Source organism: Ostrea edulis, chromosome 5 (genome assembly GCF_947568905.1).
Source record: "Ostrea edulis chromosome 5, xbOstEdul1.1, whole genome shotgun sequence".
NCBI classification, from domain to species: Eukaryota; Metazoa; Mollusca; class Bivalvia; order Ostreida; family Ostreidae; genus Ostrea; species Ostrea edulis.
Genome location: NC_079168.1, coordinates 7,557,576 through 7,629,664, shown reverse-complemented (window position 1 = coordinate 7,629,664; position 72,089 = coordinate 7,557,576). Strand labels below are relative to the sequence as shown.

The 72,089-nt window shown below is 35.3% G+C and overlaps 5 protein-coding genes and 1 pseudogene across 5 annotated transcripts in view; 3 read left to right on the top strand and 3 right to left on the bottom strand.

Annotated features, from left to right (window-relative positions):
• Positions 1–20,779: 20,779 nt before the first annotated feature.
• On the top strand, positions 20,780–22,077 carry LOC130054513 (uncharacterized). Its single transcript, XM_056164478.1, has 2 exons — positions 20,780–20,997; positions 21,852–22,077. Exons 1-2 carry the CDS (start codon positions 20,780–20,782, stop codon positions 22,075–22,077), a joined length of 444 nt encoding a protein of 147 aa, XP_056020453.1.
• Positions 22,078–22,442: 365 nt separating this feature from the next.
• On the bottom strand, positions 22,443–27,005 carry LOC130055237 (uncharacterized; annotated as a pseudogene).
• An 18,537-nt stretch (positions 27,006–45,542) lies between these two features.
• LOC130054512 (uncharacterized) lies at positions 45,543–46,475 on the bottom strand. Its single transcript, XM_056164477.1, has one exon. It carries the CDS (start codon positions 46,473–46,475, stop codon positions 45,543–45,545), a length of 933 nt encoding a protein of 310 aa, XP_056020452.1.
• A 78-nt stretch (positions 46,476–46,553) lies between these two features.
• LOC130054511 (craniofacial development protein 2-like) lies at positions 46,554–47,360 on the bottom strand. Its single transcript, XM_056164476.1, has one exon. The coding sequence runs from the start codon at positions 47,358–47,360 to the stop codon at positions 46,554–46,556; it is 807 nt and encodes a 268-aa protein (XP_056020451.1).
• Positions 47,361–48,956: 1,596 nt separating this feature from the next.
• Positions 48,957–57,855, top strand: LOC125650004 (uncharacterized). The gene is made up of 2 exons (XM_048877934.2): positions 48,957–49,632; positions 57,172–57,855. Exons 1-2 carry the CDS (start codon positions 49,107–49,109, stop codon positions 57,795–57,797), a joined length of 1,152 nt encoding a protein of 383 aa, XP_048733891.1. The 5' UTR covers positions 48,957–49,106; the 3' UTR covers positions 57,798–57,855.
• Positions 57,856–67,185: 9,330 nt separating this feature from the next.
• LOC125650011 (ribonuclease Oy-like) overlaps positions 67,186–72,089 on the top strand; it is a 10,528-nt gene continuing 5,624 nt past the window's right edge. Inside the window, exons 1-4 of the mRNA XM_048877950.2 lie at positions 67,186–67,277; positions 68,926–68,975; positions 69,944–70,025; positions 70,115–70,170. Of these exons, the coding sequence (XP_048733907.1) occupies positions 68,938–68,975; positions 69,944–70,025; positions 70,115–70,170 (176 nt within the window). The 5' untranslated portion in view covers positions 67,186–67,277; positions 68,926–68,937. The remainder of the gene's footprint in view (positions 67,278–68,925; positions 68,976–69,943; positions 70,026–70,114; positions 70,171–72,089) is intronic.

The following is a 72,089-nucleotide window of genomic DNA, read 5'->3' as shown; positions in this document are numbered from 1 at the left end:
AAGTCAATATTAGAAGTTTATTAAAGCATAATAACAAAATGTCACAGGACATAATACTGATTTTTATATAAATTCAGGGGGGAAATCTGTTCCTTTTGTAAAGTTTACAAAAATGCATGTGTAAAATATATGTTATATTTTTTATGAGATTGTTTTTCAATTTTAAACTATAGATTTTGATAATTATTATTAAATGCTTATTCCTTTTATCATATCTATTGCAAAATATGAATTAAAATAGGATTTTCTTTTACTGATATAGAATACTAATAGGCTTTGTAATCATTGGGTTTACAAATTGCTACACAAGATCTGACATTTTTCACATAACTTCTGCGTGCATGCATGTCATTTGATTCCATATCAACATATCAATTAATAAGCAAGATTCAAAATGTGAAATTACTTTGAACCAAAAAAAAAAAAAAAAAAACCACAACAAAAATCTTGATGACTGATAATCTGTAATATGCATGATAGTTCAAATTTTCTTATGAATATATATGTATATCAAATGATATGTCAGAACAATCAATTTGCTATTATTGTACGTACATGTATATGCTTTCATAATTTTGCTGTTGTGTGATAATGAAATATTGTCAAATTAAAAAAAAAATGTGAAATTACAATTTAGTGTCCTTAGGTTTGTAATCAAGAATGAAGGAGTAAATGATAACCCAGTGGTGGATCCAGAAGGGGTGCTGGTTCAGGAAATTTTGCTAAAATAAAGTAAAAATAACACATTTTGAGGGTGGACCCCCTCCCTTGATAACCAAAATTAATGGTAAAATTCCCCTCTCTCAAAAATTCCTGGATCCATCCCTGTAAGCATTAGACAATCATTAATTTGTGATTCCATTATTCATAATTTCTTCATTGGACACATGGAGGCCAACTCTCACATGTATGTATATAGACATAATTCCAATTATTTTGAAAATAAAGAGGTCAAAGTACCAAATTGAATTCAATATAAAATATATAAAGAATATCTTATCATGGATATAAAGATTAAAACATTTCAATCATGTTAATTGATAGATTTTTAGGTCAATTGATTCTCTCATGTGACCTATTGCTAGTGGTCAGCTTCTGTTGTGACAGTAAACAAAACATCAAGCTTGTAAATATCATGATTCCTAGGGTAGAAATTCTGACTCCAGGAGGAACCAAACTTGATATATAGTGTTTATGTGTAAAACATTTAAATTTAGATAACATCTTCCTTAATGCTATTGATGCTTTTAGGTAGAACAGGTAATTGTAAATTTCATGACCTCGATCAGTGATAATAATAATAAAATTTATATACATGCAGCCTTATATAAAACAGTTTATTACTCTAAGGTGTTTTACAAGGGCAAGAAGAGGAAATGCAACAATAAAATAGAATTAAATGACATTATGACAACTTATACATGTATCTGTAAATTAAATTATCAAAATAAAACACTATGATTAAGATCAATAGCTAAAAGTTGGTTGGTTTTTGGGTGGGTTTTTTTTTTTTTTTTTTTTTGGTATTTGATAATTAAAAACGCAGTTTATATATACATGTTAGAATCTAAAGGTTTTGATACTAGCTTTAAAATAGATGGAACCAAAATGGTCATAGTAATTACATGTCTTTATGATTTAAAAGAATCCTTCTTTAATTTTGTTGACACTAGAATATTATAAATGATGGATGCATTGTCAAGAAAAACAGAAAGAGATGTACAAAAATTGTGACACTTGCAACTCCAGGGTTCTGATTCAAGGTCAGATCCAAATAGTGTTAAAAGTGTATATCAAGTTTATAATTGTAAATGTTTCATCAGTATAGATGATTTTGGGGGAATGAATTACACCTTATATTATACTTCTACTGAATATTAGAATTTAGCATATAAATGCATGCCTAGAGCAAGAAAAGTTACTGTATTATATAGATTTCATTCATATTGAGGTTAGTAATACTTTTAACTAAATAACTCAGGTGACTGGTAAGGTCAGTGTCTTGTTGATATTTTTGATGTGTGTATGCATGTACGTGTATGTGTGCGTGTGTGTGTGAAATACAAAAAAATCCAGAAAGATTTGTTTCAGAGTTTTGAGTAGTGATCAGTTTTAGCAATCATCAACAACTAGGGTATGAATCTGTACACTCATCTTTGTTAATTTCTAAAAAGACTTAAATTGCATTTCAAAAGTAGTCAAGTGTTATGTGAAGGAGATTTGAGGAACAGATGTTCCTGCTGAATGTGTGTGATCATACATTTGGGGTGTCAATGGATGGAAAATCATCTGAAGATTGAAGTTTTGAAGAAATTGAAATACTTTTTTGAATATTAATCAATCTTATTTTCATTCTAAAATCATGTACTCAAAGGAATTTTCTTTCAATTACATATGTAAGTGCAATAAATTGAATTATTTTTCTATTTCTGACTTACATTTAAAACAGTTATGTTTGTCATTTTGTTTCTCAAAGTAGAAAATATTTTCATGTAGATTTTTCTTCCAAGATTATTATTCCTTAGATTTCAATTTAGAACATTCAAGTAAAAGAAAATAAGACTCTAAAAAAGGAGGTCTCCATGTGAATTGAGAGAAAGAAACGGAAATTATAAATTCTGTGGTGACATTAAATTTCATTTCATAATTTTGCCAGCTATAAAATAAGGTACATGTATGATATGAGATTCAGGGTGGTACATTTATGTGCATACATGTACCTTGTATCTCCAATTGAAAATTGATTGCTTTAAATCAATTTCAACATTATGAATATCCTACAAAAGTAAAACATAATGAGATTTAAAGTTTAAAAAACACATTGTTTCACTCCTGAAACCTTGACCTCACATGGATATATATTGGTATTTAGTGTTGGTAGGTTTTGGTTCTTTTGGGGTGGATTTTGGATAATGTAGTGAATTTCAGTTAGTTGTAGCACAGTAACATGGAGTGAGCTTGCTTGCTTCCTGATATCTAGTCAATCACTTTTTAAGACATACATATTTTCAAACTCGCATTGCACATATTTGTTTACATTTTTGTTAGAAGTGTTTTATATCCTCATTATATATCTCATCTTCATATATAGATGTGTATATTGTTTGCAAAAAGAGGAGACATCAAAATTCGGCACGTTTATCGTGGAAACGACCATAGTCCAATCCTGCACATTAGCAAATGTTCAAGTCAAGATATCTATCTAACCAAGGTAATTTAAGGGACAAATCGCATACACTGGTTCAAGTTTTCATCAAAAGATATGTGCAGAGTCTATTTTACCTAAAGTATCTTTCTTAAAATGCAAGAAAACATGATTAGAAACATCTTCGCCCGCTTCGAATTCTATCGAGGCAACATCGTCAACTTCGATCAATGAATTTAGAGTTGTATGTGTACATGAGTAAGAATTCCAACAACCAATCAACTTAATGATGTCTCCCTAGCCAGGCAGTGTTTTAAATTCATAAATTCGTCGTCTAATAAGTCGGTAAAATGAAGAGTTTTAAGAGCCTACCTTTGTTTGGAAATGCCGTCTGCCATCTTGTTTTGTCCAATCCTGCACACGATCATGACAGTGTATTTGTATTAGGAAAAGTGCAGTTTTGGTTTACTTGAGTTTAAATAATACAACAGGGTTTGACATTTCCTTTTCTGAGCACTAGACCAGTCGGGCTACTTCAAACGATTTTTGCTAGACCTGACCTTAAATCCACTAGCCCCGACCAACTTTCCAGAAACTGATAGTTTTTCCATATTTAAATGTACTTAATTCAAATGTCAAACATTAAGTTTGCATGAACGAAAACGTACTTAATTGTCTCAAAAAAAGAGCTTTAGTCTCGTCTTTCAATTTAATGCTCTCTCATTTTGACCTGAACCGTTTTTAGCTCACCTGAGCTGAAAGCTCAAGTGAGCTTTTCTGATCACCCGTATTCCGGCGTCCGTCCGTCCGTCTGTAAACTTTTCACATTTTCAACTTCTTCTCAACAACCACTGGGCCAATTTCAACCAAAGTTGGCACAAAACATCCTTAGGTAAAGGGAATTCTAAATTGTTAAAATAAAGGGCCAGGCCACCTTCCAAGGGGAGATAATCAAGAAAAGGTAAAAATAGAGTAGGGTCATTAAAAAATCTTCTTCTCAAGAACCACTGGGCCAGAAAAGCTGAGATTTATATGAAAGCTTCCTTATATAATGCAGATTCTAAATTGTTAAAATCATGGCCCCCGGGGGTCAGATGGGGCCACAATAGGGGATCAAAGTTTTACATACAAATATATAGGAAAAATCTTTAAAAATCTTCTTCCCAAGAACCACTAAGCCAGAAAAGCTGAGATTTATATGAAAGCTTCCTGATATAGTACAGATTCTAAATTGTTAAAATCATGGCCCCTGGGGATCGGATGGGGCCACAATAGGGGGTCAAAGTTTTTTGGGTTTTTTGTTTGTTTTTTCTTCTTTCCTTTTTTTGATATAGTGCAGATTCAAGTTTGTTAAAATCATGGACCCTGGGGATTGGATGGGGTCTCAAGGGGGGCATCAAAGTTTTACATACAAATTTATAGGAAAAATCTTTTAAAATCTTCTTCTCAAGAACCACTGAGCCAGAAAAGCTGAGGTTTATATGAAAGCTTCCTGATATAGTGCAGATTATAAATTGTTAAGATCATGGCCCCCGGGGGTCGGATGGGGCCACAATAGGGGATCAAAGTTTTACATACAAATATATAGAAAAAATCTCTAAAAATCTTCTTCCCAGAACCACTAAGCCAGAAAAGCTGAGATTTATATGAAAGCTTTCTGATATAGTGCAGATTCAGGTTTGTTAAAATCATGCCCCTCTGGGGTAGGATGGGGCCACAATAGGGGATCAAAGTTTTACATACAAATATATAGGGAAAATCTTTAAAAATCTTCTTCTCAAGAACCATTGGGCCAAAGAAGTTCACATTTACATGAAAGCTTTCTGACATAGTGTAGATTCAAGTTTGCAAAAACCATGGCCTCCAGGGGAAGGTTTGAGCCATAATAGGGACTACGGTTTTACATGCAAATAGATATGGAAAATCTTCTGATATGGACCAAGGTGACTCAGGTGAGCGATGTGGCCCATGGGCCTCTTGTTTAAATCCCTATTTCATAAGCCCTGCTTTGTTTCTTCCCAACCTTTTACTTTTTTTTCTCTTGGGACATCTTGAATATAGAGACATTCCCGCACATATGTCAACACCGAAAAATGACTGTTTGCGACGTAATTTATTAATTTGATAAACACTTTCTTATATTTGATTCAAATAAATTGGGTTTTTTTAAAATGAAAATAAATTCGTCAAAAGCATAACTTTACACACATTAACATCGAGTAGATGTCGTAAAACATCACTTCCGACCGCGACTTATTTATTAGAACTAAAAATAGAGATTGTGTCATCATGCGGCTCGCAAACTCTACAGTTAATCTTTTTTCAGTTAAGAATAAATTAAATATGTTATAGTTTAAAGTAAAGTTTCTTGTTTATTTTTTTCAAACGACCAGTCGGACTAGTAAATCTACATTTTACCCGACCGGACCTATCATTTAGTAGACTGAGTCGGTCGGACGTGCCTTAGTGTCAAACCCTGTACAATAATGTAGGCCTACCGTGAATACCGAGACCTCCCTCCTCCACTCCTCCTGAAATTCAGATGAATAAAGTAACTGAATCCCGGTGGATCTAAATAATTCACTATGAGACAGGGTCGAGTAACAAAGGAGGTGGACCCCCTCCAGTCTATATTCAGTGAGTTTTCTGCATACAGTTTCTTCTTCTTTTGCTTTCAAACAAGTCTTCCTGTACATCTCTTTCACATTCTCAACCGTTTACCCCCTCCCCCCTTTTTTCCTTTTCAGGTTTACGGCCTCGGTTGACTTCAGAATATAACTTGTACAACTAAGAATAGTGTTTCATTAGGTGAAAAGTTCTCTGTCTGCTTCATTAACATTTGCAGCAGACATTATTGTTTACATGTCCAGACGACTATTGTTGAATTATGGGATACTAACCACTGGTTAAATGTACTTAACTGTTGGCTATTAAGCCCTAGGGCTAAACTCACTTTGAACAAGAAAATTTTGACCAGTGGTTATTTACCCAGTGGATAGTAAATCTAACCAGTGGTTAGCTTAACCACTGGTTAATTTTAACCAAGGTTTTGAGCAACCCAGTCCCAGCCGCGACAGACCTAAGTAATCAAATCAGGTAGTGACAGTTCCATCGCCAAACGCTCGGCATCAGGTGTGAATGTCAGGGGTCCTCGGAGATGACCTTAAAAACGGATGTCCCGTGTCACAGTAGGCGTGGCACGCTAAAGAACTCTCACTGTTCAATGGCCGTAAGCGCCGACCATAGGCCTAAATTTGAAGCCCTTCACCGGTCTTGGTGACGTCTCCATATTAGTGAAAAATTCTCGAGCGAGACGTTAAGCAAGATACAATCAGTCAATCACTGTTCACCTTTCATAAGACTAAGATTATGAATATACACTATCAATTGGATCCAATATCGGAAATATATAGAAAAAAGTACCAGTAGTTTGAAAGAGGGGGTGGACAGGGTGAGTGGTAGGGGGAGAAAAAGGTTAGTGGGGAGGTTACTCTACTTCTTTTTTTATAACTCCTTTCGGGTTTTTTTCTTTATCACCACTAATCTGCATCAAACTGATCGCACCGGATATACATATTAATCGATGCCGTTCACGTTGTGTTTTGATAGACATAAGAAACAATTTACAAATACAGAGACTAAAGAATACAAGGGCGGATCCAGACGGGGAGGGGTCCGGACCCACCCACCCATGCACCCCCCCCCCCCTTGCGATCCAAAAAGTTGAATGAAAGGGTTGTTTAATTTTAATGAGACTTTGGAGTCAAAATGATGAAAGGTGTATACTTACATGTAGTTGCATCATTCAAATTCATCAACACCAATGTATCATATAATTCTAGGAGAAATAAGACGAAACACCGATATGTATATATTTACAATATTGTATCACTTAAGGATTCTGAAAAAAGAATTTGTAACATAAAAGTTTTGTTTAAGAAGTAGACAATTTAAAAGTGAAAAAGAAGTGCCTGGAAATGTTCAGAATCCTGGATTGCAACATTTACCACAGAGCTTCTGGGGACCAAGGCGGTCCCCAGCCCATTGCGAGTAACCTTTCAATCAGCTCCTTTTCTTTAATTTTCATAGCGAAATCAGATCTGAGTGTGGTGATAAAAATTACTAGAACTTTGGAAACAAGCAGTAGATAAACTAAGCATTTTCAGATATAAAAAACTGTCTCAAGATCTCCCTAAGATGTTATGTAACACAAGCAAAGGGTGTAAATGATGTAGGAGTGGAGGTTGTGAAAGTGCCAAAAAGATCAAGTGCTAGACCCCCCCCCCTCACAAATTCCAGGAACTGCCCATGGAATACATTTGCAATATTGCGCAATCTAATTAAAGTTAGACTTGTAGATCCGCTCCTCTACCATACGCTTCAATACTAAGCTGACAGAGCGTGTGAACAGCTTCTTGGCATCCCCATTTCATTCTTCATTGAATAGTCTCATACGTCAATTTGGCACATTTCTGACGGTTACAAATTTTGTCGTCTGTTTACATTCATGACAACGTTCAATGCAAGGTGAAGATTACGAACAGTGATCAATCTCATAACTCCTACAAGCAATACAAAATAGATAGTTGGGCAAACACGGACCCCTGGACACACCAGAGGTGGGATCAGGTGCCTAGGAGGAGTAAGCATCCCCTGTTGACCGGTCACACCCGCCGTGAGCCCCATATCCTGATCAGGTAAACGGAGTTATCTGCAGTCAAATCAGTGTGCCAAGAACGGCTAACTAATTACAATAACTTGAAACTTAGTGTAAACAATATTTCCATATTGAAAATAAATCACTGCTGTTGTAACTTTGACCTACACTACACTTATTAAATGATTTTTATCACCTCAGACATTGAATATCTAGATGTTTTGATCCGTGTGCTATTACAAGCATATCCCTCTTATAATACATGTATGTAAAGTACATTATGTGTGTTGAAAATTGGTAGTCTGATATTTAAGAAATGTTTGTAATTAGACATTAGCAAAGGTCAGGACCAATGAAATATTTTCAATATTTAATCTTCATGGTGATATTCCAAAATTGATGTCATAATGCACTCGGTCCATGACTGTGTTTTATATTACATTTGAGCATCTTATTACAAAAATGTGGTAATTTTAAGCAAATTCTTGTATTTCATGAAGTTTGAGACAATAGATCTCGGATATATATATATATCAGTGTAAAATTCCTAAAATATTTACCACCTTGATAAACTATCATACATAGACTATCTTTTATGAAGAACATAATTTGTCGAAACTTCATTTTATTTTTTGTCATTTTACAGGGCCGATTTTGACCCTTCATGTGCCTACTCCTTTACAATGATGACAACGACAATGGACAAATTTTGATCAGAAAAAGCCATTTGAGCCTTCGGCTCAGGTGAGCTAAAAACTAACAAATGCAACAAAAGGCTGAAAGGGCCACAATGCTCATCTATCGAGTGACCTTGCCCTTGCTGTCCTTTAGAAAGATGGTTTTATACCCCCCACTTATATTCTTTGATACCTTATGGTGGAACCATCCTAACCCCCTAGTGCCGGTGACTTAATTACATCATATTTTTCTGAGGGATTTGAGATCTCTGAGTCGTACCTTAACCCTGTATTCATAACTTGAGCAAACTCTGAATTTGAATCCACATTGAATGCTGGCATCTTGTTAGTGTTGCCTATCTACGCTGGAGATCTTACTTTAAAAACCTTTTTTCTTCTTCTGGATAATCCTGTCATACCTTGTTGTGGCCCCACCTACGTGTACCTCTGGGGGCCATGAATTGAACAACTTTGAATCTACACTACCTGCTTGTATATTTGAATACTAATCATGGCTCTGCTGTTCTTGAGATGAAGATTTCCCCCTATTTACCCGGTGTATGTATTCCCAAACGAATCTTTGATCTCCTATTGTGGTCCAACCTACCCAAAGAAGCCATGATCTACAGGTTTCAGGCAAGTTTCATTTTACCTGACCCGGTGGCTATGGAGTAGATGTTTTAATGACATATCCTCATCTTGTCTTTTCTTTTAAATTATCATCTCTCTTGATTTAAATGAAACCAAATTCCCTCATTCAATGGCACCATGTGGGTTGAAATTGACCCTGGGTTAATTCATAAATGTCTAAAAAAGGACAACAGACAGACAGATAAATGACTAAGAAACTTCGATCAAGAAAGCTTTGTTGAGGCTCAGGTAAGGTAATAACAAACAAAGAAATTTTAAGAGGCCGTCCACGGAGAAATCAGGCAGTCACTATAATATGGCTGGCACATGCTATTCCCAACAAAAGTTTAGATCATACGCCAATTTTATCGTATGTAAAGTAAATTTCACAAAAAAGATTGTTAAGTAACCTAGTTCATTAATCCGAGGATCCTATATATAAATCTATAGAAAACAATCATTTTGGAAAATTAAATAATATCCAATACAATAAAAATTTGTCCAAAAAGTATAGACACTATTTGAAGGAAATCCCTTAATAATTAAGACAAAACAATGAAATTGCTGGGAAAATATACTATTGTTGAGCATTAACTGACAGGTCAGTAATTTGAGTTACCTCCGTTGGCGTAAAAAATATAAAATGACCCAAAACATGCATAAATTGTCATTTTTGCAGAAAAAGAGTATTTATTTAGAACATATTTCACTTATCTCAATTTATTTTATCAAGTGTAAATGTGGATTTTTTTTTTTTTTTTAATTTAATGGTGAAAAATAAATATTCAGCCCGGACCTATCAAAGTTTCGTGGGTAAACTGATACGGCCGACAAGTGATGGAAACGTGAAGTTTTTGAACTTTTCTAGTAGTGGTCCTTGTTTAAGGGACTTGTCAACCCTTAATAGTTGTTCAAAAGACATAAGTGGATATTTAAGATATCTTAAAGTTGGAAGTGTATGTAATTCAACCGAGATTAACCTCCTGCTGTTCAAGATCGGGGTACTCTGACGTAGAACTATCGTGCAGACGACTGTTACTAGGTCTTCTAGTATGCCGAAGTCATTGCGATTCCTTGGGAATTTACTGGAGGCAACCCGCCACCAAATGTTATCTACTACACACTGGAAAATGTAAAGCAGACAGCAATGATCTTCAACAGCTGTTCAACGTTTCACGGGAAATATCTTTTTCCTATTTCAAGTTGTTGTCAGTGGTTGTTCCCGTTGGAGTCGTAAGTATCAATGTCGGATTTTCTGTTATTTTTCTTTGAAACTCTGTCTTTGATTGCTAGACAATTTTGATGCAAGTTCTCATGATGTGTGAATGCTAACAATTCATTTGATAAAATGATTCTTTTTAAAATAATAATGATTAATCTGGGGTTTGTTTTACTGTAGGGATTTGTAAAACCTGTAGAACCCAATGCTCACCAACAAATCATTGAATTATTAAGAATTATTAAGAAACAATGGAATTACACACGAACAAGATGAAGGAGGTAAAAATTTCAATAAGTTTTTATAAAAATGTTTATTGTCCTGCAAGCTATGTACATATCCGACATCATGCAGGCATTAACAACTAACATGATAAAAAAGGATATATTACATTTATTCATGTAATTATGTAACTACAGTGCTCCCGCAATATATTGTTCCTTGTTATAACGCCACTCCTGCTTATTGCCTGAAATCCTTACGAACGTATTTCCTCCCATGTTAACACCCCCGTTATAATGCAAACCCCGCATAATGCCATATGCCACTGATTTTCACAAACAAATGGTCAAATTTTATAGGCTTTGCCCTCGAAAACATTGCCAATTACCTAGCACACATCGGTAATCACACCAGTACTTTGATAGCGGTGCAGTGAAGTGTGACAGTCTGGACAAGGTATTCAGGTGGCAGGGTTAATTACTAATAATTTGCAGAAAGGAACTCAAGATAATATACATGTTTATACAGAATGGAGTCCAAATAACTGCGTGGTATTGAATTTCTATTGATTGCTCAGTCCGTAATGGCTGAGCATTTAGAATAGGGTTTGGATATTTCAGAAATGTGTGTTCCTTTTGATAAGTGACATTTTACCTTACAACCTTGACCCTTCATATTGAACTTTTATGTGATGCCATCATGCCACACACAACTGTTACAGATGATTTTCTCATGCACATAGATGCATTTTTGATATCAGTAAATATAAATACATTGTTCAAAATAGTTTTGTCAATAAGGCTGTACCATTTGTATGTTCATATTACAAAGAAAATTAAAGAAATCAAATATTTTCTGTTTTGTTATATGATGGACAGCTTGACTGAATGAACTTTTGCAAATGAAAGTTACATCTTTAAAATAATATCTCAAAATAAGAATTTTTGGAGTGTTTATTAACAAAGTACAAAATATCAAAATATTGTTCGATCTACTTAGGTGAATGTTACAGGAAAGAGTGTTTATCAACAAAGTACAAAATACTTAAGAATAAATATCACATTGTTTGATATACGTAGGTAAATGTTACAGGAGAGAGTGTTTATTAACAAAGTACAAAATATCAAAACATCGAAAGATCTACTTAAATAAATGTTACAGTGGAGACATAATTAATCAGCACAGAAATATTACAATGGGATAAACAAGGTACAGGAAATGATGCTAATTTTTTTTTTTAATAAACTTAATATTAAAGCTACTTTGCAGTACAAATGAAATGTTTTTTGCATACAGATTTTGCATTATTTTCAATGTAACAGGAAAGACTCGTACATTTTCTACTCCTCAAATGTATTCTCTATTTTGGACATTTCGAACCACATTTTGTATGTAGCATGGTACAGTGATAACAACACTTGGACCAGGGAAAGTTTTGAAATATCATTGAAGAGACATATTATTTGTCGAAATGCGCATCTGGTGCATCAAAATTGGTACCGTATAAGTTTTACATTTGGATCATGCATCATACTTCTATTCCTTGTATTTCTGTTTGTGTAACAGGAAAGACGAAAATCTGAAGGACAACGCTTTGCAGAAAATTTCAGAACAAATTTTTAAGTTACATAATTTCAGGAATTTACACAAAGATATATATAAGAATAATGAAATCTGCAGCATAATATGCACTATGACACTCAAATTAGCCCATTTCATGACATCAAAATACTAATGTATTTGCAATTCTAAGGGTGGTTGTCAGCCTATGACATGTTATTGGCTGGGATATATATTTTTTTACTTACAGACTTAAAACTCATGGTGCATTACTAATTTCATGCAAAGGTTTATGAAATTTTGCTTTTCAAAATTGATTTTTGTGCCAGGGACATAAATCTTGACAGATTTTGATAATGACTCATACAGCTTCTCAACCACTTTGGATAGGGCTTTGATATTTCACATATAGATTACTAATGAAGAGAGCTTTACTTCTGACTTTGACCATGTTGATCTACTTTTGGAAAACATTCATCATTACCAGATCTGTTATACCTTGAGGAATAAGGTATTGGGTTAGTTTCTTTCACATGAAATGCCTAATGACCAGAATTTATTTTATTCCATGACCTTTGACCTTTTGACCATGATATCAAACATATGATTTTGACTTTCTCAGTGCATTGCTTACAGTGCTATTTAAACATGTTCATCATTTTATTTCCATTTATTCACACAACTTTTTGGGTGTTTTTTTTTTTAGATCTCAGCTGAGTCCAAATGGGAAGAGGCATCTAAGGGAATGCAGAATTACTACAGACAAAAGACTTGTGAAGTAATAAGGAGAATTACAAAACTCATAGCTCCACTTCAATCTAGATCTAATGACAGATGGTTGCAGCATATCTTGATTTTTGAAGTGACAAATTTTATCCCTGTTTGTGAATCAATATTCCAAAGAAGCACTGCTATGGCATTAGACATAAATTAGAACAGAGTGGTGGGGTGGCAAAATAAGATTTGTGTTCTAACTCCCGACCCCCCCCCCCCTTCTGGATCTGCCAATGTTAAGTTTGTAATATGAATGAATGAAATAAGATTCTTCATGATAAGCAATTGCTTTACTGATAATTTTAACTTCATATGTGTGTGTTAATTAATTGACTATTATCTCAAATCCTCTGTACAGAAATGACCTTAAAAAATCAACATTGTAAAATTTTATATAATGATTTACATAAGCATTATTTTGCCTTTATTATATAGAATGTATACAAATACATGAAATTTATTTTTGAATGTTGATAGGTTCTAGTAATTTTTCATTTCTTTTAATCATTGATTGGTTATATCTACTTCATATTTATTTCTATTTATGTAGATCAACAATCTTCATTGAAGTAGTTGACCTTTTTGCACTTATTGAAAATTTAGAGATTTCAGTTCAACTTTTAACCATCAAATCGTGCTTTTCCCACTGAATTTACTTTTGTAACTTAAAATACACCTCTTCAACTTTGTGGTTATACATAATTTATTTCTGTTGAGACATTGTATTGGGTTTTATGAGTTCTTAAATTTTGATCATTATCTTGTAAAATATATTGATGTGAAATATGTGCAACTTTAACAATTAATATATTCATTCATTGGGTGAATATACATGCACAAAAACCTCTTAGTTATTGCATATAGTGTATATCTAACACATAAAATGTAAGAGATGTATTTTAATACCATATTTTTATGTATATGGTAGAAAAAGAAAAGAAATATTTTAGCACAGCTAGGATTCGAACCGGGGTTGTTGTGGTCTGGAATTGCCAATCTGGTGTGTTTACCACTTGGCCACTGTAGATTATATACGATAGCAAAGTTGTTACGCAATAAAAAAAATTTCATAGTCGCACTCTCAAAAATAATGCAGTCATGTATATTAAGTTTTGTGCAGATTCAGAGTAATGAAAATATTGTAACTTATATTTTGCATTATTTACATGTTTAAAATGGTATTGTTTTTGTAAGAGAAGTTTTTGAAATATGTCAAAAATTGGTCATAGAGATTATTTTTCTCGTGCGCGCCATTTGTATTATGGTCTATAGTCAAACTGCACACAGATTTTCCTGTATTATAAAGTACATTGTAAGTATTGATTAGAAATTGAGATGCATACAGAGTGTGTAGTATTTGTGTGATATATATTTTTAAGATATATTGTGTAATATGAAATTGGATTATTTAATAGCAATGTTGTCAAACTTTGCAAGTTGGGTGAAATACCAGAGTAATGCCGATTGCTTTTCTATTATGATTTTATTCTTATTATCAAATTATTAAGATAAGGGTATTGTTTACAGATAGATCAGTCAATGCGGTGTCAGTACGCTAGTCTGTTTGTCTGTTATTTGGAGACGTTCTGACATACCAGTGCAAGGTGAAGATAACAAACAGTGATATCTTGTATGCTTTATATTTTGTTTTTATTTTCTATGAACCATGAACCTACATGGTAATATTTGTGCAATAGTGTGTACTAGTTGTATATTTAGTAAAGGTTCATGAAGGTGATGCATATACATATAATTGTAAATAGAGCAGCACATAAAGTACTTGCATTTATTCATGTATTAGTAAAGTAAATTGAGTATTCATAACTTATTTGATAAATACATGTAGTTCATATCATGGTATTGATGTAGAATAATAATCTGAATCTGAAAATCCTTATAATTATTTTTTTGGTAATTTATTTTCTACAACATTTGTAACTGTGTTTTGTAGATCCATCACCTTGATACAGTTGATATAGTTGATACTGATTACTTCATATCATTCAATAAAGAATAAAGTCAACGAAAAGAATCCAGTTTATTACAATGGTGGCAGCGGTGGGATTCTCGCAGATGAAGTAGATCCATGGTGAGGTGACTGGTGAACCTGGAGACAGAACAGTATTGGTAGTGATCTTAAATTCTGTTTTTGTCATATTCTTCTCTTCAGATGAATTGTGATAATCATATTTTAACAGTGTCTAGTGACTAGTGGGTGATTTTGATTGTCACAATTTTGACATTTCCGCACAAGCTTTCTGTCATTTTGGCTTCCACAACAAGTCACAATGGAAGGAGAAGTTAAAACTGAATTTGAAAAACTACAGAAACAAGTGTCCGAACTTGCACTAGCTAAACCTCCACCACAACCATTATATATTAGGACTGAGAGGAAGTTACCAAAGTTTTCTGGAAGACCTGTTAAAGACTCTGATCCAGATGTAGAGGACTGGTTAATGGACATGCGAGAACATCTGCACAGTATCCAATCCCCTGACAAGAAAATAGAATTTATCCTTGATCATCTTGAAGGAGCAGCTAAAAGTGAGGTGAGACTTCGACCAGCTGAATGTAAACAGACACCAGAAGACATTTTCGTCATCATTGAAAGTGTGTACCTTGTACAGGAAACAGTTTCACAATTACGGCAAGCTTTCTATGAACGTGTACAGAAAGAAAACGAAACCATTGAAATGTATTCGTTAGCTCTATTGAAGATGGCAACACGGATCACAAAGAAGGAAGTGATATGAAACATTTCAACAAAATTCTGATGGACAAATTTGTTGATGGTGTGCGTGATCCACAGTTAAAACGAGAACTACGAAAGTTTGCATTTGAACATTCCAAAATGCCATTTCTGGAATTTCGAGGACAGATTCTTCAGTGGATCGATGATAAGCCAAATCCAGAAATGTCAGCGAAAGTAAACAAACAAAGTGTCGAGTGTTTGACTTCTAATCAAGAACTGCTACAAATTCTGAAGAAGCAACAGGATCTACTAGAACAACAACAAAAACAGATTGACCTTTTAACGAAGATGTCTCAGTCAACTCAAGGAAATTTCCGAGGTCAAGGTCGTGGACAAGGCAAAGGTAGAAAATTCGTTGTGACATGTTTCGAGTGTGGAAAGGAAGGACACAAGAGGAATGTGTGCCCTAATAAGGATTCAAAGAAGAAAACTGAATCAAAGGACCCAAAAGAGCAGCCCTCTCAGTAGAGAGTCATACTGATGAGTGGCAATGTAATCACACCGACTCAAAAACTGTGAATAAACTTCAGAGTGTTAATAATGTATTTTCAAAATGTCCAAAAGCTACAGTAAATCTCGATGGGATTGAAATGACTTTTCTTCTTGATACCGGATCAGAAGTATCAACAATTCCAGAAACTGTTTACGAGAAACATTTTTCATCAGTGAAAGTTAGAGACACCACACAACTACTGAAATTGGTAGCAGCCAATGACACTGACATTCCGTATTTCGGATATATTGAACTTGATCTGGACGTTTGTGGCTGTAAATTTCACAATGTTGGATTCCTAGTTTCTAAAGACATAAATTCGAAATCAACGGAAGGAATTTTTGGCTGTAACATATTAAAATACACTACTAGTGAAATTTGTGACAATGACACTAATTCCTCTGATATGGAAAATTGGGACAAAGTGAAAACAGTTTTTGAAATGAACGATAAGTGTGATCGAATAGATTTCGTGGAGGTCGCAGGGAAGGACAATATACGTATACCTGCTTACTCAATGAAAGTTGTTACTGGGTCGACACGACACAACAAGAAGGGAGAAGAATATGCAGCAACTGTACAAGCTATTCAAGGATCGACAGGAGCTCTACCTAGAAATATTTCCGTAATAGACACTCTAAGTAATGTGTGTAATGGAAAAGTTTTTGTGCGCGTTGTCAATATGGGAAGTGAAGATGTCTGGCTGAAAGCTAAGAGTAGAATCGGAACATTGCTTAGTGTAGATTCGGTTAGGTTAACGTGTGACAACTATGATGTGGAATTCACTGACAAGGAAGTGGTAATTCGCAAATGACTGTAGACAAATGTCAACAGAATGTGAAATCTGATATCAAACTGAACATTAATGATGTAGAGTTTTCTGAGGAGCAGAAGAAAATTTTTGATGCTCTATTGAAGAAACATTCCGACTCATTCTGTAAAGATGATTTTGATTTAGGACAAACATCATTGATCAAACATTCTATTAATTTGAATGACGAAATACCTATTCGTGTACCACACAGAAGGATACCACCTAATCAATTGGAAGAAGTTAAACAACATATAGGTAAAAATATGGTATTAAAATACATCTCTTACAAAAATAGTACTTTTCTCTATTTCTTAGTTATATGACATTTTAAAGCTGTTCAAACAGCTCTTTTTTCCAATATTTCGTGATCTTTTTGCACCGAAAATTGTCTCAAAAGTTGTTTTCCCATGTTGAACCCAGACTAAACATGATAGAAACTTTTTATTTGGCAAATTTAATATTGGGGTCGGTAGGAACCTGTACACAAAGTTTCATGAAAATCTGAGAGATAGCATGTGCCGACCTCTGCCTGATATCATAATGGACACCCTCTTAAAAAGTTCAACCAAACTGTCATATTTAAAAATGCTAAATGTAGGGGAAAATCCAACAAAAATTCATGTATAGTTTTCACACAATATGAATGTTTTGGATGACCTTGGAATATGATAAACAAAGTGGCATGCATTTATCTATAAATACACAGAGAAAATTCTTACTTCTACTTCCCCTTGAATAATGAGTAGATTTCTTCTCAGTTTGTGTTTTAATATCTGAAATACATAAAAACTGAAGCAATGAAATAAATTCAAGATGCCATAGATTAAAATTAACGACGATTTCTCTATTAATGATGCATCGTTTATACACTACAATGTACAATGTTGATATTTATTTTACCATGATCCAATTTCAAATTACATTTTTTGATAGTAACTCTGTAAATACCCTGTCATCAATTAAATAACCTCCAATTGGTTGATCTTTTATGTCCACAAAAGATATTGATTTCCTTGCTGATTTCTTTTCTTTGTTGCCAGAAACTACTAGCAATAAAAAGGAGACTATTAGTTTATTTGTTGAGAAAATTCATGAATGTCTCTTTTCCTACTTTAACAGTGCGACATTTAACTCTGGACACGACAAAAGTCCGCAGTTTCGCCAACCCTTTTATTAAGGATACAAATAAACCCTTTACAAAAAAAGATGGGATTTTATGTTCACAAGACATGCACCAACATTTACACTTGTAACTATTGTAGTTTTTAAGATATTTCACCTGAAATCAAAAAATCCCATGGGATTTTGGAGGGATTTTCACTCCTACCAAAAATCCCATGGGAGAAAAAATATAATTTCTCCCATAGGATTTTAACTCCCATATTTAAATTCAAAATGGGATACAATGTCCCATAGGAGGAAATGTCCCATAATGAACATGAAATGGCAGTGAATATCCTATTTGAGCATGAATGGGAATAAATATCCCAAATAAAACACAGGATGGGGACTTTTATCCCATGAATATAGTAATAAAGCAGAAAATTGTATCTTAAAGAGTGTTGTTTGTCATGATTCTTAAGAATGTACTTGCAAGCTAAGGAATTACATTAACTTTATATCTAGTAATTACATTCCTAAATTATGTAGACCTATACATGTGTTAATGGATAAATGTCTAAACAACATGAGAAATTAAATTATATTAGAGCTCTGCATTACTAAACTCTTTCCCATGCAATTTCAATTGTATACATATAACCCTATCACAAAAATATTAGAATAAAATTGAACGGTATTAAATTATGCAGTTAGAACACTAACTTATTTACATGCAGCTGTTCACATTCTCTATTTACAACCCTTTACAGGTCGTCAGGTGTGAATATTCACAGGAACCGGTATTTTTGTCTGTAATAATAATAGTAGGCCCTATGGTACCATCCCCAATGAAAAAAATAACCCAAAAGACTTCGCTTCAAAATAATTCGAAAATTCTGCTTTTATCGTCCCACCCCAATTGTCATTCTGATTCAGTAATCCCAGTGCTTTTATTAGGGGTGTGTGGTATATACCCCTACTCTTATCATTATGCACAGGCTAAATTACCGGTTCCTCTGATATGTTGTGGAATTTTGGAATAGCCTAGCTTACAGTTACAATTTGTTTTCAATATATTAAAATTAGTGTTAATTAAGTGCTTACGGTGAAATCTGCTACTGCTAGATGATGCTAAGTTGTTTCGTGAACCGAATCAGACATCTCCAACAAGATTCTCGAAGATTTAACAACACAAGAATCATTTTACAAAATGCATGCTTCGGTCCATCATTCTCCCTCTGACAATCACATGATTTATGTATGCACATAAATGTACCACCCTGAATCTCATATCATACCTTATTATAGCTGGCAAAATTATGAAATGAAATTTAATGTCACCACAGAATTTATAATTTCCGTTTCTTTCTCTCAATTCACATGGAGACCTCCTTTTTTAGAGTCTTATTTTCTTTTACTTGAATGTTCTAAATTGAAATCTAAGGAATAATAATCTTGGAAGAAAAATCTACATGAAAATATTTTCTACTTTGAGAAACAAAATGACAAACATAACTGTTTTAAATGTAAGTAAGAAATAGAAAAATAATTCAATTTAATGCACTTACATATGTAATTGAAAGAAAATTCCTTTGAGTACATGATTTTAGAATGAAAATAAGATTGATTAATATTCAATAAAGTATTTCAATTTCTTCAAAACTTCGATCTTCAGATGATTTTCCATCCATTGACACCCCAAATGTATGATCACACACATTTAGCAGGAACATATGTTCCTCAAATCTCCTTCACATAACACTTGACTACTTTTGAAATGCAATTTAAGTCTTTTTAGAAATTAACAAAGATGAGTGTACAGATTCATACCCTAGCTGTTGATGATTGCTAAAACTGATCACTACTCAAAACTCTGAAACAAATCTTTATGGATTTTTTTGTATTTCACACACACACGCACACATACACGTACATGCATACACACATCAAAAATATCAACAAGACACTGACCTTAACTAAATACCCGAGTTATTTAGTTAAAAGTATTACTAACCTCAATATGAATGAAATCTATATAATACAGTAACTTTTCTTGCTCTAGGCATGCATTTATATGCTAAATTCTAATATTCAGTAGAAGTATAATACATGTATAAGGTGTAATTCATTCCCCCAAAAGCGTCTATACTGATGAAACATTTTACAATTATAAACTTGATATACACTTTTAACACTATTTGGATCTGACCTTGAATCAGAACCCTGGAGTTGCAAGTGTCACAATTTTTGTACATCTCTTTCTGTTTTTCTTGACAATGCATCCATCATTTATAATATTCTAGTGTCAACAAAATTAAAGAAGGATTCTTTTAAATCATAAAGACATGTAATTACTATGACCATTTTTGGTTCCATCTATTTTAAAGCTAGTATCAAAACCTTTAGATTCTAACATGTATATATAAACTGTGTTTTTAATTATCAAATACCAAAAAAAAAACCCACCCAAAAAACCAACCAACTTTTAGCCATTAGTGTTTTATTTTGATAATTTAAAGAGTCCGTGAAGTCAAAGTCAAAGTTTTGATTAATTGGTGTAGAATAACACGAAAGTCAATATCCCAAAATTTTACAGTCAATATAGCGGCGATAAGGAAATTATTCCCGTTCAAAGTTGTCGATTTTCGCACCTGATTAAAACCAATCAAGGCAACTTCCGGTTGTACTATTATTAGCAAAATACTTGCGTGACGTCATTTTACATCAGCTTTGAAATGGCAACTGTAAACGATAACAGCGTAACCTCGGATTCTTCTTCCGATATTGACCTACACATGTCATTTGAGATATCATCCTTCGAAGAAGAACACGAGGAACATCAGCAGGACATAGTCCCATATCGGTTTGAACCTGAAGCGACTGATCTTAGCGAATCTGATGGTTCAAGCGAAGACGAAGTCGACCACCAGCGCAGACTAGAAAATACAGATTGGTACAACTTTCCCTATCTTTTATTTGTTACCCATGTAATTAAATTGATAAAAAATATATAAAAACTTTATAACTTCACAGCTTATGCGTGTAGAAAAAAAATAATTGTATCCACGCTATTGAAAACGTTTGGCCATTGATCAGGTCCAGCACAATTTCTTCATTTAGCTCTCATTATAAACGTAATTATAATAGCTTGATTAAGCTAGATTAGATTGAATTCCTTAAGTGTAGTGGGGTAGCCAAGAAATCGCATGACAATTTTTGAACGTGTTTTTACTTTGAAGTGACCACAACACTGTCCTGATTAGAGTCCATAACAAAAAGTCAATCATTTTAAGAATGTTAATGAAAAGAAAATTTCTTCTGTGTTGTTAACTGTCCACTACCCTGTGTGCTTTGAAACATACATGTAGATAACAGGATTTTGACAAAATATTAGTATATATTATAGTATAATAGTACCCATTTGCTCATACTGTGTCAAAACCCTGTGGATAAGTATGACTTTACAATTTGGAATTCGATCGCCAATCCATTATTATTTTGATCCTTGTTAACTTTTATTTTATTCTGATGATTGGAGAAATGTTGCTCAACAATTTTTAAAATAATCCTCAACAATCAAAATACTGAAGGATCAGTTTAAGAATTATTTTTTTGTTTACAATGTGTTGTATTGACATCAAGGAAATTGCTAAATAAAGAGAGTGCTGCACCTGGTAGTCATGTAATTAAGCTGCCATGCAATATTTTACCTGCTTTTCTATTTGTCTTCAGGAAATTAATTCATAGCAAATACTTCATTAACTAATGATTCAGTAATACATGTTGATAATGCAATTACAATTTTAGGTGCAATAGTGGATCATGCACACCCATGCCCACAGCATTAGAAAGCAAATGCTGCTCTGAAATTCCACAGATTGTCGAGAAAATTGAGTCTTATAGTGATGATTTAACCTGCATTACAAGACATCCTGGATTCCAGACTGTTTGTCTAGACGTCTTTGTCCTGGAGACTGCATACTACCAGTATCGTTCTCAGTATGGAGATATACAGAACAGCATGAATGAGTAAGAATGATGTTTTATTATCAATAATTATTAGGAATTCAACAAAAGTAGTGTATTCAGTTGTGTAACAATTTATACATTTTTATCATAGGAGAAACAGATATACCGCATATCGTCAACTAGCTCGTTGGTGTTGGGGCTACTTAGGAAAGAGTGTTCGAGTTCCCCTCCCCTCCTGTGCAGTAACAAAGATCCGTGAGACAATCAGCTCAGAGGAATATCACGGATATCAAGACCCAGAATGAGTAAGCATAATTTGACTCAAAGTAAAACATTTTTTAAAAAGTTTAAAAAAAGCAATATTTCTCATAATGAAAAAAATATTTATAATATTATACAAAAGCTAAAAACATAAGCACGAAAAAGAACACTAAAAATAAAAAAATATCTGTAAAGATATCTATTTTTTAATTAGAATAATTTAAATCAATGAAAGCATCAGCTACAAAATAAATCCTGCACCCAGGAATGGGACGTGGGCCCTGCTTACATGTTTCCATGTCTTTATGACTATACAAGGGGAATTATTTACACTGTAGCTACATACTATGACACTAAAAATAAAGCAATCTAATACTAAGTTATTTACATATGCAATATACTACACAACTATATACATGATGGACGTGATAAAGTTTTGTTCATCGCACATGTTCATCACACTTCTCTTCTATACTGGTGTCTCTTTCCTCCTAAAACGAGATCTGAAATGCTGCACTGCCTCACTTTTTTCAGGATGCACAAAGTTACTGCAAAGTGGTGGTGGCTGTATTTCTGGCAAGCAGGAGACAGGTGGTTGATGGGGTGATGTAGCATCAACTGAAGCTTCCATGGATGCGAATGTCTCGGTCATCAATGAAGTTACATACCCTGAAATGAAGTCAATATGCAATAACTGTGTCATATGAGAATCTTAATTTCTACTCTTCTAGGTGCTCATTGTTTTCCATAAATGCAAATTAAATTTTTTAAATTCTTTATACTGTTTCTATTTTATTGGTATATATAGAGAGACTTTATTTAGGCATTCCCATTAGTCAAGAGAGGGAGAGAGAAAAAGAGAGGAAAGGAGTATTGTTGTAGTACCATATGTTGAATCTACAGTTCTCTTTCGCACACTGTACTCTCCATGCTTAAACTTGGGAAAGCTGATCTTGAACTGCATGTTCCCTTCCTTTGTAGCAGCCTGCACTCTTGACGTATTTTCATTGAAATGGAGAGCAGCAACGATCAACCTTAAAACAATATTGATATAAAATTACTTATCTTAAACATGCTTTGGTCAATTCAACTTAATTAGTAGATTATCATACAGGAGCACAACAAATATGGGGCAGATGGAAGGATTTTATTTTTTAATATATATTTCCCCGAGAGAAAAAAATTAATGACAAAAGACATCACAGTGTTAATCAAGTTAAAATTCAAAGAATCCTTGGTAGAAGACACAAAACCAACATTATGTGACTTTAATCATTCACTCATGTCACTGGGAAGCAAGTTTGTTTGAAATTGTAAATTTTGCGAAAATAAAAAAAAAATCGAGATGACTCCCTTTTTTTGAGGGGCAGGCGGGGTTGTTGATCTATCAATTGATTTTATTTGGCCTTGCATAAAATATACAAGCAGCATGGGTTATTGAACATTCATGAAATTTCTGAAGCATAAACATACCTGCAGTACACGCCATATTAAGAGAGGGCCACCATTTTGGGGGTAAAGTGGTTGACAGTACTATGGAATGCCTCTATCTGTGATGTCTGGTACAATGGGGATAGCTTTGGAATGTCCCTTTTCATCTGATTGGACAAGATGATGTCACTTATCTTCTCACTTGCTTTTGATCCTTTTTGAAAATGATATAAGAAAAAATTAGTAAAAATGAAATCAATAAACATTCGCAGTTTTTAATAAGGCTCAACACTTTTATAAAAACCATAATAATATGCGGACAAAAGAAAATGTTTAATTATCAACAGACCTATGCAAAGAACAAGAGGCCCACAGGCCTTAATGGAGCACCTAAGGATCATAGCCCATACGGGGTGCCTGAACCCATGAATTTCACAATACAGGCAGAGAGCTTTATGGACATCATAATCATGCATTTAGTTTTTCTCAGTTCTGTATGGAAGTAGAAGAAGAAAAACTTCTAAGATTTAATACATTTTTACTGCGTGTCCATATTGACCCCACCAAAGGGCCAGGAGTCATAAACTTCACAAGTTAGAGATTTTCATAGACGTTAAAATCATGCATTTAGTTTTTCGCGAATGTATATGGGAGTAGAGGAGATTTCCCAATATTTAATACATTTTCACTATATGGCCCCACCTTAGGACCTGAACCCCTGACCTACGGATCATCAAATTTACAACTTAATGGGCTACCCAATCATTCTAAATATCTGTTATTTGCAATTTAGTATCAATAGCATGAAAGAGGATGTCTTTTGAATGTTTAAAACTATACCAAATTTGGTCTTGTCCTGGAGTCAGAACCCCTACCCTGGGGATCATGAAAGTCACAATTTTGGTAGAGGCTTTCCTGTTCTACATTACTATGTATTTAGTTTTTCTAACACACATGTGGATATAAAGAAAATTTGTCAAATTTGGGCAATTTTTGTCCTGCCCCTAAGACTCCAGGAGTGCAGGAATCCTTAAATTTACAATTTATGTCCACCTTGTTCAAAAAATGCCACATACCAAAGTTGAAAAGAATTGGCATTGTAGACATCAAAAAGTAAAACATGTTCAATTGTTAACGCATGACGAAGGACGACGACCGCAGACCAATTGCAATAGGTCATTCGAGTAAACTTTGGTGATCTAAAATTTTAACAAGTGGTTCTACCTGGTTTTATCCACTTCTTCTTTCGTTCGTCGCCATAAAGCATGCCATGGGCACACGATGGGAATAGCTCATTGTGTCCCTCATGCTTGTTGTGAACATGGTTTTCAATGGATTCCCACTTTGCCCACATCAAGTCCCCATCCCCATTAGGTGTAGAGGCTGCTACCCAATATAGGTGATTTGTCAGGCTCCTGCTCCACTTCGATAGCTGTCCACATTCACTCTGTTTGGCGGCAGCCAGGACTTTTTTCTTTAAACCTACATTGAATAAACAGGACAAACTCAGATAATTCTCAATGCATATTTTCTACAGTTCTCTCCAAACTTCAAATAATTAAGCATGCATAGCTATGTGTCTAGTAAATGTCTGCAAATGTTGAGAGCATAAATCAAAGTGAACAATTAAAAATATTACATAGTAATGAGTGGTCTCGGGTAAATTTTCCCTGATCCACTTCTGGATTTGTAGATGGCGGTCAGTCATGATTGTCTCTATCTCCAGATCGTTATTTTTTACCCAGTCAACAGCACGCTCGAGACCTCTTTTCTCCATACCATTACTACTCTTTACTTCATTACTCTACAAAATTGTATAACAATATAAATAAGGAGAAAAAGTAAACCACATCTCACACACAGCATCAAAAACTTGAAATCACAAATACAACTTTCAAAATAAACTTCTTAAAATAGATGTTTAAATATCATACATAAAGACTAGTTAATGTCAAATCTTTCCTTTCATTCATTTATGCAAATACCTGAACTAGCTGGATGTCAATCACAATTCCTTTTTCAAGGTCAATAGTGCTGTAGGAGCCAAACTTGGCACAGTGACCAGGGGAGTCAGCTCGCCCAAATCCACCAACAATCAGTGGCTCCCCTCGTTCCACCGTTTGCCTGGCATACGTCTCCTGGTGTCTGTTCCACACACGAGCAATGACAGGAAACAGCACAGATGCCTGGTGGGAATAAAATGTTCTACTTGTTATGGTTGCAACTCCCATAAACTGCAGAACCCGCAGAACTTTAGCAGCAAGGGCTCCAGAGAACAGAATGCTGGCAGATAATCCGAGGTTTCCTACTGGAATGTTTCCAAGGGAGGGCTGGCTACTCCATTGCCAAGTAAATCCACAGAATTTACACTCTGCACTAATCCTGGCCATCGTCCCTATCACCTGATGAATAGTGGCTGTGGCGTGTCTATGGCACCTCTTGCAGCTACTGAATAGCTCCAACAACTTTGATCTGGACACTATAAACTTTTCTTCATCCAGTGGGTTGTAGGGCTTTTCATTGCTAAAACATTTCAAATTAAACTGATTATATAGCTTAGGTTTTCCTTAGTACTTCAACTGATAGGATTTTTCAGACACTTTTTTCAACAATAGATATATAATGTTGTTTTGTTTTAATAGAAAACAGTTCAGAATTACATAATCAATTATTTTAAAAATTTCTACAACTTCAATCTGAATTTACTTAGACTGCTAATTTTCCCCCCTCAACTAAACACTTGAATTCTCACAGAATGCAAAATAGAGCTTACTTATTATTATGGATATGAGAATCATCTGAACTGGCACAGCCACTAGATGGTTCATACAGTGAGGCAGCCTCACTCCCTACTTCCTCTGTTGACTCTCCCCCACTTGACAAATCCAGGACAGGAACTGCTGCTGGTGGTACTTGTGGAGTGGGCAAGTCATCCCTGCCATTAAATTGTATACCAATGCTGCGAACACGTGGTTGGAGATTAACTTGCAGTCCTGGAGAGTAAAATGGCCATTAACAATCTGCCCAATTGTAAAAAGTTACTTTTTTTCGAGTAACAAAATACAATCAGGAGAGAATTGATTTGTATTAAAATTTCTATTTTATCTAAAACTTTTTATTGTGTTTCTGGTTTTTTTTAATTGTAACAAAAACATGAATAAACATTAACTGTTCATAGAATCAATTCACTGATATAATATATTGTCTGTAAACCTTTCTCTTTATTCTTTGCAGCCACTTGGATCTTAACACTGCGTTTCCTAGGTTCTTCTGTCTGACAGGCCATTGATATGCTACTTTCTTCCTAAAATAAATATAAATATTGAGTATTCTGTAGAATATGCAAATGCAAACACTTTTTAAACAATTTTAACTAGTTTTACTGTTTCAGAAATGTTTGATTTATTACCTACATTTGAAAACAGATTTCTGTTTTGACAATTTTCAAACATGATCTATAACCATTTCCAATCAATTGTTATAGAAATATGTGGAAATTGTTTTTTGTGAAATTCTCCTACAGAGTTTAAACTTTAAGAATTATACCATTAGCCACGCGGGCTCCGGGATTTTGCTATTTCGGAACCCACCGAAGAATTTTGTAGCCCACCAACTCAAATAATGTAAAATAGTCTCACTATCAATATTTACATATATATAGTTCATCAGTGTTCATTCCATATCAACATCAAGCAAAGCATCCCAACCTCACTTTCCTCGAACCATAGACAGGGCTTGGAATTAACATATATGCTCGTCAGTCTGTGACTGGTTAAACGTCTGGAGGACTGACATTCATCTGTTTTAGTCAGTTCGATGGGACTGGTTAAATTTCTAACGCATCATTTTGGAAAATGTATTTATGAATATGGATTATCACAATACCGAACCCGATATAAAATACTTTTTTGAAAAGAAACCGTACTGGCCATGTGGGTTACAAAGATTTCAATTGTACTCGCTCAACCCAAATTTCACTTGCATTTGGTGAGTGAATAGGTGTTAAGTTTAAACACTGGTTTAAATTGATTTATGTAAACAGGAATACCTGAATGGGTGCTTGCTGACTCTCAACACGCTCTTGTAGGTCTTCCTCTACTGGTATTTCTGTATTGTTGTCACACAGCAACTCTGTCAGTATCTATAATGAACCAATGCAACAATTCTTACAAGTGTAACCACATCCTTGAGGAAATGCAGTACTAAGTCTAGGAAATTCTGGGTGGGGATCTGGACACCCCCCCCCCCTACGCGAATCCTCAATCTGAGCATGAAAGCAACAATGAAGCAAGAAACGTAGAAAACATAAGCATGCATCCCATCTCAATTTTTTTTTGCCTAATGAGAAAAAAATGTTTTACTGAGTTATGGTACTCAGATAAGTCTAAGATAAGGAATAATGAATTGACAAGCAACTCATATAGATCCTTAGCTAAAAATTTACCTACACTCAAATTTTTGCAAGTATAGTAAATTAGTAATTAATTACGAAGATGAGATTCAACAAATAATCAGATAGGTATGCTATTTGCTTATGAGACAGGTGCATTGTACCCACTGCACTTCTGTGTCACTGTCTCGCCTCACTGATGCGTGAAGTCCAGCAATTCATGAAGTCAAAATAAAGGACATCTTTGTAATTAACATGTTACTGTACATTGATTTATATTGTTTCATATGGTAAATGGAAATGATTGCATTAGACATTGGCTACTTTCAGCAAGACATGTACATTGTTTATAAAGTTGAAACCTGCATCGCTGTGGGAATAATACTTCTGAGTGTGTTTGATTAAAAAACAACAACAACGAAGAACAGAAAAGAAAATTACCATGTTTTTTGCGCGCTTTGCATATGCTCTTCGTTCGGGCGGGGGGGGGGGGGGCGTGAGCTGAGGAGACTGAAGAAAGGCGTCGTTGAGTTCATCCCTCTTCCGCTTAGGATATATCGATGGCACAGATCCCTTACGAAGACACTTATTCGCAGGAATGCCGAAGTCTTTCATCAGGGAAAAACGGGCCTCGTAGCAATCCTCGTTAAAATGTTCGCTACAAATCACTGTGTACTGCGATGGCCCAGGCCAGTCTGCCCTCGTTAACTTTACAAAACGAACCCAGGCTGCTCGCTGACGCTGATCTTTTGGGAAAATATGCACCGAAACTCCATCTGCTTGTCTTTTGCTACAACCTGCCACAACGCACATCCGTCCTTTATTCTTACTAGCCATTTCGATGTTATAATCACCACCGAGCTCTACCAATTTTGCATTGAGAATGGCTCCAATGATGTTAGTTGGCGTCACTTCCGGTAGAGCCCGTTTTCATTATCGTAAAGGTGTGGATTAGCAATATTTTGATATTTCGTGCAATAACTCGCATATTAAAAAGCACTGAGTGATCAGACTTGTTTTTTTCTGTTCTTTATTATATAAACAATATTTAAAGAAGCACTTTGAAAACGGCTTCACGGACACTTTAATTTACAGATACATGTATAAGTTGTCATAATGTCATTTAATTCTATTTTATTGTTGCATTCCTCTTCTTGCCCTTGTAAAGCACAATCTCATTAAAATAAGATCTTTGATCCGCTCCGTTATTGTTATAAATAAGATCTTTGATCCTCTCCATAACAATAACGGAGCGGATCAAAGATCTTATTGAAACGACATAACAATAACGGAGCGGATCAAAGATCTTATTTTAATCAGATTGTGTAAAGCACCTTAGAGTAATAAACTGTTTTATATAAGGCTGCATGTATATAAATTTTATTATTATTATCACTGATAGAGGTCATGAAATTTACAATTACCTGTTCCTTCTTTACCTAAAAGTATCAATAGCATTAAAGAAGATGTTATCTAAATTTAAATGTTTTACACATAAACACTATATATCAAGTTTGGTTCCTCCTGGAGTCAGAATTTCTACCCTAGGAATCATGATATTTTCAAGCTTGATGTTTTGTTTACTGTCACAACAGAAGCTGACCACTAGCAATAGGTCACATGAGAGAATCAATTGACCTAAAAATATATTAATTAACATGATTGAAATGTTTTAATCTTTATATCCATGATAAGATATTCTTTATATATTTTATATTGAATCCAATTGGTACTAATTGACCTCTTTATTTTCAAAATAATTGGAATTATGTCTATATACACACATGTGAGAGTTGGCCTCCATGTGTCCAATGAAGAAATTATGAATAATGGAATGACAAATTAATGATTGTCTAATGCTTACAGGGATGGATCCAGGAATTTTTGAGAGGGGAATTTTACCATTAATTTTGGTTATCAAGGGAGGGGGGTCCACCCTCAAAATGTGTTATTTTTACTTTATTTTAGCAAAATTTCCTGAACCAGCACCCCCTCTGGATCCACCACTAGGTTATCATTTACTCCTTCATTCTTGATTACAAACCTAAGGACAATAAATTGTAATTTCACATTTTTTTTTAATTTGACAATATTTCATTATCACACAACAGCAAAATTATGAAAGCATATACATGTATGTACAATAATAGCAAATTGATTGTTCTGACATATCATTTGATATACATATATATTCATAAGAAAATTTGAACTATCATGCATATTATAGATTATCAGTCATCAAGTTTTTTGTTGTGTTTTTTTTTTTTCAAAGTAATTTCACATTTTGAATCTTGCCTATTAATTGATATGTTGATATGGAATCAAATGACATGCATGCACGCAGAAGCTATGTGAAAAATGTCAGATCTTGTGTAGCAATTTGTAAACCCAATGATTACAAAGCCTATTAGTATTCTATATCAGTAAAAGAAAATCCTATTTTAATTCATATTTTGCAATAGATATGATAAAAGGAATAAGCATTTAATAATAATTATCAAAATCTATAGTATAAAATTGAAAAACAATCTCATAAAAATATAACATATATTTTACACATGCATTTTTGTAAACATTACAAAAGGAACAGATTTCCCCCCTGAATTTATATAAAAATCAGTATTATGTCCTGTGACATTTTGTTATTATGCTTTAATAAACTTCTAATATTGACTTTGTCCTTGCATGGTCATTTTGTCCATTTTTTTTTTATATCTGTACCCAGGTTTTGTCTGGTGAATTTTACCCCAACTAATCCCTTTGTGTATAATACACATGGGATGTTCTTTACAGCTCAGCAAGCCCCTGACTTTGTTTCTCATTGTTCCTTATCTACAATTACTGGGTGAATGACTTTGTGAGGTTGTAATTTGCCATCTAATACTTTTATAAGCATTTCATATCATGATCAACATATCATGCTATTTCAGTCAATATTATAAATAATTCATTTGATACATAATATGTAATATTGTAGGCTTATATGGTGATATTTGGAAAATAATGGCAAAGCAATTCTCAGCTTGAACATTGAAAATTATGTTGCAATATACATCACCCAATACAAAGACAAAGGATACATTTTAATTTTTACGTTTAAATTCATATGAAATATTGTGAAATTCATAATCATGTGAATGCAATAGCTGCAGAACTGTAGCTCTCTGAGAAAATATTAATTGGTACAGATCTGTCCCAATATTTTCTCAGAGAGCTACAATTTTGCAGTTAGTGAATGTGGTTAACTTATACTACCATTAAGATATGTAATCTCTTTCTAATATTTGTTTAATTTGTACCTTTTTCATATTGTACAACAAAGTATAATTTAATGCACATTAATCCTCGGATTATAATAATTTTTTTAAATTATTTTTTTTAGGCTTAATTTTTTTAAAATTTATTTGTACAAATAGAAATTAAGTGCATCATAATATATACTTTTAAAGGTAAGATGTACAATTGATATATAATCACTCATACCAACCATTCATACTCCACTCAAACATTTCAAACCTATGGATTATAAATTTTGATTAGTGCAAAATTTGTTAATTTCTATAAGGTCATCTCAAATCTTTTAAAATCATTTTAGTGACTTTTTGGGGGGAAACACCTGAAACACTTTTAAAGCCAATTTAAATGGTCCAGGTCAAGCATATTTTGCTTTTAGGCCAAATCTTTGTAAGATCATTTGTGCACTTTGACAATTATTTCTAAATATTCGGGCTAGTATAATGAAGAAGTATGGATGTTTCAATTTTCATTAACATTTAATACCAAAACCATATCTCCTTTGCTTGACCAAAAAAGCCCCCCCCCCTCCACACACACACAGTGAGGTCTAGATCCGCCACTGTTTAATCTGTGATTTTGGGGCGAAGTTGGATCAATTTCATTTTATAAACAAGTCCAGTGGTACGATGGATTTTTCATTTTCAAGACAAATTAATAGAAATATAAATTGTTAGCCAGTAAAAAGAAGTAATGATTTAAATCAGATACTTGGAACAGTGTTGATGTTAACAGGGACCTATATACTAGTTAGTATATAGGTCCCTGATGTTAACTTATGAAATTCTCATATTGTATACAAGATATTATCCAACTAACAGATAGACTTTTGCAATTATATCTTATGCATTATGAACTGTAGCTAAACAATATCACTATTAAAATCTGATGTCCATTTCCATGTAGTTGGGAATCAATTAAGCTTTCCTGGTTCCGATTTTGATTTAATTTTTATTTTGTGAATATAAATCAATATTTGTCTAATCACAGGAACCGGTAATTTTGTTTGTAATGATAATAATGAGAGTCTATACGATACCACCCCCCCCCACCCCCGTGTTTTTATTAGGAGGTGGTATTGAATACACCCGTAAATACAGGGCCGTAAATTACATGGAGGCGGAAGAGGCAGCTGCCTCCTCCAACTTTTGAGCCAAAAAAAATTAAAATTTAAAGTTCATTAGAATTTATGTTGTTTCCAATAACTAAGAACATGATACCTCCCTTAAAAAGCATTCCAAATCTTTCTTTTAGAATGAGAGAGTCAAGTAACATCTTAGAAGGCCCTAGAATCAAGGATTTTGCACGAAACGTGTTCAGTGTGCACAAAATCTGCTCAGCGAGGCCCCCAGACCCCCGCCTAATTTCCTGCCTCCTCCAAATTGAAGGTTAATTTACGGCCCTGAAATATCATTACAGACAAAATGGTAATATATTTACAAGTGCACTTTACGTATTGTTCTCCACGGGCAAGGGCACAGGCACCGGAAGTATGGATACATGTATTTAGAGATTGGCCTTCTACTGGTATATAATAAAATGAATTTTATTATACCGGTAGAAGGCCAATCTCTATACCGGTAGAAGGACAATCTCTAAAGCTTACAACAAAAAAAAAAAAAACGTGAAACGATTACATGAATCGAAGAGGGATGAAATAGACTACGAATTCATACACTTCAGAGAAATTATTCCCATAAAAAAAATATGAAAAAAAGTTGAGGGGGGGGGTAGTAATATCCATATTTAAGGTGCCTGTGGGCAAGGGCGCATCCAGGAATTGTTTAAAGGATGAGCGGATTGCGACCCAAGTTTGTGCCTATTCCGCCCCGGCCCCAAAGAGGGGTGAATATCGCAAACTGGTAAAATGACCAGTTTTGTTTAAAACTATGGAAGTAAAGTGGAGTGACTACAACCCTCTCGATCCGCCACTGATGAACAAGAACTACATTACGGGGATTAGGAAGCACAGGGTTCATTTAGAATAATTGTAATCTTTAAGGAAATCTTCGTGGAGCACATTATCGCAAATAGTTGCTGAAATTGAACCTTACCATAATTCCGCCGGCGAAGATTGCAGCTATTTTCACTTTCACATCGCAGGAGGTGCGTTTGATGAGCTATCAACTTATACAGACAGTATCTCCTCATATCTACATGTACAGGGGCGGATCCAGGAATTGTGGTTACGGGGCGCCACTTTATGAGGCAGTGGGTCCATGGCGAAGCCCTGGTTGGGGCCCAGGGGGCGAAGCCCCCGGAAACTCCTGGGTTTTACAAATTTTATGGGGCTTGAAATATTTCTCCTATTTAGTCATTTGTACTACATGTATTTTCTATCAATTTAATAAGGTGAAATTAATAAAATGACCCAAATTTTAAGGTTTGGGGGGGGGGGAATATTAAGTTCTCCCAATAAAGTAATTAAAAAAAATTAAAAGATTTTGTCATTTATTTCTCCGCCTACGCCCCCTCTAAATCCGCCACTGATGTATATTGCAATAATCTACCAGAATATACTGACACCTTATAGGTGATACTTCATTAGTACAAATGGACACCACCACCACCACCATCCCTCCAAAGGGAGGGGGTGAGACTAACAACGAAAGGGGAAAAACACATTCCGCAAATTATAATATACATGTAACAGGCTGTCTTTGCATTTAGTCCGAGTGTTTTCAGTTATCTTTTTAAAAATTCTATATATTGATTGCAACACAAACATCCTATTATAATTACATGGCGATGATAAAGTCTCAGTAAGTTTCCACAAAGCTGAAAATTGGTATACACCATATTGTACAAACTGATACAGAACTAAAATATTGCGGAAACTTATCAAAACTTTGCGGTAGACTATCAGTATAGCAATGTGCATACTAAAACAGAACAGTTTCTGCAAACCGAAATTTGCGCAAACTTGATCAGCTTTCAGCAAATTGTCGTTGCGGAAACTACTTGAAAACAACGTAGATATATCAAGTTTCAGCAGGACACACCAAGTTTTTGCAGGGAGAAAGCTATCAAGATGAAAAATGAGTGCGGAAACTTGACGAAAACCACTTGTACACCTAAGTCTATGTAGTGAAATTTGTATTTTTCATCCATTTGTAAACTCCATGTTTTTAATGAAAAGAACTTATAATAATTGACATTAGTAAATACTATGTAATATTGCAGGTAAATTTTGTAGGGTATATAAGCGAGTGGGGGGGGGGGGGATTCAGACCAGCTTTTAGTGTTAGGAATTTGTGTTACTCTGAAGTGAAGTCCCAGTTGGTTATTAAAATGCACGTACATAGATCTATACATTTCCATACACCTATATTCAGTGCAATCCCCCCCCCCTAAAATTTTCAAATTTAAGGTAAATCGCGGTATCTTGTTTAGAAAAATGTACTAAACGATAAAAGAAGCAATAATTTCTTCCACTCATGGAGAAATAAATGACAAAATCTTTTGATTTCTTGCATTACTTTATTGGGAGAACTTAATTTTGTTCTAAAACCCATAAAATTTGAGTCATTTTATTAATTTCACAAATGACTAAATAGAAGACATATTTCAAGCCCTGTAAAATCCCGGAGCTTCCAGGGGCTTCGCCCCCCTGAACTCCACCAGCGCTTTGCTCTGGATCCACTGTGGGCCTCAAGGCGGCCCCCAGACCCCCTGCCTCATAAAGTGGCGCCCCCTCCCTGTAACCGCATTTCCTGGACCCACCCCTAATATTACGAAGTTCATACAGCCAGAATCATCGAAGCTTAGACTGGGTATTTTGAATTGAAGATTTCCAAAACGCAGTTTGACAAATAAAAACGGGTGTGTAATGCTCTAGTATGAAATTATATTGGAAAAGAAGAATCTACACGCGTGCACATGCGCATGCCTTTCTGCTGTCTGACTGGCTCTATCCTTCAGACTCTCGCGTTATAATCTAGGGGATAATTGAATTATCTCTCAAGATCCATGCAAATGGCCACATTCAAGTAATAGACAATTGTGTAGTATTACATGAATTTACATTTGTTGATTTTAAAGCAAGATAACCATGAATTATGTATTGTATTCAGAGGTGGGTGCAATATTTCAGTTTGGGGCCCGGAGAAATTGCTGGGTGGGTGGGTCTAAAGACCGCCTTTAGACCTCAGTAAGTCCAGGACAAAGTCCTGGGTGGTTCCAGGGGACAATGCCTATGAAAGCTCCCGCTTTTTTCTCTCTTCTTTTTATTGCAAAAACTAGCACCAGTACTCTCTAAAGTATTTTGATTGCATATCTTTATTCTTAAAAGCTGTATATTTGGCATGCGCATATTTAATATACATTAATGAAAAAAAAGTCTAAAACTATATCGCATTAAAAGTGCACAAATTAAGTTTACTTAGTTCATTCCCAACATTGGGTGCATGATCTTTAGTTCCTTAGAATGTATTAAGTACTAGAGACACACGTTACATGGATATGAAAACAGACTCAGATTTGATTGATAGGATATTGTTTAAGTTTCCTCTCGAGAATTTTTCACTCATATGAAGACGTCACCATTACCGGTGAAGGGCTGAAAACATAGGCCTATGCTCGGTGCTTACGGCCTTTGAGCATGGAGGGAATTTATCGTGCCACAGAAGTTGAGACAGTGGGCCTCGGTTTTTGCGTTCTCATCCGAAGGACTGTCCCATTGGGTCGTCTCTTACGACAGGCAAGGAGTACTGAGGACCTATTCTACCCGGTGTTGTAAAGCATAAGATTCTCCCCCGCATAGACTTTCCCTCCGTAAAAACGGGCCCGGGATAGACATTCCCCCCGGAAAGATGGGCCTGGAATAGAATTTCCCCTTACGAAGAATTAACCCGGGTCCAACCCAACCCCCCTTGGAAAAACCGTCCCAAAAAAGAAATTCCCCCTAAATGACAGTACACCCCCATTCTTACATTTTAGCTATGTATCTGTTTCCATTTCTATTACTAGAATTCTCTTGCTTATTTAGACCCAGTAATTCTTCTGATTATTTTTGTGTGTGTGTATCGTGAACAATCATCATCTTATGATTTTTTATAAAAAGGAAATTGCTCAAATCGTGTAATGGTATATCAAAATTCATTCAGACATCTTAAAAGTCTTTATCGTTATTTACTAGTATCTAACATTTGAATTAGTAAAGTTGGGAAGAACTTAAATGATTTTTTTTAATTTAAATAAACGAGAAAATTTAATAACTTTTATTTATACAGTTCATCTATTTTACTTTTCAAATATTTTAATTATACATCTTATAGTCGATTTTTTACGAAAAATCCTACTTATATTGACCATCGTTAAAGTCTTTTGGTAAGCATATTGTATTTACAATATGCATTTCAAAGTTTTCAGCGTGTAAATCCAACTTCATCATGTCAACAACAAAAAATATTCGTTTGTTTTATGAATATCGTAATATTAATGAGCGCATATCTATTTCCTTAAACTATTATAACAAATGAAATCCGGAAACAGGGGGGGGGGGTTGTTCTATATATACCAGGGTGATTTTTCCGCCAAAGGGGAGACTCTTTACTGACTTTGTACATAGGGGGAAATTATATGCTGGGGCGCAATTCCGGGCCCGTTTTTCCGGGGGGGGGGGGGGGTCTATGATACAACACCGGATCCCCACGGGATAAAACATATCTGATATACATATTACATGTAAAAGCCCTACATTAACTGGATACTGGATATTGGACTACAGGGGCTTTGCAATTGAGGACTAACCAAATCACGGTTAGGGTGGTTCGGGAGGGGTTGTCCCCCTCCCTTACGGGAGAAAATATTGAAGCAGAGCAATTTCAAGCACATTAAATTCTTATCTTTGAAATGATGGGGGGGGGGGTGCGATCTCCACACCCCTTAATTCCGCAAGTGAGACTGTTAGTTAACTCTATGGTAAAATTTAGAAGATATAAAACAGAAAGAATTTTGATACAAGTAAAAAGTTTCATATATTTTTGGAAAATTATCTAGATGTGCAATATTTAGGATTAAGCTCAATAAAAATCCGAAGTATGTAACATTTGATAAGGGTAATTTTCGCATGGGGCGCCTCTATGCCGGCTTGATTAGATCGCGTCGTATACGTACATTTAATGACAGAGTGAAATTTCAGTGTTTTTATTGAAGAAAATATGTGGTTGTCATAGACAAAAAACTCCGCACTTTTATCGTGTCCAGAGTTAAATGTCGCACTTTTAAAGGTATTTTGTTGATTAGGAATATGCATTGATTGATCACTATTTTACGATCAAGTGTTGCATCTATATATTTTGGAAAATGAACTATACGTGATGGCTGGTCGAGGGGTTGGGGAAAGGGTGGGTGCTTTGATCAGTCCGCTACTAAAGTTTTCCTAGTAATGAAGACATTATTAGTTCTTCATTGTAAAATCTATTTCCAATATCAACCGTAACTATTTCAACTCCAGTAAAGCTTCCACCAAAAATTACAACAAACAACAAATCATCAATACATAAATGTTCGAGATTATGTCTCTAGGTAGTGTCAAAAATAACAACGAAATTTTTCTTTGGAAGCGGAAGACCATAATGATAACAGAGATAACAATGAGGTCTTCAGTTGGAAGCGGAGGACCTGAATTACAGTAATCAAAAAACCCATATATACTAGACTAGATAGGTTAGGGTCAATGACTTATGATCTCGTATCTGACGAAGCGTAACGTGTAGAATTTAATAGGGTAGTTTGTTAATTGGGAATACAAAATGACTGACTAGTGGGACCACTATTTTTTTTAATTTTATTATTATTATTTAAGTAGTGTCAAGAACAACGGAATCTTCCGTTGGAAACGGAAGACCTTAATGATATCTTATTCAGGTTTCCATTTGGGAGCAGAAGACCTTAATTACAAGACTTGTTCGGTTAGGGTCAATCTGTTATGTTGTCGTGTCTGACGAAGCGTAACGACTAGGATTTAAAAGGATAGTTTGTTAATTGAGAATACACAATGACTGACCAGTTGGGCCACTATATTTTTTTTTTTATATCCGTGTGATTATTTCCTGTACATATAGTATTGAAATTGTACATTGTATAGAATATCAGGGACTAAGTAGAGTGATTGATCAGTATTTTCCGTTCAAGTGCCATTTCTATCTGGTCAAAACGAGCCTTTTGTCAATTTTGGACAATAAATCCTGCAGGAGGAGGGATGGCTTCTGCTCCTCCGCCGCTAAAGTTTTTTTTTTAAATTTCAAAATATTCAAAAATAAACACGATTATCTATTCTAAATATTTAAATTATTCAAAATGTTAACGTTGTCTATTTCAACTTCCAATATAGTTAGGAAGCTAAGTGAATAACGCTGAATATTACCGCAGATATCCATTGACTTCATTTACCTAATTATTATAGATCAACACAATTATATTTATACATTTACTTAAAAAAGTGGCGGATCCAGGGGGTTAAATTGCAATATGAATACTTTACTTTTGAAGAAGAAGAAAATAGAAAACCCAAACAAATAGAAACTCCAAATAAACAATGAAACATACTAGTAAAGATCACAGGAATTTATCACGTACAAAATCAGTATCTAGGTAGTATTAGTGGGTTAGTGTCTGACGAAGCGTAACGGTCAGGACTCAATGGTGAAGTTCGTTAATTGGAATTACACAATGACTGACCAGTGCTTTACGTTCAAGGGTAAAAATGGGCCACTTGTCAATTCTAGAAATTGAATTGTGCGAGGGAGAGGGGGATGTTCGCTCTCAGTCATCCACCACTAAAGTTAATAAACATCATATGATGAATTCCTTAACATGTATATATGTAAAGTATTCAAAATGTTAACATTATATCTATTTGTATTTTAACTTCCAATAATGTTACAATGATAGATGAGTACCGCTGTTATAGGCATCACCAAAATTATCTAGCTAGTGGCGGATCCAGAGGGGTAAGAAGTAGGCATAAAATCGTGATAACAGTACTTTGCTTTTGGAATAATGATAAATAAACCCTGACAAGACAACCCTGATATATATATAAATGTCTGTGATCATAGAAATGTATCACATAAAAAATCGATGACTAAGTGGAATAACAATTAATTGTCAATGATAACAGGTTTTCATTGCGAAGCAGACCTTAATTACAATAAACAAGTACATCCATACATACAAGACTAGTTCGGATATGTTGTCATGTCTGACGAACCGTAACGAGTAGGATTTAAAAGGGTAGTTTGTTAATTGGGAATACACAATGACTGACCAGTGTCCCCACTACATTTTTTTTTTTATTTCCGAACTAAACATCGTGTGACTGTTTATACCATACAGATATGAAATATTCAAATTGTACATTGTAGAATACCAGGGACTAAGTAGAGTTACAATGGGAGTAGTTTTTTTAATTGGAAGTACACAATGACTGACCAATATTTTCCGTTTGAAAGTGCCATTTCTATCTGGTCAAAACGAGCCTTTTGTCAATTTTGGACCATAAATCCTGCAGGAAGAGGGATGACTTCCGCTCCTCCGCCTCTAAAGTTGTTTTTCTAATTTCAAAATATTAAAAATTAATCCTCGTATGATTATGTATCCTAGATATTTAAAGTATTCGAAATGTTAACGTTGTTTATTTCAACTTTCAATATAGTTAGGAAGCTAATATTAAGTGAATAACGCTAAATATTACCGCAGATATCCATTGAATTCATTTACCTAATTAGTAGATCAACACAATACGTCTACCTAATAACTGGCGGTTACAGGGGGTTAAACTGCAATATCAATACTTTGCTCTTGAAGAAGAAGAAGAAGGGGGAAAAACCAAACAAATAAAAACTCCAAATAAGCAATGAAACATACGAGTAAAGATCATAGGAATCTATCACCTACAAAATCAACTCACGACTAAGTAGTGTCAGTGGCAACATAACGGTCTGTATTCAATGATGAAGTTTGTTTATTAGAAATACACAATGACTGACCAGTGTTTTACGTTCAAGGGTAATGTCTATCTGGTCAAAATGGGCCGCTTGTCAATATTAGAAATTGAATTGTGCGAAGTAGGGGTGGGGTGTTGTTCTCGGTTATCCACCACTAAAGTTAATAAACATCATAACATCATATGATGAAGGCATGCCTTCATCATATGATATATATATATATAGTATTCAAAATTTTTATATTATATCTACATTTATTTTAACTTTCAATAAGTTAGAATGATAGGTGAGTACATGTACGTACCGCTGACCATTAAGTGGCTGGGGAAATAATTAGTATTATGCATGAGGGATGGGAATGGGACGGGGGATCCGCCCATTCGCCACTGAAGTTATAATTTGAAAAATAAACATCGTATAGTTAAATTCTTTTGCGTATACAAGGTATTCAAAATATTAACGTCATCTATTTTATCATCCAATGAAATTAAAATGATAAGTGAAGACTGTTGTAACCACACAACTTGTGTAACTAATTAGTGGCGGATCTCGGGGTTAATACATTTGTAAGTAGACCTAAAAATTTGCGATAACATTGCTTTGCTTTATAAGTAAAAAAGTCTACAATATTCATAAAACATTGATACACAAATGTCGAAAATCATAGAAGTTTATCACAATAAAATCGCTCGAGATGTTTAGAACACTTAGAGCCGAACTTCCCTAGAGTCGAGACGTCTGTTAACCGTTTATTCTGACACGCCTGTCAAAGTCTTTTCGACGCTTAAGGTAATGGTAGCAATCGGAGAAAGTACTTTGACTTGAGAATGAATACGATTGTAGAAGGGAGGGAAAGATGGACCGAAGCATGCATTTTGTAAAACGATTCTTGTGTTGTTAAATAATCGAGAATCTTATTTGAGATGTCTGATTCGGTTCACTAAACAACTTAGCATCACCTAGCAGAGTTCATCTTTCACCGTAAGCACTTAACACTAATTTTAGAATATGTAAACAAGTTGTAAGTTAGGCCTATTCCGTAATTCAACAACATATCACAGGAACTGGTAATTTAATATGTAGTAATAATACTGCTACCCTTTATAAAACCACAAGGATGGTGGGTGACGATAATTTTAAGAACTATTTTGAAACGAAGTTTTGAGTGAAGTATCAGCCCTTGTAGCCCCCCCCCCTCTCCCCCCCAATAGCAGCTGATTAGGGGATGGTACGGTATATGGTATACCCACACTATTATTAATACACTGACAAATTACCGGTTCCTGTGAACATATTTTAACACCTGACGACATATGAAGGGTTGTGAATAGTGAATGTGAGCAACTGCATGTGAATGCACGGGCAATGGAAGTTGATGTAAATAGATACATGTAGTATGTGCATGTATATATATTTATACATGCACATACTATATATTTACATTAACTTAAAGTGCCCGTGTGTGAATGAGTATTTCATAGTGTTCTTGTCTGCTTGTTGCAATAATATAGTCCCGTCCAATTTTATATGGAGATTTTTGTGCAAGGTTATATGTATACAATTAAAATTGCATGGGGAAAAGTTTAGTAATGCAGAGTTCTAATATCCTTTATTATCTCTCATGTTTTTTAGACATTTATTCACAAACACATAGGCCGACACATAAGAGTTTATAATTACTATATATATTTAAAAATTAATGTCATGCCTTGGCTTTTAAGTATATTTTAAGAATCATGACAAACAACACTTTTTAAGATACAATTTTCTGTTTTATTGTTATATTCATGGAATAAAAATCCCATCCTGTGCTTTATTTGGGATATCTATTCCCATTCATGCTCAAATAGGATATTTACTGCCATTTCATGTTCATTATGGGACATTTCCTCCTATGGGACATTGTATCCCATAATAAGTTTAAATATGGGAGTTAAAATCCTATGGGAGAAATTATATTTTTTCTCCCACAGGATTTTTGGTGGGAGTGAAAATCCCCCAAGTGGGATTAAAAATCCCTCCAAAATCCCATGGGATTTTTTGATTTCAGGTGAAATATCTTAAAAACTACAATAGTTACAAGTGTAAATGTTGGTGCATGTCTTGTGAACATAAAATCCCATCTTTTTTTGTAAAGGGTTTATTTGTATCCTTAATAAAAGGGTTGGCGAAACTCCGGACTTTTGTCGTGTCCAGAGTTAAATGTCGCACTGTTCTTTGCAAAAGCCATACTTACTTCAAAAAAAGAAAAGTAGTTCACAACTAATAGGTTTTATAATATACTTTACAAAACTGAGCTTCCAGTTCCCCTGTCCACATGAGAAACGATTAGAAACCCTTGTTTAAAACAAACTAATCAAAATTAGATCCTTTGATCCCCTCACATACTATATCTACACAAAAATACAGAAAGCTTCATATCGGGTATATTTTCAGTATTTGTGATAATCATTGATAAATAATACCTTCTGTAGGATTTTGATCAGCATGGATATCTGCATTAACAAACTTTATACTTTCTGGTATGGTGTCTGCGTCCTTGTGACCTTAGAAACATTTTTAAAAATCACCAAAAAATGTGCATGGGCTGATGCATACACTACATGCACTTAGCAGAAAAAAGTGGAACCCTTTAATTTATTTCGTTAATTTTTTAAGGAGCCATTAGGCGATTATAACAATGAAATTCTTATTATATAATACTGTATGCCCATGTGAATAGGTTGAGTTCCTGTCCTGCGTGTAGTTTTGGATTCTGGTGCAGACACCTGCATATAAAATATTGAAGATTTATAGCATACTTTTTGCATTAATATTTGAAAAAAGAAGAAGATATATATAATATATATAAGACCTTAATGTTTTTTATGATAAATAAGGTGATATTGTACTTCTGAATCTTGTAAATTACTGTACATGTAATGTTCAGCATAGGCCTGGGACTATGAAATACCACACATTTAATAACACTTAATGATTATACAGCATAGGGCCATAAATGAATCAACTTTCACAATTCATTAAAAAAATAACCTTAGTTTCTTTAAATAATCATTCTAAACTCACTTCTATCGAACTTTTATGAAATCTGAATTATTATATTTTCCATTTTAATGAACGAAACCACCCGGGACTTACATGTATGTATTCGTGTCGAAACCACTCGGGTCGAACATGCAATTGTGTCGAAACCACGCGGTCAAACGGGTAATTGGTACATAACCACCCGCATTTAATCCTTTACAAAAGTGGAATGAAAACCTTGACTGTGGTGTTCTTACAATCATATAATATGTATATGGCTGTACAGGAAAAAATAAGACACCGAGGTGTGATATGAGCTATACCCTATCTGTCATTCCATCTTTTCGTTTTCATTCCGTCTACGGTCTAGATTTACAAAATGAAAATAAAAACTAACCTCTGGTGATCGCAGACCTCGTTGGATCATTGCTGTTGATCCCGGTGTTATTTTCAGCGTGTTCCTCCTCATGCTTTCTTGAAATTGTGATATGATGAGATCAATTTCTCGTCTATATTTAATAATTTTCTCAATTTTGCTAAAGCATTTTACACACACACCCTCTGCACGACAAGGTATGACCATCACTTTCAGAATCACATTTCGCTTTTCCTCGGTTAGTTTTAATTTCAATCGGAATAATATTTTGACTGAACATTACCTTTGCTATCTATTTCTTTTACAAGAAAAGAAAAACCACAAAGACAACAGATATTCCTTAAACTGTACACCCCTTGTGGTGTTCTCGGCGAGGAAAGTATGGCTGCCGCCATGTCGATTTGTTTACTCGGATTTATCGGGACGCTTCTGTAAAGCTAAGTAGTTCCGATAGAACGAACATTTTCGAAATTTTCTAGGCGATGTTCTGATTGGACAACATCCAAGGTCATTCTGAGACGACCTCGTACGGGGATTTGTTAAATCTTATATTGAAGCGTATCGTAGAGGAGCGGATCTATAAGTATAATTTTAATTAGATTGCAATATTGCGTAGGCCTGCTATATTATATGTATTATAACCGTTGCAGTGCATATGGGCAGTAAATTGGCATGCAATACGCTCTTTACTCTTAGTCCTCTTCGTGCTGGTCAGCACAGAAGGCCGTCACCAGAGACTTCCATGTTGGTCTGTCTTTCGCCCATTTCTGGACCTGTCCCCAACTCCAGTTGTTATCTTTCATTTCTTTCTCCACCGATCTTCTCCAGGTCTCTCTTGGTCTTCCTCTCTTTGTCTTGCCAGTTGGTGACCATTTCAAAGCAACCCTTGGGATGGAATTTGGGTGCATTCTGCATACATGTCCTATCCACAGCCATTTTCTCTTTCTGATCGTCTGGGATAGAGGAGTGGTGTTTGTCCTTTTGTACAGTTCGTCATTTGAGATGGTGTTAGGCCAGAAGATGCGCAATATTCTGCGGAGACATCGGGTCTGAAATACATCCAGGTTGTTGGAAATAGACTTGGTTACTTTCCAAGATTCAGCATCATATAGTAGGACCCCAAGCACGTTGCTCTTGAAGATCTTAATTTTGGTGTTGGTGCTAAACTTTGTTGACCTCCAGATGTTCCGCAGAGCAGCATACGCTCCTGTGGCTTTAGAAATGCGAGCTTGTACATCTGCCTCTGAATCCCCATCAGTGGTGATCTTACTTCCTAGGTATGGGAAGTTGGTGACATCTTCTATGTTTGTGCCATTTAAGGAGATAGGTTCCTCTGATATGGTATTGACTTTCATGATCTTAGTTTTGGAGGTGTTTATATGAAGGCCAATTGTTTCAGCTGTTTTTGCGAGCTGGGTGGTGTTTTCTTGCATGTCTCGATGACGGTGAGATAACAGTGCAATATCGTCCGCAAAATCAAGGTCTTCAAGTACTTCTGTCATACCCCAAGTAATCCCTGTTCGTTTGCTTCTAGTTGTTTTTCGCATAATCCAGTCGATGCAGAAGGTAAAGAGAAGAGGAGAGAGCAGACATCCCTGTTTCACTCCTGTCGTCAATTTAAACTCCTCTGATAGGCTTGATCCACAGATAACTCTGACATTAAGTTCAGTGTATTGCATCTTGATGATGGAGATGATTTTATCTGGGATTCCATAATGACGAAGGATTCTTTCTAGGGCTAGGCAATTAACACTATCAAAAGCTTTGGTGAAGTCAATGAAATTGATGTATAATGGGGAGTTTCATTCATTGCTTTGTTCTAGAATTTGTCTGAGAGCGAATAGCTGGTCAGCGCACGACTTCCCTTTCCTAAAGCCTGCTTGTTCTTGACGCAGTAAGGGATCTGTTACTTCTGCAATTCTGTCCAGTATCACTCTGCTTAGAACCTTCATGGTAACGGAAAGCAACATTATTCCTCTATAGTTGTTACAATTTGAGAGGTCTCCTTTCTTTGGTAATTTAACTATAAGGCCAGTTTTCCAGAAGGATGGTGTTTTTTCTGATTCCCAGATCTTCTGTAGGATATTTGTCAAAAGTGTAGGTGTCCAGTATTCTTCGGCCTTGAAGAGCTCTGCATGTATCTGATCAATGCCTGCAGCTTTTCCATTTTTAAGTTTGGTGATTGCCTTTTTTACCTCTTCTATACTTGGTGGATCAGTATCAATATCTAATGTGTCCGTGGCTGGTAATATTATTGCCTCGTTCTTTGGGTCTTTCATATTAAATACTTCTTCAAAATGTTCCTTCCAGCGTTTCAGTATGTCTTCTTCTTTTGATAGTACATTTCCCTGTTTGTCTTTAATTGGTAGCTCTGATGACTGAAATTTGCCTGCTAATGTTTTTGTAATTCGATAGAGGGTATGCATGACTTGTTTAGAAGCTGCTTGTTCTGCCTCATAAGCTAGCTTTTCAGTGTATGCCTTTCTGTCAGCTCTTGCACTCCTCTTTACTTCCCTGTCAATAGCCCGATATTCTGCCTGGAGTTGGTCCTTTTGCCTCTTGGATTTTGTGGATAAGATTTTACTTTTCTTCTCTTTTCGTTCTTCTACTATTTTCCATGTTTTATCTGAAATCCATTCTTCTTTTTTCTTTCTCTTTGGGCCAAGTATTTGTTGACTATTTTCTATTAATACTTTGTTAAAAGTTTCCATATCGATTTCATCAGGATGTTCCATGAGTGTTGAAAACTTGTTTTGGATTTTTAATTGAAAAGATCTCAAGGTTTTTGTATCTTTGAGTTTTTGGATGTTGATTCAAGGTGGTCTTTGATCTTTTTTCCTTGATTTCCTCAGTTTTGACTTGATTTTTGCCAGTACTAAAGAGTGGTCACTTCCCACATCAGCCCCTTGTTTTGCAACCACATCGAGAAGACTACTTCTCCATCTCTTGTTGATGATAATATGGTCAATTTGGTTCTTTGTATGACCATCTGGTGAGTTCCATGTTGTCTTATGGATGTCTTTGTGCATGAATATAGTTCCACCTAGGTCGTTTTCTTGGCAGAAAGTGCATAGTCTCTCTCCGTTGTTGTTACATTCTCCTATTCCTTGCTGGCCCATGATGGTTTCTTTACCTTGGTTGCATTTTCCAACTTTAGCATTTAAGTCTCCAAGGATAAGCAGAACATCATGAGATGGTGTGTCGTCTACTACCTTTTGTAGGCTGTCATAGAAAGATATTTTCTCTTCATCTTCTGCATCATCTGTTGGCGCATAGCAAACCACAGCAGTCAATTTGGCGAAGGCTGAGTTGTATCTTACTGTTATTATTCGCTCACTCACAGGTTTCCATTCTAAAAGACTTCTGTGGACCTCCTTTGTTGTAATAATGGCTACTCCTTTGCTATGATGGTCGTCGGTTCTTCCAGAGTAGAGTATCTGATGTCCTGATACTAGTTGTTTTGATCCACTACCTGTCCATCTGGCTTCACTAACTCCTAGGAGCTCGATCTTGTAATACATTCCTGTTTGGTAGAGGGTCCGCACGTTCCAGCAGCCCACTTCACGGGTTATTTTCGGTCGAAGGACATCTCCTATCGGGATGGGTGATTCACCCGTCATACTTCCAGTGTCTTGAATGGTGTCAATCCTTCTTCCATCATTTTGTTCTCTGGTTAAGGTTTCTGTAGCGTCTTTTGTTTAACATGTTAGGGTTGCTGGCCCTAAGCATAACCCCCTGAACTCGGAGGACCAGTGGTTTTCTGTTGGGGTTGTCCTTCCCTTAGATGATTGCTTTCCCTTGCTTTCGTGTTCATCGACACGGATTTTCTTTCTGGATTTTCTTCCATAGCCTTTGACTTACCAAAGCCATCCACAAGGCAGTGGAACTATTTGACCCATAGATGGGGTAAGGTTGGTGAGAGCCAGGGCATGTCCACGCGCCGGTGGGCCTGCACTCTGCACCTCTAGGGTCCTTACTACTCCGAGATCCCCTTCATGTTAGCCTTGAGTGCTACAAATGCCAAAAACGGTGGATTTGATTTTTAAAAAAACGAACTTTTTTGAAAAATAATTCAGTAAATTTGTGAACAGATTCCGGAAAACACATATCAATTTTCCGTTACCGATGCTGGAATTAGTGATCGTTATTTTGTATCCGTTGCTTTTTGAAGTGAAAAAGTGGACTTTTTGTGGTTTTCGAAGATTCTTGAAATGCTTACGATAGATTGAATGGGGCTCTTCGATTCAAAACTTTTACTATAAATGGAACTCCGAATGTTGCATGAGTTACATTAAAAGTTGTTTCATTGAAAAGATACAAACATGAAGAATGGGATTTGATGCTGGAAACGTGTGTTTATGCAGAGGTTAGTTTACGATTGTGATTTTACACATTTGACTGATAGTTCGAATTCCAAGATGGCGGCATGCAAATTAGCCAAATGGTAAGAATTTCTCCTTATGTCATACCGATTGTTACGCCGTTCTTGACACACTGATAACTACGGATTACTCCGTTTACCGGATCAAGTTATAGGGCTCGCGGTTGCTGTGGCCGGTCGACAAGAGATGCTTACTCCTCTTAGGCACCTGATCCCACCTTTGGTACATCCAGGGGTCTGTATGCCCAGCTCTCTATTTTGTATTTCTTATAGGAATTATGAGATTGACCGCTGTTCGTTATATACACCTTTCTACATTTATGAAGTAATTAAAGAACTCATTTTCATGCAAAAGATTTTTGTCTTCTATTACCTTTAAACTTCCATATACATATACGTCCAGTGGGGATCCGGAATAGAATAGGTCCTCAGTATCCCCTTGCTTGTCGTAAGAGGTGTCTAAATGGGGTGATCCTTTGGATGAGACCACAAAATAAATAAGGCTGAACAATCAACCATCAAACCGATGACTACGAAAGACAACTCTGAGTTAAAACTTAAAATCCCATCATTATGTTGGGTTATTGATAAGTCATTGGTCTATAGCAGATGTACGTTACAGAAGGGATTCAAAGTAATGATTGTAAACCATTTTTCTTCAGGAGTTCTGAAATTCTTGTTCAAATGTCTGGCTTCGGATGCGAAACTTCAAGGGGTCTTTTTGTGGCCATTGATAAAAGTGACACAAAACATCCCTGACTATACATTGCCCGGGAAATAAAATGCTGCTATGTAAGTGGTAAAACGAGTTAAAGCACGCTTTAGTATTGGAGTAAACACAAACATACACTTTAGTTCAAGTGGTATTTTAGATAGCATCGGCTTGAGAAGTGACAACGGAAATGGAATATACTGTGTACGTAAAGTGTCCATAAATTAACTAGGATGTTAAACAATTATCTGCCATAAAATAAATATAGGCGCCATGGCTAAGGACAGGCGGAATGGAACGGTGTTCGTCATTGTTGTTGGGTTTTGTTTTGTTGTTGGTTTGAACGGTCAGCCTCTCATTCAGACTGGAGACGCAGACGACAACTTACTGGACCTGTTTGCTAAATTCCCAGGAATAGCTGATTTATATGAAGATGTACGACAGCAGTCTATCATGCTATCAAAAGCAGAACTTAAAGTTTCTCTTATTTCAAAGAATCTGATTGAGTCATACGAGAAGGATGTAGCTGAAGTTAAGAAGTTCTTTACGGAATCATCACCGAATATTGAAATGATATCACAAAACTTGACCAAATTTGGTACTTTTGTGAATGAAACGGAAAGTTCATTGGAAGAATTTTCGAAAAAGTTGAATGGGTTTTCTAAGAATCTCTCGGATTTGATATCGCGAGCGGAGAGTCAGCAGACGGCGGATGCTGCCCTGGACAGTCAGATCCAGAGTTTGATGCACCAGACAAGTACTGCAGAGAACGTTTCTCAGATAATTCTGTCCAATGTCGGTAAGTTTAACTGCAAATTCACACTCAAGTTCTATATCTTTCCCTTTTTATTACATAAAATGCATCTCTTTTAGAGAGCTTGAAGATGGACCCAGTTGGTTTCAATGTGTATCTAGGACAAGAAGCTAACTACACCGACAAAACAAGGATTTCATTCAGAGAGGTGATAACCAATATCGGTAACCAGTTTCGCACTGGGAATGGTGTGTTTAGCTGTCAAACATCAGGAATGTACCTGTTTGCTGCTACAATTTGCGCCCAGATTGGAAGTTTCGCGCGCGCTTCTATTGTACGTGATAATGTCGTTCTGTCTCGTCTGGTCGCGGAAGACCAAACTACACATGATTGCGGAAGTACCACCGTGGTTGTGGAAGTCCGCTCTGGGGAAAATATTTGGATGAGATCAGAAAACTTTTCCTTATTTGATGCTCAGTCGTACTTCTCGGGAGTTTTAATTAGAAAAGTATGACCTTAAAAAAATCGACAATTTACTCCTCTGGTTTTATACCCTGAACTTGTAAAATTTTAAGTTTCAAAATCAATGTATGTGGAATCTTACGATTTGACAAATGACAGAAAGCTGAGCTGTGATTCCAAATATAGATTTTGATAACTTGCAATATTCTACGTGCATGTAAGCTATAGGACACAAGTTTAAAAAGTTTGTTTATTTCCATTCATTAGAGTTAAAATTAACAAATTCACAAATAAAATACATATATATAGGTCATCACACTTTTTAAGAAACGAGGCGTACATAAATAGAATCATATATTACCGTCAGGAAATTACAATTTTCCTTAAATAGCATTATCAAAATTTCATACTAACTGGTTATGACAATATTAGAGTATTCATAACAATTTCATGAAACTGTATCTTCACAAAAATATACAAAATGCCTGTACAAAATAAAGGAAATCTATTGCATAATAGACTTGATAAAGAAATTAATAAAAACTGAGTTATTGCCCTTGAATTCAATATTTTAAAACGCATCATTGATTATTCATCTATAACTTAGACTTTTGAAATTGTTTATTATTAACAAGATTTTTACAACACCTATTGGAAAAGACTCCAACAAAATTTATGTTCCTGTCTTGCATAAATCTAAATAAATCATTGATTTTGTAAAATCTGATGACATCACAGGAGGGTGAAATTACTTTAAACTTTCAAATTCAATATTATAAATTTTTTGTATATTAAGTGCAAAAAAGTTATTATTTACTTCCAGTATTATAGCATTGTTCACATCTGTATTGTTAGAGGTGCAATGGTTGATTTGTGTTGGTTATGTTGTGTTGACATCAACAGAAAAATCAAATTTCAACGCATAAATTGAATCCTGATTTTCGAAAAAGAGGAAGAGGCTCATTGGGGGCCGTCATGGAAACTCAAACACTCACAACCAAACATATTCCAATTAATAAACGACTGTGAATTTTCTCTTAGCCACTGTGGTTTAACAACAGTATCTATCTCACAATTCTCTTCATCACTTTGTTTAGAAGGTATTGAACCAGGTGTGCCCTTTGTACATAATGACAAGCTAACTGGGTTAAGAACATCACTCAGTATTGGGTCGAAATCAAGTACATTACAATTTGAAATGATTTTAAACATATTTAGTGAAATAATAGCATAATCTAGTACAGACTTGTTATAAGTAGTTTGACCTATACCTAGCTGCAGAACTGTAGCTCTCTGAAAAAATATTTTGACATAACAGAGAGCTACAGAGCCACCCCTTATAAAAACCTTCGATTTACGGCGCACAAAAAGCTGCGCACGGTTGAGGCCTTATATCGTTGTATTCTTGAGTTGCTGTCTCATAAATTTAATATAAAAAAATTCTTAACATATTTCCCTACTATAATTGTGTCTAAACATACCTTCAAATATTCATTAAAGCCCCATACGACCTGAAAACTCCCAGCTTCAAATGATTTCGTTTGTTGACGTAGCCATGTTAGGTAGCCGGTCAATTGTTGGTATCTATTCATAAACGTTATATGTTATGTATTCGCTCTTCATTTATTATCAATACGAATAATTTATAGAAATTAAAAAAATAAAGTTTTTCTAAAGGTAAAATAAGCTCTTGATTCATGAAAATGCTACTAAAGTCCTTAACACTCGTGTGGCAGGGATAGAGACCGGACCAGACTAATGAAAGCCGCATTGCCGTGAGTTTAGCTATTTGAATAATTATTATTTAAAGGCACTGGGATGATATATTATTTAAAATATTTAGCTAAAATGTTTGTGGGGTTATTAGTTCACATCTAGACGATATTATGCTAGTATGGAAATTAACCACGATTCAAATTGACCGGCTACCTAACATGGCTACGTCAACAAACGAAATCATTTGAAGCTGGGAGTTTTCAGATCGTATGGGGCTTTAATGAATATTTGAAGGTATGTTCAGACACAATTATAGTAGGGAAATATGTTAAGAATTTTTTTATATTAAATTTATGAGACAGCAACTCAAGAATACAACGATATAAGGCCTCAACCCTGCGCAGCTTTTTGTGCGCCGTAAATCGAAGGTTTTTATAAGGGGTGGCTCTGTAGCTCTCTGTTATGTCAAAATATTTTTTCAGAGAGCTACAGTTCTGCAGCTAACCTATACCATGATCAGCACCAACCGGACCATTCACAAAGAATAATTCACAATTACCACAAAGTTATAACAAAGTTTAACGTTTCCCCTATCAGTCAATACGATGCACTAACGACTATAATAAACAACGTTTGTTTGGATTAAAGATCGAACTTCCGGGATCAGGGGGCATACTATTTCCTGAGGCCGGGAAACGGACACTTTTCATTGTGTCCTTATCTTAGTGCTTTGTATGATGTAAAACTCATACGGTACCAATTTTGATGCACCAGATGCGCATTTCGACAAATAATGTCTCTTCAGTGATGCTCAACCGAAATGTTTGAAATCCGAAATAACTATGATCATATCTATTTTGTAGATCTGACACTTTTAGGTATAAGAATGTTGTTGGTTAGTAATGCTGTATATATTAAATACACACACAGAGAGAGAGCGGGTTCCCACCGATATTGAATACCCTAATGTTCAGAATTTCAAAAGACATTTCATATGTACAGTCTCACTCATTGCATAAATGTTATAAAGAAGCAATTTAAAATTGATACAGTTAAAAAGGCTTTTGTAACCCGCCAAAAACGCATTGAATTTCTTTATATTAATATCATAATTCTTTATGAAAATGCATTGTAATCTTTCATATTATATCTTTGTATGTTGTAAAGTACTATACCCTCAAACGGTAATTTATTCTTTATGCTACATAAATATATTGCCTGAAATTTCAAAAATTGTCGCTTTGTTTGAGCCCAGCAATGGAGTATCTCCAAAATTAAATCCAGGGGTCCGTGTTTGCCAAACTATCTATTTTGTTGTTTTTTGGCTTGCTGATCAATATATTTTCTAGGAAGTGAATCGGGACATCCTATTCGTCCAAAATACAATGATGTCTTTGATGAGAATACTACATGATTATGAAATGAATATCACTAAAAGCTATTGCAGACATGTATATGTGTGATAGAATATTTTGCAGATTTGTTTTGCATGATATTCGCATATGTGATTTCTACATACGTTTATCGCACACTGTTTGTATTATTGTTTTTCAACGAAACGCAGCACGTTTGAAAATCATGCGATCCACTTTTCCCTATGTAACAATACGATACTCAAACACTTCCATCTATACACAAATCCAAGTCACTTGTTACGCCATGATCACAGGAGCTCGGTGTCGAGTGAGGGTAACGATAACCAACTCAAAAAATCGGAACATGTAAAGAGGAAACTTAATAGCCCATCAGATAAACAAACCAAAATAACTCGCAGGAGGTTTCTGTCTGCATCCCTCCCAGATCTAAATGCAAAAAAAAACTTCTGGTGACACTGTCAAAATCAACAGTATGGAAGGTAATTGTGAATTGGCTTCTGCAAGCAATAACTCTTTGTCTGATCCCACAACATGTACCACTCAAACTATAACAACAGATGCAGTCCCCATTGCTCAACCGCCCCTTATACAATCCGAGTGTCAAACATCAGTTTACTAGGTCTGATTTAATCGGCTATGTGTGACCAAAGTTTGATGGAACAGTTAGTAACTGTACTGGCCAATGCCATAACACCTTCTATAGAAAAGGCTGTCCAGTCAGTATTTCATCAGCTGACAGAGACATTAAAAAAACAAACTGAAGAGATCAGTGAGCTTAAAAAACAAATAAGTGATGCAGAGGAATGCAATACAGACCTTCAGAAACAAATATGTGGATTGGAAGAATCGGTAGATGAGCTAGAACAGTATGATAGGAGAAACTCCTTCAGATTCCACAACTGTCCAGTGACTACCCAACAACATCAGCAACATCATCGAAATCGTGTAGACACCGACGCGATAGTTACAGAGCTGTGCAAGAATATGAATATCGATCTGACAGACGATTATATTTCCCGATCCCATCCAATCGACAAACCCAACAAAAGTGGAAATATACAGATAATCTGTAACTTCAAAAATTGGAAAATCGAAAACAGTATACTCAGAAAAACGGAAACTCAAAACCACTACAATATTCTTGACAGAGGACCTAACGAAGTACCGACAGGGAATGATTCAGGAATTGGCTAAAGCAAAACGCAAAGGTGACGTACACTCATACTGGACGAATGACGGGCGCATCTTTGTGAAATTTGAAGAGAGGGGGCCAAAACACCTGATCCGCTCCTTCAATGACCTTTACCACATTGTGTCACAGTCAGGATCTGATTAATATAAACCTCCATGCGTATTCATTTTTGATTTAGCATGCAATGCTATTATGATCACTACCATTATATTATTATCATTAGTTCCATTTTGCATTGTATATGTACATCTGTACATGCATCGTTTTACTTATATATATTACTTATATATATGTACTCATTACAAAAACATTGTAACCCTCATGTTTACTTATACTCATTATAAAAACATTGTAACTCTCATGTATACTTATATATATGTACTCATTACAAAAACATTGTAACCCTCATGTTTACTTATACTCATTATAAAAACATTGTAACCCTCATGTATACTTATATATATGTACTCATTACAGAAACATTGTAATCCTCATGTATACTTATATATATATGTACTCATTACAAAAACATTGTAACCCTCATGTTTATTTATATATATGTACTCATTACAAAAACATTGTAACCCTCATGTTTATTTATATATATGTACTCATTACAAAAACATTGTAACCCTCATGTTTATTTATATATATGTACTCATTACAAAAACATTGTAACCCTCATGTTTATTTATATATATGTACTCATTACAAAAACATTGTAACCCTCATGTTTATTTATATATATGTACTCATTACAAAAACATTGTAACCCTCATATTTATATATATATATATGTACTCATTACAGAAACATTGTAATCCTCATGTTTATTTATATATATGTACTCATTACAGAAACATTGTAACCCTCATTTTTCCTTCCAAAGTATGCTGTTCCGACCAGAATATGTATATTTGTACATACCTTTTTTGTTATTTAACCTAGATGCTACCAACAGACTTTTGGTTTTGCCTAGGGATGAACACAGTCACTGTTTTCTTTTGTTGTTTGTTTACTTTTTTACTTTGTTCTTTCTTTTTTAACTGATATCAAAGGTCACATTGAAAGTGTAAATGTATTGTGTGAATATACCATAGGTTTCGTTGAGGTAGGTTCCATGACAACACAATGTATGATTTCTTTATCTGATAATGGTTAACACAATTGAACAATATCGAACCGTAGTTGGACTATATTATTGTAATGTAGATGTACAACCAAATCGCAGTTATTTCGCATGTACCACAGAAAATGAAAAATTATTTTCCTATGTTCAGTTATTTATAAAGAGATCTGGTCGTTTTTGAGTTGATGGAATTTTCATAGCGATTACTTTGTACGTACTACATGCATGTATTAATTAATTGTACACACATGTATATATTAATCAATTGTACATACATATCGACAGATATAATTTATTATATAATTGCTTTATGAAAGCAAATCATCTTTTGACCTTTGATACCTTTGTGTTTCATTTCTTGAACATTATCTTATATCATCAATTGTCATATAGGAGAGGGCGTTCTAAATTTTAAGAACTTGTGCTGAATCCTTTTGGTATAACATCTAGACAATAAGATACTAGTATGTTCAAATGTATTGTGTATCTGAGTATCATAAATATAATACCAATGAAATATTGAGTGTCTAAATATAATAAATATAACCTTTCATACTCAAACATTTAGTTCATTTAGTATTCTTCTATGCCTGTCTGAATATAATAATTAGACAGAAAACAGAAACCCGCTGTTGATACCTGTTCTTAAAGTTTTAGATTAGATTTTCAAATATTTCTCAACTTTCCTTACCGATTTCGAATGAGATCTAACTGCATATCTAGATTTCTAGAGATTGGATACTGTACTACACAATACCATCATAATATAAACATACCTGATATCCATAGAGAGAATGGGGTATCACAATACTATATATAGATTTCTAGAGATTGGATACTGTACTACACAATACCATCATAATATAAACATACCTGATATCCATAGAAAGAATGGTATATCACAATACTATAATCCTTACATAAACATACTAAATATTGAGAGAGAGAGAGAGAGAGAGAGAGAGAGATTATAACCTTATTTCCTTGTGCATGATCTCAACTCATCGATTTCAAGAGGAGCAATCATGTTTTCGTTATGATGCGGAAGTACATTGTTCTCGGGATTAACAAATGTCAATTACATCTAATCCAGTCCTAAAAAGTATTCCATACTGTTAAAATCTGACACGACTGTTTAGAATTGTTATTCCTTTTTTTAGTAACAAAATAATTAACCGCCATGAAGTGTAACTTTTCGTTCATTCTGCTGTGCTGTGTAGTGTTATCGCATTCTTTGTATTTAAAAGCAGGTAAGACAATAAGCCATTTTAGCAGTGTAATAAGAACTGATGCCTCTACTGGGTATATATTCACTATATATCACACTTTATTTTGGTGAAACGGACAATCGCCATTACATGCAGTGCATACTTTTCCATTAAAAGTCGTTTATTATTTATTTTACCATCAATCTCCAATCTGTGTCATTAGGTTGTGATAAATTTGATTTTGATTTTAACCTCAGCAATTGGAGTTTGTTTGTTGTTGTTGGTTTTTTTTGTTTGTTTGTTGTTGTTTTTTTTTGCTCAAGTAAAGGGTGTTAAGCTGAACCGGCGATATTTCAGTCAATTTCGAAGTTAAGTCAGTCTTTAGTTTTGAAAATTCTGTGATCGAGTTGCGAATCGTTATAAGCTCACGTATTGTATCTGAAATCTTCCACAATTTTACTAATTTGTAAACACTGAAATAATAGTATCAATTTGTTTCAGAACGAAGAGCAAAGCGAGAGATTGACCAGTCCTTTATAGACAAACACATTGCTTTTGTGAAGGCGGGCAAGAAAATAAATTATAATCTTTTACGTGGTAGACTTCCTCAATACGCCAAAGATGATACAAGAAGGACAAAACAGACGTTTATTCTAGTTCAAGTAAAGAAATCAGAAAAGGAAGCATCGAAAAGAGCTGACTTTCTTGAAAAATTCAACGATGTGGTGAAGAATAAGCTCAAAAACGGGATGTGCAAAGCAAAAAGGGACCCAAACCGGCCTTATATTAGACAGAACATTATCAAGAAAACCTGCCAAAATAAGATCATTGCAAAGGGCCAGTCTCCGGGAAAAGAGGCGATTGAAACGACCGATTACTACATCTGCCCGGTTGGCGTTCATGAACTTGGACAGGGTACTCGGCTTGTGGAATTTAACTTACAGGACCCGGAAGTGGAATGTAAATCTTCAGAGAAGGGACAGTTTCGGGCAGGGATTGGGATTTTTAAGACTGTTAACAACAAGCCAGTTAATGCAGAAATTCAAAAGAAGACAAACGATTGGTTTCTAGTCAATCATTTGGATGGATCACAATTAGAGGGCAATGTTCCATGTTCAAGCAAATAACATTGTACAACGAAACATAGTGCTTTTATTATATATAAATATTATAGCGTTTTGTGAATTACAGAGTTGAATTACTGTAATATACCGGTAACGAACGTGAAGCGTCATTTCAAACAGTATAGGGTACTTCACATCTTGTTTATAGTCAGCATTCCGCAAATTCTATGGTTGTTATTAACGACCTAGTTTACCAATACAACCTGTCATTAGATCAAATGCTGACTGTCATGTTTCATACCAATTGTTACACTGATTTTGACTGTGGATTACTCCGTTTACTTATAAAGATATAGGGTTCACGGGGGATGTCACAGGAGAGGCTTACTCCTCCTCGACACCTTATCCCTATCCAGTGTGGTCCATGTTTGCCCAACTTTTAATTTTGTTTTCCTTATAGAAGTTCGTTATCTTCCCCTTTTCATCTAAACACAATAGGAAATTTCATGTGATCGCGAATATTTTACCCATATTGAAACGTCAACAACTGTAGGAAAAGTAACTCACATTTAGACCTATGGATGGCTCAGCGTCGCATCAGTAAAGGTTCTTTATCTTGCCAGAGCATACAGCTATACAAAGCCTCGGTTTTAAAGTTCTCATCCTAAGACCCTCGATTTTCACTTTATTTTGTAAGGGAGCAGTAACTCTCTGATCACTGAGTGCCCAAAACACTATGAAATTCGCTAAAACACAATCCAGAATCTGACGCTAAAACACAATGCTGGATCTGACGCTGTTTAAAATACGCTAAAACACAATACTAGATCTGACCTGTTTGAAATACGCTAAAACACAATACTGGATCTGACACTATTTAAAATACGCTAAAACACATTACTGGATCTGACCCTGTTTAAAATACGCTAAAACACAATACTGGATCTGACGCTGTTTAAAATACGCTAAAACACATTACTGGATCTGACCCTGTTTAAAATACGCTAAAACACAATACTGGATCTGACGCTGTTTAAAATACGCTAAAACACATTACTGGATCTGACGCTGTTTAAAATACGCTAAAACACAATACTGGATCTGACACTATTTAAAATACGCTAAAACACATTACTGGATCTGATGCTGTTTAAAATACGCTAAAACACAATACTGGATCTGACGCTGTTTAAAATATGCTAAAACACAATACTGGATCTGACCTGTTTGAAATACGCTAAAACACAATACTTTTTCTGACGCTTTTTGAAATCCATATTCTGTTCGCTGTGTTTCACTCATACTGAGGTGTTACCAACCGATATTGCATTAGACAAACAAAATTAGGATTATCAATTAGAGGTTAAAGACATTTATAAGATGATGATGATGATGATTTGTTCTCATAAACCAATGTCCAAAAGGTATAGAGAAATACAAATACTACAATAAACAAAGTCAGTATCCAGAGTAGAACAAAAAAGAAAAGGAAAAAAGAAGAAAAAACAAAACATATACATACATACACACACATACATTAGTAATATAACATCCATGAAGGCGTGAGTCGGAGAGAATATCATAATATTTTTTTTGGACATTTATCTTGTTATTGACAGCAGCTATTCTGAAGACAAATCGCATCATGAACATTTGCTTGTAATGAAAAAGTGAAAAGAACAAACTGTGATCAATATCATACATCTTATAACGAATACAAAATTGTAAGTAGTGGAAGCACAGATGTCTGGGAATACCAAAGGTAGAATCCACTGCTTAGGAGGAGTAAGTACCTCCTGTTGACCGGTCAAATCTGTCATGAGCCCTACACCTCGATCAGATAAACAGAGTAATCCTTATTTAAAATCAGAATATAAGAACGGTCCACATGTCAGATAGCAAATTAGATCATGATAGCTACCACAGAAGTTCGCTAAGTGTTGACTTTAAAGGAGCTGTTGTCAGAAGCCTGTCTCGGTTTATAAACTGGTCACACGTAGAATATGCTCGCATCCAATCAGTTGAGAGACATAAACACCATGCAGGCGATACTGGGACATTGCTATATAAACATGAGAATTTGAGGACGGAGAAGCTGACATCATCCTGTTTGTCATAATGCTGAGTTGCTAGTTTGCCGTTAACGTCAGTGTTCAATAAAACATCTAAATATGAAGTAGATACGTACGACAGCGTGTCGTTTATTTCGAGTTCACCGGAGTATACCGAATCGACATTTGAAAGAATATTGTTTATAGATAAACATCGTCGATGTATTATTATGTCGAGTTGAAGGCCACAGCAAGAGATTTCCTTCTCATGTAAAAGCCTCTGAATAAATTCTGCCATTGTCAGTTAATAAAGGAACACATTTCGTGCCAATGGGGATTCCAACAACAGACTGTTGGAAGACCTGATCACCAAAGACTACGCAGGTATGGTCTATGAGGAACTCCGACATCTTTTTTAATATCAACTTTAAAGTACTTATGCATAGAATCGGAGTAGTGTTTCAAGTTCCATTTTACTGACGAAGCAGCTGTCTGTGATGTCGAAATCCTAGTCTTTATTCTCTCGTGAGAAATGGTGGTGTAAAATATGTCCGTGTTTGCCCAACTATCTATTTTGTATTGCTTGTAGGAGTTATGAGATTGATCACTGTTCGTTATCTTCACCTTGCATGTTTATATAATGTTGATTTTGGAAGAGTTCTGCGATTTGAAATTTACTTAAAGTTCTTTGCAATTTCGGAACCACATTTGACTTACACCACTTCTCGCACATGTTAGGGAACAATACGTCTGAAGCTTTTATTTCAAAATAGTACATACATTATTTCCCACATTTTCTACATTATCATTGTACCGATATGGAAAAGTGCCTAATGTCTAATGTCTCAATTCGGTGATCTCAGTGTGGTACTCACGATTGGGGTCTTGGTACAATGGTCATTTTTACTCCCCCACTCAGGGCCGTAAATTAACCTTCAATTTGAAGGAGGCAGGAAATTAGGCGGGGGTCTGGGGGCCGCCCAGGCCCCCAGACGCTGAGCACATTTTGTGCACACTGAACATGTTTCGTGCAAAATCCTTGATTCTAGGGCCTTCTAAGATGTTACTTGACTAACTCATTCTAAAAGAAAGATTTGGAATGCTTTTTAAGGGAGGTATCATGTTCTTAGTTATTGGAAACAACATAAATTCTAATGAACTTTAAATTTTAATTTTTTTTGGCTCAAAAGTTGGAGGAGGCAGATGCCTCCTCCGCCTCCATGTAATTTACGGCCCTGCCCTACCGACGAAGTCGAAGGGGACTTTAGGTTTGCACTCCGTCCGTCTGTTTGTCTGTCTGTCTGTCTGTCAGTCCTACATATCAGTTTTCCGCACATTTTTCTCTGTTCTTGCAGATATGTATTTCATATTTGGTACATGCTTTACCATGACAAGTTACAGATAAAATTCGAATTTGGGTTCGGTCCGTTGATTTTTCCAAGTTATGGCCCTTGGACTTGGAAAAATGACAAAAATTATCAGTTTGCCGGACTCTTTGTTGTTGTTGTTGTTGTGCTTGCAGATATTCATTTGATATTTGGTACATTGTTTTGCCATAACAAGTTACAGATCAAGTTGGAATTTGGTTTCGGTCCGTTGATTTTGCATTAAGTTATGGCCCTTGGACCTAGAAAAATAACAGGAATTATCAGTTTTCCGTACTTTTTTCTTTGTTTTTGCAGATATTCATTTGATATTTGGTACATTGCTCTACCATAACACGTTACTTATCAAGTTCAAATTTGGTTCCGGTCAGTTGATTTTTCACTACGTTATGGCCCTTGGAATTAGACAAATACTATCCATTGTCAGTTTTCCGGACTTTTGTTTATTCATTTGATATTTAGTACATCATGATGATCGCTTTGCCATAACAAGTTACAGATCGATTTTGAAGTTTTCATGGTCTAGTCTTTGTACCTGAATAGTAGTTGATTTCCAACCATTCCTATCCTAGTTTCCCAATTTTCCTCTTTACCATAACCTTAGTGTCATAATGTTTGAATATTGTTGCGGTCTTATAATTTTTGTCTCCGGTAGGGGACTATGTATTGCTACATAATACTCTCAGAGTGTTTGTTTTTTCTAGAATGCTGACTCCCATGGACAAGATGGAAAATAGAACCACTAGCTGTTATTTACACTATAAATATAAAACATAAACAACAGATTCTTATATCTACATTCAAGATCCTTGCGATGTTTTGAAAGTATCCCTGTCTTATCCATTCCTTGAAATATTTTCTGCAATTGAGGTGTCATTTAATGCCACGCTGATGTTATGGTCACATAATGGCACACTCCATATTCTAGAGTTTTTTGTCGCAAAATCACAAATGTAAATATTTACCATGTAACAGTAATAGAATGACACGTATTTAAAGGTGTGTTTGCTTGTAAAGGTAAGGATTTGTTTATAAAGGTAAACTACTGCGTTAAGATACCAGTTCACAGAGAGACCATCTCAAGATATTATAAAAGTATAAAATGTTGCTCCAGGTTGGGGATTGCTGTAACATAGCCACTAGAAAGTACAAATAACATTAGCCTTCTACTTGTTTTAATCCTTGGTAGTTTAACGGTTGTCTGTCATATGCAGCGTCCATCAATGTCTAAAGAAAATGTTTCATGGTATGTTATAGCATTTAGAATTAAAGCTTGGTCTATTGGCTGTAATCATGACCGTTATTTTGATGATTTCATTCATCAGACAATCTTAGGAAGGGATTGGATATCAGTATGTCACTGGTTCATCGTGATACGAGGGTCAAGCATATATGAATAACAATGAGTGTACACAACGTCCCTACATGAGAACGCCTGCACGTTGTTTTGACAAAGTAAGGTTCTTCATAAAAATTAAGTTTGCCAATATATCGTTGAATAACTCTTGGAACCCCTACTGTGGTCCAATCTCGGGTAGGATAGCTGCAGTACTGTAGCTCTCTGAAAAAAAAATATTGTGACGAAACAGAGAGCTACAGATCCACCCCTTATAAAAACTTTCGATTTACGTCGCACAAAAAGCTGCGCACAGTTGAGGCCTGATATCATTGTATTCTCGTGTTGCTGTCTCATAAAGAGGTGTAGCGCTTTTGCTTACGAAACGGCCGACTCAGAAATCTAAAGGGAAAACATCGGTTTCCAATAATAGACTGACGTGTTATTTTTAGATATAAGGCCAACGTTTTTAATGTTTCGTTAACCAAGATAAATAACTCCTGCAGTTTAGCATTACTGACATTTATATGAGTCGTTCTTTATTCAATAAACCATGTTCCTATGTGGAATGATGAACAATACAATATTTTCATAGGTGCATTTATATCGCACAACAACCCTTTTACAATTGGCATTACTTAGCTCACTGTCTTTTTCTGACATGGTTGCAGCACCTTTAATAGATTTCATCACTTCATTTGCCTTTAGTTGATAATTCGAGTGTTTAGCTTTGCCTAAATATCATATGACAGTTGCTACATGAGTTTTTATATTTACTTTTGAGAAGTCAAACTGTATAAGTTATTTTCCTCCCTTGACCTATTTGTACTTACATTGTATTACATGTGCATCTCTGCCCCTTTTCTTGTAGTACCGGTATTTGTTTAGCGTTTAGTCAGCCACATTACGGTTTAAAAATTCTGTGCACACAGGAACAGGTTAGTGTAAACAAACGGAACTACAATGATCTCAGAATAAATTCCTTTTCTTTAAGTCGTAACTTTGCAAACATTGGAAGTTATAATAAAAATGGCTAATATTTATTAAAATATAATTATATATCACATTTATAACACACACACCCAAAAAAATGAAAAGTAAAAAAAAAAAATTGATTGGGAAAATATTGGACTTGAACTCGGAATGTATAAGTATAAGATTACCGAGCAGCTAAACCACTAGGCCACCCAGGCATGAAAGTTTAAAGGTTTCACGTTTGACAGGCTGCTAAATCTCAAGGTAAATTTTGAGAATGATATTTTAATATTTTAGCCATTTTCAACAGGAGGCCCACCATAAACCAAATTTCCTCAAATGGACTTATGTACAGTCATACTCAAGTAAAACAATTTTAGTGTTTTATTTCTGGTTTAAGGTGGCCTTTTGCAACAGTTTGCCATTTTTATGCCAATTACGTTACATCACTATCAACATATCGATATCTTTATTGAGTAATTTGGGTAAACACAAATATAAACTGACATTATATAGCAGAATATTTGTAAAAAATATATATATATATATTCAAGAAAAAAAAGCATTTATGTAGGCGAAATTGCATACCAAGTGCGCTATACTTCTTTAATATAAAAAAATTCTTAACATATTTTCCTACATTACGTGTGTCCATAAATACCTTCAAATATTCATTAAAACCCCATACGACTCGAAAACTTACAGCTTCGAATTATTTCGTTTGTTGACATAGCCATGTTAGGTAGCCAATCAATTTCATCATTGGATTGAACAGCAATACAGTCCACTCCACATATATAGTTGGTTATATTGAAATATCGGTTATATTGAAGTTAAAATAAATCCCCCAGTAGCAATGTTTGTGTAGTTCAGGATTGGTTATATTAAACTTTGGATATAGTGAACAATTCAGGTCGGTCCCCTTGATTTTATTATATCCGGAGTAGACTGTATTTGTCATTAGCATATTTGCTAATGACAAATATTAATTTGTCATTAATAAATCAATTGCACCAAGAGATAATTTTTAAAGGATTTTAATTTTGGATGTTTTCCCCTTGAATTTTCAACAGAATATATTTATGAATAATCCAAACATTTAAGTGGTTTCATATGGCATGTCAAACGTTGCAATATTTGATCTTTTCCATTTGTATTGTATAATTTTCCATTTGTATTCTATATTTTCCATTTGCATTGTATAATTTCCATTTGTATTCTATATTTTCCATTTGTTTTGTATAATTTTCCATTTGTATTTTATATTTTCCATTTGCATTGTATAATTTTTCATTTGTATTGTATCCAGGGAATGTTTATTTTGATTTGTTACGAAGGATTTCATTAGTTAACGTCATTGATGTACCACATCTGTAGACGTGCTTAGCACATATGACCGTAGAAATGACGGTTCTCTATCGTGCCAACGGCTGTGCAGCGATACGGAATATCTGTTTTTAAGTTCATTACGGAAAGACCCGTGATTCTCACTTTTAAATGCCGAGTGTTTGGCAAAGGAGCAATCACTGTCTTTGTTTATGTCAAAGGTTTGATGCGGCAATGACAGTAACGGTTCTCGAACTCACGACCTCTCGCCCACAAACCAAGCGATATATTACTGAGCTACCGCGATCAGGTCCATGCAGGATTAGTTATTTTTGAAAATACGTAGCTAGCTCTAGTAATGGCGACCCCCCCCCCCCCCCCCCCCGATCATTTAAAAAAAAAATACAACTGTTCAGAAAACCATGTACATTTTTATTTAGTCAGAATTCAGTAGATTCGGGGGACTTAATTCGGCCCTTGGGTCCCCACCAATTGTTAACATCGAGTTTTGTTTGTTACAACTATTCAATGGATTAATCTTAAGTTATCGTTTATCGAATTTGGTAATGCGCGAGATGTTGAAGAGGTAAAGTTCAGGAGCCACGTTTCGCAGGAATGTACCGTATTTGCTAAGTGTAATGGCGTAACCCCACCCCCACCCCCAATTAATTGATCGCTTTTATGCGTCTAATATGATGAGCATATTCAAACTAGTCTCCTATGTAACCACTGGCTGATCTAGATAATTTTGAACTAAAGGACGCAGTAAACTGCTGGATGGCTGGGGACTGTCTTAAGATCCCTAGTGAGTCCAAGTGCAAAGCCTTGGTGGAGGGGGGTTGCAGGGGGAGGGCGGATTTAAGAGGGGGCGCAGCCGGCGCCCCCCCCCCCTCCATTTTCAAATTTAAGGTAAATCTTGGCATCTTGTTTAGAAAAATGTATTAAACGATAAAAGAAGCAATAAATTCTTCCATTTCCGGAGAAATAAATGAAAAATCTTTTGATTTCTTGAATTACTTTATTGAGAAAACTTAATTTTTCCAGAAACCCTTAAAATTTGCGTCATTTTACTAACACTTTATTAAAAATGACATATTTCAAGCCCTGGCTTCACCCTCTGGACCCCTACCAGGGCTTCGCCCTGGACCCACTGGGGCCGCCTGAAGGCGGCCCCCAGACCCCCTGCCTCAAAGTGGCGCCTCCGTAACCGCAATTCCTCGATTCGCCCCTGAAAGTCCCCTGGAACAAGTGCGTTCTGACAAAATAAAACGTACATGCATGCTTTTTTCGACATCTATATATAAAATATATTTGTGAAGGGAAGGGGGGGGGGGTCTCCCAGCGCAAGATTCCTCATTGCTAGCTACATGTATGTTCAACTAGTCCTTATATGGAACCGATCGCGGTAGTTCAGTGATATACCCTTTGGTTCGTAATCGTGAGGTCGCATGTTCGAGTTCTACTCGTGTCATGGCTGAATCAAACCAGTTAATACTTTTCCATACGCATTGCTATCTAAAAGTGAGAATCACAGATCTTTCGGATAATGTGACCTTAAAAGCAGACATCCCGTGTTGGGACAGGCGTTGACACGTTAAAGAACCCCCGCTGTTACGCCACTGTGCGCGTACATGTAGCATAGTAAGTCTATTTGTGGTACGTCACCTGCAGCTGGTGACGGCTAAATATAAGTGGGACCTAAACTAATGAAATCCTTCGTAACAAATCAAAATAAACAATCCCTCGGATGCAATACAAATGAAAGATTTTGTAACGCAAATGGAAATTATACAATGCAAACGAAAAAAATATATAATACAAATGGAAAATATACAATACAAATGGAAAATTATACAATACAAATGGAAAATATAAAATACAAATGGAAAATTATACAATACAAATGGAAATTATACAATGCAAATGAAAAATTATACAATGCAAATGGAAAATATAGAATACAAATGGAAAATTATACAATACAAATGGAAAAGATCAAATATTGCAACGTTTGACATGCCATAGTTTCATGGGACAATTTTGTTGTTAATATAGGTTTTAGCGATATCAACACATTTAGAAATTTTAAAAGTTTTACAAAATTCTATAGAGCAATTTTAGGGGGGGGGTATCCTATGTCCTTCATACATTGACAAACTATAACCGATGTTAAACAAGAAATTGTGAAAATTCCGCCCTCTAAAGCATTGCAAATTAATTAGAAAAGCATGAAATGGAAGTATAGTTGGCATGTTAATACTTCGTCGTTTCTACTCTCTTTCAGCGCTTCTGAGGTATGTTATAATTCTGGATAAACACAGAGTGCCGTTCATAAATCCTTATCCTTGTAAATTTCTCATAGGAAAAGTTTGAAGCGGCAAGAATGAAAGAGGCCCGCGATAAAGCGCCGTGACATGGTATTAGACATGCATATGTATCTCCTTATCATTGTTCGCAGGACTGAGTCAAGGTAGGATCACATTTCATTTACTATCATTACATAAAGTGCTATGTACGAAAATAAAAACAACAAAAACATGCCGCAGCTTACTACTAGTACTGTATATAGTACATATGATTTGCATATTAAATAGTTCCCACCATTTTGTTCAAATAAGGCAAAGAGGCGGCATACTGCCACTTTAACATCAAAGACTGAGAATCGAAGCATGTTTTAATCTGAATACTTCACTCAATACTAGATATTATGATAAATGTACTTTCACGCCAATTTTCCCAAATTGAAATTTCGATCTTAAATTTCCGTAAAAGGAATTTTATTTGAGTTTTTTCGGTTTATTCCCACACAAAATCTCAAACCACTGATGTCGCAAAAGGAATGTACATGTAAACAGATCTAAATATACTAGTATACTGTCAAATACCATGACAAACGTTTGCCTGGACCCTGACGAAATCCCCCCAACACTGTCCCATCCTCATGGGTTACGGGTAGTTAAAATAGGGTGATCTTAGGTATAAGTAATGAATAAATAATTACTAATCTACCTACAGGAGGTTTTCTATATTCCTATTGATTAATCTTTTCCTAGAAACCTCTTTTGAGTTTTGTGGCTACTTCAAATCAATTATTTTCCATAGATTTATTGAAAATTTAACACCAACTGTGAGATCAAAAGTTTGTTAGGATAAATTAGCATCCATCTTGCATGCTGGAAAAACTTCCTTAGAGAATTCAATACTTCCTATTTATATCTGGTATCGCCTTGCTTTTTTAAGTTTACTTTAAGACCAGAAACATGTGCAAGATAGTCTGACTCTCATAGTGTACTCACACTCCCTTTAGGACATTCTTAAAAACCTAAGACGTTTAAGTAAAGTATTGATTTTCCTTTACTAAGCGCTCAGCTTTAGAAAGTCACGTGGAATTTGGATATAACCTTACGTATTACGGTAGGCGTTAGCACTATAAAGAACGCATGCGCTAAAGCTGGTGACGTTTCTACACGAGTGACGTAAAGCAAATGATAATATACAAACAAAGCCTCTTAATGAATGTATCAATGTAACCGTAAAGCAAATAATAATATACAAACAAAGCCTCTTAATGAATGTATCAATGTAACTGTAAAGCAAATAATGATATACAAACAAAGCCTCTTAATGAATGTATCAATGGTTTACATGCAATTTTTTTTTTAAAATGACTCTGTATAGCATATGTGATAGTCGTAAAGTTGAATGTCACAATCCTTGTGCAAGTAGAGGCCTCGTGTCTTGCTCAACATTATTTATGATGTATTGAGAATACTAAATGTCCGCTATAGTTTATTTTAAACCAATATATATTTGCAGGAGGATTACTTACTAGCCCCCCTGCACGACGAAAGACAAGGGGGAGGGGGGGGGGGGTCCGATCACTTTATAAACTTTACAATGATTATTTTATTCTCCCCCCCCCCCCCCTAGATCCTACATTCTAAATAATTGCCTGATGGTAACCGAGTAGGCACCAACATACCCGTATGTAAGATGTGATGGACGACGACGGACAAGAACGGATCGCACAAGACCCTACTGAGGCGCTCAGATGACCTACAATTGTCTCAATACTCCTATTCAGCTATTGCTATCAATATCTAATTTTTTTCTTCCAGGAAGGCCCTAGAATGCATGCGGTGTTGTTGATTGGATTGTGTGCTGCGGTGTATGTAATACTATAAGTAGAACGTCGCTCGGTTTTTTCCGTCAAGTTGAGATCCGATGTAATAGGTCACCATATTGGACTTGGGTCACATGACAAGAAAAATGGCGTCACTCGTTATCTTCACATTGTATGGCACACTTTCCAAATTGCCACAGTAAACTACAGTAATATAACTTTAAATGAACAAGGATGTCATTCTCTATCATCATCATATTTCTCATATTTCGTATACTGTATTTGGTACTATTTCCAAGTAAATATTTGGCCAATTCCTTTTCGAAAGTCACCGTCTTTTGTTTACATATAATACCAATTGTAAAAATTGAAAATAAACGTTTAATAAAAAGATCACTTTAAGATATCACTTTGTATGAAAAAAAAAAATGACCACAAACAGATTTTTGTGTCTGTCGCATTTGTCCCGTGTAGGCGGTGATACGCCAGGGGCAATTTCACTATGAAAATAGTTTGTTTTCCCCTGAGGCTTCCTAGTTTGTTTCTTGTTGTTTTTTTCTCTCGACTTAACGATAAAGGCTGAGCGATGTTCCAATTATGGAAATATAGAATTTTTTTCCCCATTTCAATCTTAATGGATTTTAAATGCGTTTAGCAAGATATTCTAAATTCATTTACGAAAAACATGCAGGTTAAGCGGAAGGATAAAATAATACGCCGTGCAAGGTCGAAGGGGCGATATAAGTTTCGATCCGTCGCCTTCGTTCTTGGAACTTCGCACTCTCGCCCTAGATCTTGCACTCTTGCTGTAAACAAAAATGACCATTTTATACGCTTTAGCAGCCGGTTTCAAAGCTTTCCATTATTCAATAAAAAATATTACGACAATCGATGCCGCTTTGGAGGTCAATAAAATGTTTTAACTGCCTCGGAAGAACTTCTTCATGTAACTGAAGCATCGTATTTACCTCTACAGACGTCACTAATTGTACAATAACTCACAATGACTACAGGTCGGCCTACACTGAAGACTGGGATATATTCACGTACACCCAGGAGTGGCCTGTTGCTGTCTGTATCAATGGTAGAGAGGAGGTACGTGACATTACTGCAATATAGAGAGACAGGCGTTGTTCAGTTTGATCAGATTTAGGTTTACTTGTAACCATATTCTTAACTTACAGCATCACACCTGTTCAATTCCACAAGACGTGACGGGATGGGGGATACATGGAATGTGGTAACGTCCCTATTTTAGAATACAAACTCGTTCTCCTACATGTAATGCTCTGGTTGAGCATTTGATCATGTTATTTTGTTTTTAGAATACAAACACGTCCCCCCATTCGACTTGTTGAGAATGTGGTAGTGTCCATATTATAGAATACAAATACACTCTCCTAGTCGACTTGTTGAGAATGTGGTAGTGTCCATATTATAGAATACAAATACACTCTCCTAGTCGACTTGTTGAGAATGTGGTAGTGTCTCTATTTATCGTCGACTTTCTATATTTATGTAGCAATAGTCCATTATCACCTGCATATGGTGTTTATATCTCTCAACTGATTCGATACACAATAGCTTGTTCTGCGTATGGTCAGTTTTTAAATAGAGGCAGGCTACTGACAAACAAGTTGATGGTACAGGGGTTTCAACAGTCTCGTTTAAAGTCAGTATTTTGCAAATTCTATGGTCGTTATAACGATCTAGTTTGCCAATATAACCTATCATTGGGTCAAATGCTGTCTGGTGTGTTTCATACCAATTGTTATACCGTTCTTGGTACATTGATTTTGACTACGGATAACGCTGTTTACCTGATTAAGATATAGGGCTCACGGCGGGTGTGACCGGTCGACAGGGGATGCTTACCCCTCTTATGCACCTGATCCCACCTCTGGTATATCCAGGGGTCCGTATTTGCACATTTTGTATTGCTTATAGGAGTTATGAGATTGATCACTGCTAGTCATCTTCAACTTTCATATAGAATACAAATACACTCTCCTAGTCGACTGGTTGAGAAATTGGTAATTTCCCTACAATAGAAGTGCGCAGGTTTCGCGATAAGAACTCCTCTTTCTGCAGAAGTGGGACAGAGTGCACCTAAGCAGTGACGTAGAAGAACAAGATATGAAATGCGGTTTATGTTTAAAGATGTAAATGTAGAAAATACAAAATATTATCGAAAGAAATGTTTTACTAATTAGACCTAATTGAAAACATAAATACAATGTCACTTTGCAAGTGATACCTTGGATATGGATCCCGTGTGAATCCGGAATAGAATAGGTCTTCTGTACACCTTGCTTGTCGTAAGAGGCGACTAAATGGGACAGTCCTTCGGATGAGACAGCAAAAACCGAGGCCTCGTTACACAGCAGGTTTAGCACGATAAAGATCCCTGCTCAAAGGCCTAAATTTTGCTGCCCTCAGGGCCGTAAATTACATGGAGGCGGAGGAAGCAGCTGCCTCCTCCAACGTTTGAGCCAAAAAAAATTAAAATTTAAAGTTCATTAGAATTTATGTTGTTTCCAATAACTAAGAACATGATACCTCCCTTAAAAAGCATTCCAAATCTTTCTTTTAGAATGAGTTAGTCAAGTAACATCTTAGAAGGCCCTAGAATCAAGGATTTTGCACGAAACGTGTTCAGTGTGCACAAAATGTGCTCAGCGTCTGGGGGCCTGGGCGGCCCCCAGACCCCCGCCTAATTTCCTGCCTCCTCCAAATTGAAGGTTAATTTACGGCCCTGGCCCTTCACCGGTATTGGTCTCCATATGGGTGACAAATTCTCGAGGGACGTTAAACATGATACAATCATACAATCCTAGGTATGGTATAAACGAGTAATGAACTGAAGTGATATGTTAACTTCCTACTTACCCGTTTTGTGTATCAATCGAATTATTATTTAGCTGTTCATATATCAATAAGGTGATAAACTCGTATACGAGAAAATGACTCTGTACATTTACCATTTACTTATGCAGTGATAAGCACCCCCCGTGTAAACACATTGTTTTGCGTCATTCTATGTACAAGAGTTCTACAAAGGGGAGCACTTATATCGGACGCATCTCGAAAACCTGCATATTCTCTTTGTCGTATTGTTGAAAATGTGGTAATTTCTCTATATAGATTCTCCTTCTCTTC

Bases quoted from the DNA above. Each gene is read 5' to 3' on its own strand.
- LOC130054513 (XM_056164478.1), top strand. From the start codon at position 20,780: ATGGCAACTGTAAACGATAACAGCGTAACCTCGGATTCTTCTTCCGAT. The intron at 20,998-21,851 runs GTACAACTTTCC...TTACAATTTTAG, and splicing joins AGACTAGAAAATACAGATTG to GTGCAATAGTGGATCATGCA.
- LOC130054512 (XM_056164477.1), bottom strand. From the start codon at position 46,475: ATGGAACATCCTGATGAAATCGATATGGAAACTTTTAACAAAGTATTA.
- LOC130054511 (XM_056164476.1), bottom strand. From the start codon at position 47,360: ATGACGGGTGAATCACCCATCCCGATAGGAGATGTCCTTCGACCGAAA.
- LOC125650004 (XM_048877934.2), top strand. From the start codon at position 49,107: ATGGCTAAGGACAGGCGGAATGGAACGGTGTTCGTCATTGTTGTTGGG. The intron at 49,633-57,171 runs GTAAGTTTAACT...AATTTGTTTCAG, and splicing joins GATAATTCTGTCCAATGTCG to AACGAAGAGCAAAGCGAGAG.